The 71593-nt window shown below is 40.8% G+C and overlaps 4 protein-coding genes across 8 annotated transcripts; 2 read left to right on the forward strand and 2 right to left on the reverse strand.

Moving 5' to 3' along the window:
* The first annotated feature begins 278 nt into the window (after positions 1-278).
* Positions 279-9113, forward strand: LOC146990208 (casein kinase II subunit alpha'-like). Of its 2 annotated transcripts, XM_085770542.1 has the most exons (14): positions 279-520; positions 1369-1424; positions 1978-2354; positions 3168-3279; positions 4363-4464; positions 4674-4724; positions 4908-4967; positions 5153-5236; positions 5790-5900; positions 6011-6112; positions 6232-6332; positions 7105-7253; positions 8242-8329; positions 8626-9113. In XM_085770542.1, the coding sequence occupies exons 3-13, from the start codon at positions 2248-2250 to the stop codon at positions 8313-8315; spliced, it is 1053 nt and encodes a 350-aa protein (XP_085626668.1). In that variant the 5' UTR covers positions 279-520; positions 1369-1424; positions 1978-2247; the 3' UTR covers positions 8316-8329; positions 8626-9113. The 2 variants fall into 2 exon arrangements, with proteins under 2 accessions (XP_085626668.1, XP_085626660.1); XM_085770534.1 differs by lacking the exon at positions 1369-1424.
* Positions 9114-9851: 738 nt separating this feature from the next.
* On the reverse strand, positions 9852-24867 carry kiaa0895l. 3 transcript variants are annotated; one of them, XM_085770659.1, is made up of 7 exons: positions 24657-24867; positions 21756-22542; positions 21093-21236; positions 20120-20252; positions 17257-17562; positions 16337-16434; positions 9852-13995 (listed from the first exon to the last, which is right to left on the reverse strand). In XM_085770659.1, exons 2-7 carry the CDS (start codon positions 22494-22496, stop codon positions 13834-13836), a joined length of 1584 nt encoding a protein of 527 aa, XP_085626785.1. In that variant the 5' UTR covers positions 22497-22542; positions 24657-24867; the 3' UTR covers positions 9852-13833. The 3 variants fall into 3 exon arrangements, with proteins under 3 accessions (XP_085626785.1, XP_085626793.1, XP_085626803.1); XM_085770667.1 differs by having other exon boundaries at positions 13685-13995; positions 21756-22528; positions 24642-24730; XM_085770677.1 differs by having other exon boundaries at positions 13685-13995; positions 21756-22528; positions 24645-24716.
* An 11832-nt stretch (positions 24868-36699) lies between these two features.
* LOC146990210 (beta-1,3-galactosyltransferase 1) lies at positions 36700-38804 on the forward strand. 2 transcript variants are annotated; one of them, XM_085770562.1, is made up of 2 exons: positions 36700-37149; positions 37389-38804. In XM_085770562.1, exon 2 carries the CDS (start codon positions 37420-37422, stop codon positions 38590-38592), a length of 1173 nt encoding a protein of 390 aa, XP_085626688.1. In that variant the 5' UTR covers positions 36700-37149; positions 37389-37419; the 3' UTR covers positions 38593-38804. The 2 variants fall into 2 exon arrangements, with proteins under 2 accessions (XP_085626688.1, XP_085626680.1); XM_085770554.1 differs by lacking the exon at positions 36700-37149 and having other exon boundaries at positions 37291-38720.
* Positions 38805-44931: 6127 nt separating this feature from the next.
* LOC146990211 (interleukin-17C-like) lies at positions 44932-48955 on the reverse strand. The gene is made up of 3 exons (XM_085773145.1): positions 48932-48955; positions 48546-48790; positions 44932-45170 (listed from the first exon to the last, which is right to left on the reverse strand). Exons 1-3 carry the CDS (start codon positions 48953-48955, stop codon positions 44942-44944), a joined length of 498 nt encoding a protein of 165 aa, XP_085629271.1. The 3' UTR covers positions 44932-44941.
* Between the last annotated feature and the right edge of the window lie 22638 nt (positions 48956-71593).

A 71593-nucleotide genomic window follows, 5' to 3' on the forward strand; every position in this document is an offset into this window, starting at 1 on the left:
TAACAAAACCTTTTTTCTTATTCAGGTTTTTAAGTGTACGTTATACGCTGGTTGCTGTGACTTGTCTACAACAACTACAAGAAAATCCTTTTTAAATGTATAATTGTGTGTTTGTTTCTTTAAATATATGTCAGTCTAACCGGTTATACCACCGTCGACCGATCGCCATGAATCTGTTGACGATGAATATGATTCATTACCTTACAATGTATACATGTTAAACCCACCTGCCATTCATTGTTATCGTCTTTCAGGCAGGTCGCGGAGCCTGTCGATTCACTTCCGGGGGATGGTCACTGCAAAAGGGAAGATCGTCCTGCCTCTGCTAACGAACCACCACCTCCCCGACAACATTATTAAATCCTCGATTTTGTGAATTTTTACGCACATTAATCTTATTCCCAGGGCCGCCGGTGCCTCGCCGCCGCGCGGAGAGAAACGTCCTGCTAGTGCTAAGTGCTAACGGGCTAACGTTGATGTCGGGCGGACTTCCTCTGAGCTCCGGCGTTTCTGCGACGAGGTTAGCCGGCTAACTTTAGCTTCGTAACTGGTTTCACATTTCACTAATATCGGCAATACCAGAGTGCGCAGTGCGCTTGTGTTTTTGTCTACAGGATAACAAGACGTAGCAATGCATATTTATCCGCCGTGGTGCACGCGAGGTTTGAGTTTTATCATTGTGTGTGTTGCTAAGTAACCTCGGTCACCGTAACTAGCGGCTAGCTAGTTAGCGGTAGATTAAATGGACGGAAACGATGCTGGCGCTCCCAGATTGGATTTAATGTTGAGATAATTTGATCAGACCGATTAACGATTAATTAATTAAATCGACTCAGCTACGATGTGGATAGCTCTTATGTGGCTGGTGGACAAGGCCCCAGGGAGCCCGTGTCGTGACGGGGTCCATGGGCTTGGGGGGCAGCTGGGGGATCTGGACCCCACAGGGGCTGCAGCCCAGGCGGCACCTGTCCGTAGGTTTTAGTGCTCTAGTCCAGGTTTGCTGTGTCAACATTTGGTGGTCTTGAGCTAGCCCTGCTCTGGTGGGGCCTGGGTGTAGAAAATGCACTGAAATCGCCATTTTTGTAATGTTTTCCCCAAAATACTAAAATTGAGAAATAGGTAGGCCTATCACTCGGCTAAAACTGGGTTTTACACGTTGTTTACAGTGTCTATGACAAATCTAAGGGTTGTGGTTGTAAAAGTAGACAATTTCCAGAGAGGTATGTGTTGTGGAAACACCCATCATCTGTTCTTCTAAATCTATGAAGAGGAGATTGTTGGGTTCAGGGAAACTGATCTCGATCGGTATAATAAATAGTACATTTATTATACCTGGCACTAACTGGTAGTTTTGTTTCTGTCTGGCAGGGGGATTTAGGCACTGTCTTGTGTCTCCATGTTTATCTGGTCCAGGTTAGATAAGTGTAAGTACATAGTTTTTTTTGTATGCTGATCTGGTCTTATGTGGTATGGTTAGATGAAATGCAGTGTAAAGTCTCTATGTTTGTCCAGGCCAGATTTGACAGGTGGAAGTTAAGGGGCTTTCGGTCTTCAGCTCCCCTCATGAGCCGGGAAATTGTCACAGCTCTCTACACCAAAAAGGGGTTTTCCAACACTGCCAAGGCCATTTATGTAGTACATGTCTTCACAACTTGAAACAATGTGACATCAGTTGAGTTGAGCAGCAACAATTAGCGGATTCATTCAGTAATCAGTTGATAGGAAAAGGAAAATGCTAAACATTATCTGAATGTAGCTTTGTAGATGTGAGAATTTGATATTTTGCTTGTCATATTAAACAATAAGATACATATCTTTAGGATGGGTGAACAGTGCAATCAGTATATCATACTGGGCTGAGGAAAATGTACTGTATATCAGAAGCCGACATAAACGTGATTGTCGGTGCTTGCTTTATTTGAGATCTTTCTTGTGTCTCTGAACCTCTTCTGTCTTCTCTCCTCTGTCTTTCTGCAGCTGGCGGGTCTTCATCCAATCCTGCCTAACATCTTTCTCAGGGGCTTCACACACTCTGTCCTCGTAGCTCTGTCAGTCTGCACAACAGCTGCATCAGACCGCCCTGACACTTTTGATCGGAGGCCACAAGCAGCCAAAGCCAATGGTAAACACAGCACAGGGATCTTAAAGCCACGTATCCTGGAGAGTGGGTGTGCTGCCTTCCAGTATCGAGCCAATAAGTATTCTGCGGGAGGTGAGGGTCCTCGACACGGGGCCTCAAAGCTAGCGATGCCCGGATCCACGCCGGCCAGCAGCAAGGCTCGGGTCTACACCGATGTCAACACACAGAAGAACAGAGAGTACTGGGACTACGATGCGCACGTGCCAAACTGGAGGTACAGCTACATGAGTGACATACAGGAAACATAAAAGAACAATAATACTATAAACAATATGTGGGCAGCACTGCATCAATTAGACTATGACTCATGCCTGAGCCTAATTGCAATTACACTCACCAGGGCAAAAAAAAAAAACCTTGACATCCTGCATCGATTCAGTATCAGCATCTATACGCTCAATAATAAATCTCATGGTAATATGAGGTGTTTGTATTCCTAGAGTAGAGAGTGTGAATCAATACTTAGCACTTTTATGTCCTAGGGGGATTGCTGAGCCAAAGAACAAAATATTGCAAAGCACAGATGTTTAACACAGTGTCAACTTTAACATGCAGGGCAATAAACCTGGTTAGTCAGTGGAGGCTTCCTCAGCAGAGAGACTGGAGTGCAGTGGGGTGCAAAAGACCTTGGAACTTGTGAAGGGTATTTTTCACTATCATCTGACATCTTCTAGGCCTTAATTGATTTCAGTGTTGACAAAAAAAAATCAACCCTAAATGAGTAAAACAATCATAAATTTCAACCTTACTAAATTGAAGGCATAACATTTTCAAACATGAAATCTTTAGTGCTACAACTCGTGATTCTGATTAGTTTGTAATTGAATCATGTGAATCTATTAAATGTCAGAAAATACTGATAAATGTTCCAAGGAGAAATCAAAAATGGCAGAAATAAGTAATGTTGCCTCCATTCATCTTATCGATGGTCTGATCAATCATTTTAGAGAACTCTTTGCAGATGTTTTACGATCATTTTTATATTTGATGTTCTCTCACATTCCTTCTGAATGTCTTCACTCCTCAGTAACCAAGACAACTATCAGCTGGTGCGTAAACTGGGCCGAGGGAAGTACAGTGAAGTATTTGAAGCTATAAATGTGACCAACAATGAGAAGGTGGTGGTGAAAATCCTCAAGGTGAGTCCCAGGCAGCATTAACCCGTGTTTCCTCCCCTTTTTTCTACATGAGCTTTTCTTGCTCCTTTATCAGTGATCATCTTCATTTCTTTGTGGAGCTTTATTTGCAGTTTAAACTTACTGTCCTGGTGTAATGTTGTTGGTGGTTTTAGTCCATGTTTATATCCTCTTTGGGAACTGGATATGTCAACTGTCCGTTTTGTACTGTATCCCAGTAGGTCAAGGTGCTCCCAGTCACTGCAGGTGTTTTTACTGTTTCAGCTCCATGTGTCAGTCAGCTTTTCATCAAAGTCTTTCTTAAGTTGCAAAAGAGCAGAACGTCTGTGAACCAGCTGAGCAGGAAGTAGGTTCTCATGTAACTAAAGGATGAAAATAAAGACTGCTCATTAATTACAGCTCATTATTTCAGATTAATGATAGAGTAGACCAGGCTTCTTACATCTTTGAACTTGTTTAGCTGATTTGTTATTTTCTTTCCAGACAAGTTTAAAAAGCACTCTTCTTGGATTTGTCTATTTCTTCACAAGAAGTTAAATTATCTGAGTAAAACTCGTAAAATTCGTACTTCTTCATTGAAAAATCCAGAACCTGTCAATATGAAAAACTAAAAAGAAGAACTCTATCAAACACTAAATATCTTTGAATTAAAGGCATATGTTTCCATATCATACCAGGCCACAACTGGCTTCCGACAGCACTCAATCACCATCATCATTATTGTTATCAAGGCTTAAGAAGAGCGTATAGGAACTTTCCATCTCTCATTCCACACCACATGTAGCGACATGTGCTACACGGCGAGTAAATGTGATTAAAAAAACAACCTGCAATCATTCAACTAATTTCATTGGAAGTCAACCAGATTAAGAGCTCACACTCAATTCACTTTGGTCTTTTTCTAGGTCACTGCAGGAAATAATGTAAAAGTGTGACCATGTCCATTCAATGTCCAGTAATGTAAATAAGCAGCAGATTTACCCAGCAGTAAATCTTCATGTAGTCTTAACCTACATGAAGATTTTTGCTGCTGTTCTTGTTGAATATGGATTGATATGTCGAAAATGTGTGTTTTTTCTTTTTCAGCCTGTCAAGAAGAAGAAGATCAAAAGGGAAATCAAAATTCTTGAAAACCTGCGTGGGGGAACCAACATCATCCGCCTGGTCGACACAGTCAAAGACCCGGTGGTGAGTTGGAGCCAGAGTCACTGTGCTGCATGTGTCAACCTGCCAGCAGCAATAATCCAGTCATGCTTGTAACTTTGTGTGAGTGCGTGCGTGTGTGTGTGCGTGTGTGTGTGTGTGTGTGTGTGTGTGTGCGTGTGCGTGCAGTGATGATGATCTCCACCTACCTGCTGATCTCCTTAGTTAAGCCTTGTGTTGTCCTCTCTTTGCAGTCCAGAACACCCGCGCTTGTCTTTGAGTGCATCAATAACACAGATTTTAAGGTACCTAAGTTTGGCTGACATCATACATGTAGAACTACCAGCACAGTTACCATCCATGAAAATGCATTGATATCCATTATTAATAACATGCATAACTGCCTAGTAAATGTCGTACATGAATGGAGTCTAGTTTACACACAGTATAAACTTTTAATACATGAATGTGTTTTAACTGTTTGACAGGAGCTTTACCAGAAGCTGACAGACTATGATATCCGTTACTACATGTATGAGCTGCTCAAGGTAAAAACATTTAGTATTTCTTTGTTTTGTGTTTAGTTGATGTAAAAAAAATTATTTAAAAAAAAAGTCTGTATGTTTTTGCATAGTTTTTTTTAAAAGAAATGGTGGACATAACTTGGGCTGGACTTTGTGCAGAAACTAAAAACAAAAAACGGTTATCGAGCATTGCTTGTCTTCTCTTTAAGGCTCTGGACTACTGTCACAGTATGGGGATCATGCACAGGGATGTGAAGCCCCACAATGTGATGATCGATCACCAGCTGAGAAAGGTAATGTCACGCTTACTATTTGTCTTCGTCTTATTTAACAAACTGCAGTTCAATCGGGATCTTTTAGCAGTGCCCAACAACTAACCCTCACTCATAATGCTCAGTCACCCTAACTACTAACCCTCATGCATTGTAAAAAATGAACTGTGTGTTTTATTTAGGGGTTGTTTTTTTTAGTCAGAACACTTTCTCACTGATAGCTGATGCAAACAGTCAGACAGGCAGTTTCCCTGTGCTTGCAGTCCACACACGAAGCTAAACTGAGCTAATCTAACGATCTGCTGGCCATAGCTTGTTGATGGATTCACTTTTACAGAAATAGAAATTTCCACAAATAAAACGATGTGTTAATATTCCAACACTTTATATATTGAATTTGATAATAGAGTAATGAATAAACAAATCACAGCTCCCAGTTTGCATTATATTTGAGTAATGTCTTAAATGCTGAATTATTAAAGCAGCTATGGTTTGAACTTCAGATCAAGATGTAGGACAAAGGGACCATGTATACATTTCTTTTTAACTGGATCATTTTCTTTCTGTGTCACAGCTTCGTCTCATTGACTGGGGTTTGGCAGAATTTTACCATCCCGCTCAGGAATACAATGTCAGGGTGGCCTCCCGCTATTTCAAAGGCCCTGAGCTGCTAGTGGACTATCAGGTACCTGCTGTTACAGTTATTCACTCATTCAGGGACAAAAACACAACTCCTGACCTGAAGGATCTGTTACAACATGGCCTCTGATTGTGTGTGTGTTTTTTTTTCTGCAGATGTATGACTATAGTTTGGACATGTGGAGTCTGGGCTGCATGTTGGCCAGCATGATCTTTCTGAAGGAACCGTTTTTTCATGGCCAGGACAACTATGATCAGGTAAAAGATCAGAGACAGAAAAGGCACATTACACTTAATCTGTGATAATTATAATAAAACCCGTCCTTAGCATGTAACTGATGTATTAAACACGTTCGTATGTTGTTGTTGTTTCCCAGCTGGTCCGCATCGCTAAGGTCCTGGGTACTGACGAGCTCTTCGGCTACCTGCACAAATATCACATAGAACTGGACACCCGCTTTAAAGACCTGCTGGGACAGTGAGTATCAGCTGAGGTTGGAAGAGTGATGAGAGTCAATCAGATGATGCTCAGGTCAACCAAAAGAAACTCATTCGGCAGCTAAAGAAGGATATTTCATATGATTTCCAACTAGAGATGTCACATTTACTTGTTTTCACAATTAATCGTGGTATTAAAACCCATAATTAATTAATCGTAAGGATTCCTAAATACCGTTACTCTCCCAAAAAGATGATGTTGCAACGTTATCGGCAGATGTGCGCAAAATAAAGGTATATGCACATATACTAGTCGATTTAACTAACGTAACATTGAATTGATAGAATTTAAATGTCAGCGTGTCATTTTTAATTACAAAAACAAACAAACAAACAAACAAAAATACGATTGAAATAAACGTAAACATTTGGTATAGATGACAATTTATGACCTGAATATTTCAAACATTTTCCCTGGGGATTAATAATTGGTCCTATATTAATAGATAATTGAAATATTTTGTGTAAACAATGAGTAATGTAATTATATTTTGACTATATTTGATTTTACACTTTCTTAGTGTTGTGAAATTAATTAATGCATAATAATTGTGATAATCGTAATACCGTGATTATTTCTCTGACAATAATCACACCAAGAAAATGTATAATCGTGACATCCCTATTTCCAACTCTTTTTTTTACTGTTTTGACCATTCTGCTTCAGCTGTGAGTTTTATCATTTTAAATATAGACGGTGTGCTGTTATGTGCTACACTGAGTCACGTTAAACCTTGCTTGTTTGCGTCCAGGCAAACACGGAAGCGCTGGGAGCAGTTCATCCAGTCAGAGAACCAGCACCTGGTGAGTCCAGAGGCTCTGGACCTGCTGGACAAGCTGCTGCGCTACGACCACCAGCAGAGGCTGACCGCAGCTGAGGCCATGCAGCACCCATACTTCTGTGAGTATCACCACAATCGCACTGAGGGTCCGGATATCACAGCCATTGCTAACATGTCTGCATGCTGCTAACACATCAACAGCCAGGGGAAGTAGTTTATTAAATTATTTACTATTTTATTGTACAGAAGCAGGATCTTCTGCAGATAAAAAGAAAACAAACTTCCTGTTTCATTTGGTTATATTTCATGGTGAATCAGGATGTGAAGACATATGAGCTGTAGCTCAGCCTCATTGCTTTGAATGGAGTATGTGGCAGAATATTTGCTCACATTCTTGTAAATAGGTAGCCTGACAAGCCAGACTATATCATTAAAATGTCTAGTCTGGCAACGACCGGTAGACCTCGGCTCAATCCAGGGGGCGGAATGAAGGCTGTCTTTCAAACTGCCTCTGCACCAATAGGGTAGCGCTACGACCAATCAGAGCAAAGAGCAGGATGACGTTAGCCTGACAAGCCAATTAAAATGTATGTCGTCATCGCGTTAAGCCCGCCCAACGACTCTCTAAACAGATAGAGCGCTGTGATTGGTGAACACAAACGGTGTTCGAGACTCAAAAAGTTCCTATGGCTCGTTTCTAGACCCACCTACGGAGCAAATATCTTGCCGCTAGGGTGCGTCTAGATTTCTAGGCTAGTAAGCTTCTCTTTATGAAGTAACTATTATTTTTTCTTTCATAGTAGAAGTTGACCGATTAATCTGCACCCATGTAACATTTTATAAACTATTGTTAGCAGCATGTATGGTCCTCTCTATGGGAGACGGATGAGGACAAAAGGAGTTATTGTGATTTAATTAGTGTTGTGCTGACTCTGACCGAGCTGTCTGGACTGTCGACTCGTGATGTGCTTATTTTGTGTGACACAGGCCGATTAATCGCCTTTTTACTACTACAACTATCATTATATCAGCCATTAAAAAAACACAAATTAAGATTTAGAGAAAAAAACAGTTGAGTTGTTTATTTCCCATGTCTTTGTCCCTCAGATCCCGTGGTGAAGGAACATGCTAATGCCAACACCGACAGCACAAAGGCAATAAGCAGCTCCAATGCAACATGATAACCAGAGAGCAGGTAACACTCACAGCACACACACTGGTTTTAACACACAGGCCTGTGCAAAAGTTTTAGGTAATGAGAGTGAGACAGTGATGAAGTCCCTATGGGGGTCAGACCATCTTTTTCTGGTCCCTGGAGATGGTTCATGTTTCTATTATTTTGTCCATCCCAATTATAACAATAAGGGCAGGCAAAATAACACAAACACCTCACTGTATAATGCAATAGAGTTTGACGGCAGCATTCCTCACATTTCTCTGGTCAGGAAGAGTTGTGTTTGATAATCCTGTTTTCTTCCTCTGTCCACTCAGGAAGAATCTTTGTTACCTCAACTTGTGACCTTTTTGTGGCAGAAACCTCTGCCTCCACATCAACAGCCATACTGGAGTAAGATGTCAACTTTGCAGCATATACAAACTCGCACGGATTAAACTTCTCCAAAAACAGAGCCCAGGGGGGGAATCTGCGCTGCTTGGTCCAAGTCACAAATAAATCAGATCTGAAATCAGATCCAACCCCCTCCCTCCATCTCTCCTTCCCTCCTCCTCTCTTCTCCCCTCCCCCCTCCTCCTCCAGCTGCCTCCCGACATCACCCTCAACCTGTTTTTAAAATGAGCAAACTGACTGTTGGATCAGTATCAAGCCAGTGTCGTTGCTGTAAAGACGTTTGTCGGTCATTGCGACGCTGTGGTGACCTGAGATCCAGTTCCAGGTTTTAGCACTGAGTGGCATGGAGGCTCTTTTCTGCTATGGATAGAACAAAAGCTATATTGAAAGAGAATAAACCGTTTTTATTTAAGTGTGTGTGTGTGTTCGTTTTTTGACATTTCTGTTTCCTGCAGGGAAGAGTCATTGATCACTGTAAAGACCAATAATTCTATGAAGCAGTTTTAACCAAATTTAGATTCCACTGTTAAACTATCAGGAGGTTAAAGTTAAAAGGTCAACTTCACTAAAGATGATTTTGGATTTATGAGCACAATATGTCGTAACACCAGGAGGGAAATTCCTTAAGATGTGATACAAACGTGACGTCTACTTGGACTTGAGGACAGACTGATCAGATTTTGGAGGTCAAAGGTCAAGGAGGTCATGGTAACCTCTGAACCAAGACTTCACACCAGTGGTTAATGTTTAATTTGGATGAAAAGGGATGTAATCTGAAAAAAGTTGGAGGTAGACGACCAAATCCTTTGTGTTTCTGTACCTCCTGCTTATTGAATTTCCAGCAGCAATCACTTGATAAAAGTAGATTAGTATATATTATAGTTTTGTATGATAGATATAGATATATAGTATATTAGTAGATAGAAGTTTCATCCAAGGGCCCTTTGACCTTCCGGTCAATTTTGCCACTGGCAACATAAACAATGGACGATTAGCAGTTCTTCACAGTGTCCAAGTGGATGTCCAACTATCACTGTTACTTTGATACTGAAGAAAACATTTAGAAGCAAGTCCTCTAGTTCAATGACCTGTTTGTTCAGGTCATGTGTACTCATTCGGGTGCGTCAAGAAAGACACGAGAGCTTGTCAAGTGTGTACTTTTTAATAAATAAACTGGAAATTCAAGACGTTTTCCAGAACATAAAACACTTGTGCAACATTCGTGCGTTACAAATCGGTGCATTCGTTTAGGGCCCAGGTTGATGAGGTCAGCAGAATTTAAAACATCTGCTTCATCAAGTGGCTAAAATTGTAAACACAGCATGGTAAATTTCAATCATGTTAACTTTCAAATCCAAGTATTTAAAATGCATCAGAGAAGTGGATTCACATTTTGGTTTAGTGTTTAAGTTTAAAAACTGGGACTGCTGAACCGAAGCCCATGTCCCTTTTTGCTGTGACCTACTTTCTTTCTTTTTTTTCAGTCTGTCAGTGTTAATTCAGCTCACAGACGACATGGCCCATAATGAATGCCCTGACTGACATCTGCAGTCTGAAGTGTCAAACACAGTAAAAAGAAGCCTACAAACACATGGCTAGCTACGGCAAGATGAGCTCGACACCCATCGAAGGCACACCCACAGCACCCCTCGCTTCCTCCTCAGCCAGCGGCTCGAGTCTGGGTGAGGATGGACCACGACTGGTTGAGTTTGGCTGTGTCACAAAAAGCCCAACAGTGTATTAAAGATGCCATTCAGGCACTTTATCTTAGTGTTAAAGTAGCAGTTTCACATTGTTGGAGAAACTGGCGCTGTTAAATGAGAAGATCACAGTCTCACATCTGTCAATTACATGTGAAGCCACAGCCAGCGGCTGTTAGCCTAGCATAAAGACTGGAGACAAATGAGAAACAGTCAGCCTGGCTCTGTCTGAAATGTAAAGGAGCTGCCAGCACTGACTATTTGTTCACTTAAAGTGATGAACTGCCTGTTGACTAAGGCTGTCCAGCTTTCTGCTCTGGTACAGCTCTTACACAGATGAGAATTTAAAAAGTGGCAGATTTACCATCAAAACCCTCGATCATTCCTTGTGGGAGGCCCGACCCTTCAGAGGCCACATTTGAAGACTGATTACGTCACAGCAGCACAACAACACTGTCCCATTTAGGAGGCTTTTGTAAACATGGCCAAGAAAAATGCATCCTTGGAACCAACACCAAGATTGTTGGTGTGCCACAGAGTGCCACATTAAAATGTAGCCTAAACGTTAATTTTAGCTCATTTCTATGGAAACCCTTGGTGTCCATACATCCGTTTTCCCGAGATAATGGGATAAACTTCCTTGAGAAACTACTTTACTACCAAGTTAACCACATTTAGAGATCTGGAGATAACAGTGCTGTAGTCTATATAGGCTGTTCATTGAACTACAAAACGGACCAGCTTCAAGGCCTTGGGTGTCTCTATGGATACTAGATGATGACTGAAAGAAGCAGATTAGGATACAACCACCTGTGTGACAGAAATCTCAGGCACATCTCTAATTAATTCTGTTGTTATCTCTAGAAAAGAAAGTTTCTTCTTCCTCAAGATCTTAAGATAATTATCTCATTGTCTCCTGAAAATGAAGAAAATAAATCTTGTGAATGCATGGCCACTTACGGCTTCTGTACAGTTTAACAGCTAACCACACAGCTGTTAAAGCCATAAGCCTGACTAACCTTACATGTTGTAAAGGTTGAGGGCGGGCACAGCTGGTGAATTCCCTAAGAAGTAAATGAGTAAATCTCATCAGCGCCAGTGAGCCAATCAGCATGCAGCATGCTTGGTGCAAGGTCTAATAATGTTGATTGGCTGTTTATATATTTTAGTTTTTACACACTACATTTATGTGTATTTTAATTTTCTTTACGTTAAAATGAATTTAATAAAACTGGTATTGAAAAAGGTATACCGGTATTTAAGAATCAGTATCTATGTCTAGGTATTAGTATTGATTTTGACTGATATTTCATCGATATGACAGCCCAAGGCCACAGTCAATTTTTCCTGAAATGAGAACAGTCACTGCACAACAGCAATCACTGGTTCCAAAAGTTGATGAAACACAAATGCACATTTTAACATAGCCTGTAACCCTAAACTATATATATATGTGGTTATGATAGCTTATTGAGCACAGAAAAAACTAGTTACACTTCATAACAACTATTAAGACACTATTAAGCATTAGTTAAACATATTAAATCTATTTATTATTCAGTTATAAAGCATTTTTTCTACATTGATCCTAATTAGTAATGTTTTATTGAACACAGTTATAAATGTTGAACTCTGGATTAATAAATTCATCTATACTCTGTTAGTGTATTTCCATGCTTATGATGAAGTCAGCATTTATAAATCAAGTATTAATTTCAAACCAGTTATTTAGGAGATGCCAGTGGTTCATAAGATCATTTATAAAGTGTCAGTAAATGATGAACAAACTAGGCTATTGACTATACATGACCAGGCAATGACTTAGACATGTATTAATGGTTAGTGAGCGTGTTAATAGATTTTAAATGTTATAAACACTTATCCATACTGCAATAACATGCTTATTAGTATCAATGTAGGAAGGATGTTTTATAAATGATGAATTAATCGTTTAATAATGCTTAGCTAATGCTTAATTAAGTGTTACCAAAAAAACTACAATCCCCCCCTAAAAACTACAAACATGGCAGTGCAGGTAGATCGTAACTTTTTTTGTCCATAAAACTTGCCAAATGTCTTTTCTAAAGTTATTTCCAACTTTCTATGGACTTCTACACTTCAGTCGTTATTGTTTCTGTTAATAAAGATGGAACAACTTCAACCCTTCAATGTTCAATTATCAACAATATCTGATCTTTTTCCAAAAGAAAAATAATCTAAATTATCTGTGGTGATATAAATGACAGCACGGTCGGTTGTTAAAAATGGACTGTAACACTCACACTCACACACTCTTCACTGATGGAACAGCCACCAGGGACGATTGGGGTTCAGCATCTGGCCCAAGGACACTTTGACATGTGGAAAACAACCTGGGAATCCACTGAACATAAGTAGTAGAGCCACCCTGAGGCTTCTCTGTTCTCACTTTGGTTCTTAGAAATGTAAAGTTTGACAGAACTGCTGTGCCTCAGCACAGTCTCTACTCCGTGATTTAACAGTCGTCTCCAGCTACAGGCCAAACGTTCAAGCATGAGAGTGGAGCTGTACCGATCTTCTCATCTAACTGTCACAAAACACCCATGTTTCCCAAAATGCTCTACTGTCCCTTTAACGTAGCAAAAAGAAAGAAAAGAAAGTTTGGCTGCTGCACGGAGGTGGGAGCTCGGGGACGGGTCACATCACAGTAGCATACTGATATCCAAAGACCACCAAGGACACTGATAAGACAGAAATAACACAGCTGATTATCTCCCTAATAATACTGATATTTAAAAAAAAACCTCCCTGGGAGATATTTTTATATCTGACCGAGTCCACTGGCACTTGATATTTTAAAGATTCATGGCCTCAGTGCTTCCCCCAGGGCATGTGAATAATGTGTCCTTGGTGTCCTTTTTAAAATGCAAACAATCTAAGGCATAAAAAATGTCATCAAAAAAAGAAGGTATAAAGCTAATACCAGAGACATTCAGTCTGTTCTTTCAAAGTAAAAAACTTAAATAATTGCATAAATAAAGCGAGTGATTATGAATGTTTAAAGCCGTACATGACGTGTTAGCGGTGTCCTGTACAGGCGCTGGGTGCGGTGATTATGTACGAGTCTACATATATAATGTTGGTTATATCGTAGAGTTGCAGTATTGAGGTAACTTCATAGTGGGAGTAAAGGCAAAAGGGGGAGGGAGGGGGCACTTGAACTGTACTAGGCTCTGTGAAAAAAGCCACATAGACATGCATTGGACAAAGGTGAAAATGTAGATAGAGGTGTTAGTGTGTTCGTCCCTTTTTCTTCGAGTTTTACAAAAAAAAAAAAAAAAAAAGCTCAGATAAAGCATAAGTAATACTGGATATTTAACATGAGATGCATTCAGGGCACCAAACATCATATAGTCAGTGTACCAGCATCCTCCATCTCTTCCTCCTCGGCGGTCAGGGCAACAGGAGCTCCAGCGTGGAGTCGTCCAGCTCGTTGACAGCGACGATGTGATCCAGGTGCTGCAGGTATCGCTCCGGGTCGCGCATGAAGTGGGGGATTCTGGTCCTGGGGAGCACGGCCAGCTGTCGCAGCCTCTCTACATCTTCATAAGACACCTGCCGAGGGACAGGAGGAGATGGGTCGCAGGTGATTTTTTAAGAAAAAGCCACATGGTCAAATAAAGTTGGCTGGGTTTTTGCTATGTGCAGATCGATACTGAAATATCGATACTTCCGATACCAGGTCTGTATGCTCTGCAGATCGATACTCAAATGAAAATATCGATACTTTTGATACTTCAGTCATTTGTGGTTAAGCATATCATTAACAGGAACACAGTGGAAAGTAACTAAACTATTCAGATCTTGTCTAAATGACACGCGGTTGGTAGGAACTACTTTTTCTTCCACCCGTAAGTGGGCATGCTGCTCACAAAGTCAGTCTGTGTAGAGTCAATGGCGGAGCGGAAAGGAGTCATGTGTGGAGCTATTTCAGTGCCACAAACAGTGAAGACGAAGTCTGTAATATCTGTGGGAAAATTATAAATGAATTAATTAAAAAAAGTATATGTTTGTTTATAATTTTCTTATTTAATTTATGGTTTTATTATACTTATGTTCTTTTTTTAGTGTTTGAAACACTATTTTCGGCTATATTTAAACGAGGCCACTACCTCAATATATAGTTCAGAGTTGAAAATAAATACATTAGGCTACTCTGAAGTCTTGCATCCTTAGGAAGCTATGACTTGAAATACAGTACTTTTTTATTTTATTAGATTTACCAGGCACATTAGGTGCATTTGCACAAAGTATCGGTATCGGATCGGTATCGCCGATACCAGCCTGAATTTTACTCAGTATCGGATCGGAAAGGAACATCACTAATTAGAGCCCAATTCCTGCTTTCAGTGTGTGTATTGATAACATTGTTTCAGCACGTATTTGTAATTCTCCCTATTTTGTTTTTGTACAGCACTTTGTAACTCCGTTTCAAGTCAAAATGTATTCATCCATATCCTCTGTCTCTAACTTGGTCCTGGTTGTACTCTCAGCCAGTGACACACACATTCACAGACAAGACAAGAGTTTAAACTCAAGTGTCTAGTATTAGGTTGCACAATTTATCACAATGTAGTTAAAAATTGCAATATGGCTTAATGCAATATCTGCTTTTGCATTTTTTTTGATAGATGTAAAATGCATCACAACATTGATGCATATTGTTAACTTAAAGCAGAAGTAAGTGGAATGTTTGTGTTAATAAGTCTTAAATAGTTATATCTTCCGAGAGCAATCACTTATATAGAGTGTTTGGTCAGAAACACGGGTCTGTCAGTCACTCTGCTCTGCTGTAAGCCGAGGAGAAAACTTTCCTTGTATCCTACAACCTTTATCCAATGAAGAAGTTAGCCAAAACCACCGGATCGCTTACTTCTGCTTTAAGTGTTAACAAGACACCGTATTGCAGAAAACCTAGATAAGGGATTAAGCCGAGATATGTTGGTTATCCTGGCTGAATTTAGCCTCAAATTGGTTGTTCAAAAGCAGGCTAAATTTATCCTGGTCAAGTTACTATGGTGATTTATTCTCTGCAGCTAGCCTGCTCCAGACCAGGCTAACAGCCCGGCTTAGTTGATTCTGTTGTCTTCATCTGTGGCTCGACGTTTGTGCAACCAATTAAGCCAAGATGCGCCGATTAGACGAGGTCAAGCCGCGCTTGCTCAGTTGTCCTGGATTTCTTTATTCTACTTTTGTGCAATACCCGGAACCCAACAAAAATCACACCATCAATAAATGAAAACTAAACAGAAACAACCATCTGCTCTGAAATCACAATCACAATTTGTTTTCTGCAAAATGTGCAGCCCTATTTTGTACTAATCCCCAAAGTCAGACAGCGTATAAGAGATATTACAGCTGGAGTGTGAGCCACATTAATGTTTGCACATGTCACTCCATGGTTTATGTTTTCTTTGAGGATGTTTAACATGTTCTGGATATGTCAACTAAAGTCTGCAAAGTGCAGCTACTTGCTTTCATTGTTTTCTTTGTTTTGTTTACTTAAACTGTTCACATGTTCGAAATAAAGATCTCAATTCATATACCAGAGTTTTCAAGGTCAACAGATCAGGAGGTTCTGGCTCTCAGCAGAAACCTGCAGTCAGTGTGAAGCTGATTGTTTTATTTAATGCCCTCAGACACCCCACAGGGGGCAGTGGCTGCTCAGGAAAACTGGGAAAGTCTTCATTTTGGTGATAATGCTTCTATCACATTCACATGATTTCATTATCCTCAGCATTTTAAAAACTCCACTGGTTTTTTATTCACACTGTTGTGTTTATTTACACCTTCAGAGACAAAAGTAACCTGCAGCTTCCCTGTCCATGTGAGCACACCGTGGGCTCTGCGTTGCTGATAGAGGTTTGTCTTTAAATGACCTGACACCATCACTGACCTTGCCTAAAGAAGTCAACATCTTGAAGTCGATGGCGCGTCGATGGCGAAGAATCCTCAGGATCCCGTCCAGATAAACCTGATCTTTACTGAAGCAGCCTGACACATAAATGTAAAAGAAAAGGAAATGACTATTGCATCATCATCGTCATCATCATCATCTAACTTTTTCTAGTTTGCCATTTCTCCATATTCAAAATTCACGTACATTTTATTGTCATGGTTATGATTGCTCATTATAATTTTCTTGCTCTTGGTAGTATGTTTGCTTGCTCTGGGTCCAAGAAATATTTACAGTAATTTATTCATTTAGATAGTGGAGCGAGTCAGGCAGAGAGAGGGGAAGCGAAGAAACGGGAACTAAGCCAACTTAGTCCACGCTCTGCCACCAGGTATGTTCAAACTCATTTTGTTCAATCGATGATATAAATTCCAACACATGCACATCATTTGTCATCTAAGAGATGAACACCAAATGTCTCCTCCTCCAAAATGAACCACTGTGACTGTGGTGACAATTATACAAATATCAGATCACTGGTGCTTTGCATGCAGGGCCGAACAATGTTGTCGTCTTGTTCAGACCTGCATACACGCAACATGTTGCAGTTTGCTGTTAGATGCACGTTTAGCATCCTCACACGCGCATAGTTAACACATCACCCTGCAAATTTTCATACCTGCAGATGATTATTTTCGCCGGGTACTCAGGCTTGCACATGTGCAGTAGAGGATCAGGTGGAAACTGCCTGCAGGGTGTGAATGTGTGTGAGTGTGGGCCTGTGTGGTCTTGTGATAGACTGGTTTCCAGGGTGCACCCCACCCTCACCCTGTGCCAGCTGGGCCTGAGGTTGTGTTTTTACCATGGTGAACAGGGTGGAGTGTGTGTGTGCGTGTGTATGTGTGTGTGTGTGTGTTCACCAGGCTGCGAGGTGTCCGTCTGTCCCCTCTTGGCTCTCAGACAGTACTCCCAGCGGACGTCGGGGTCCTGGACGAAGCGTGCGATGTGGCTGAAGAGCTGGCTGAAGCTCATGCTGGTGGCGTGGTACACCGTGTAGTAGAGCAGAGCTGCGCGCCATAGGTAGGGCTGTTTCCGTAGCAACACGCTGTGCAGGCTGGCCAGGCCCTCCTCTGTGGGATTAGCTGGCTTCAGGCCGAACTGCTTCCTGCCCTCTGTGTTGGACCAGGGCTGCAGGTTGTTGTTGACGCCTCTCAGGTAATGTGTGCCTGAGGAAACAATGACACAAGAAAGCCTGATTACACATGTTGCCTGAGGGGAGGCCAATATCTATCAATCAATCAATCAATCAAACAATCAATCAATCAATCAATCAATCAATCAATCAATCAATCAGACTTTATTTATAGAGCACTTTTCATACAAATAAAATGTAGCACAAAGTGCTTAAAGGGATAGTTCACCCAAAATTCAAATTTCACTCATTATCTACTCACCCTCATGTCAACTAAGAGCTGTGAGAATTTTCAATGTCCTCCTTGCCTTCTCTGAGTTACGGGGGGGTCCGCGCAGCAGTATTTGTCCATATAATGGTTGTCAATAGATACCAACTTTCTTCGTCCAAAAAGACACACCAAAAAACATCCAAATACCTCCATACTGCTCGTCTGTAATGTCCCTCTTGTATTGAAGCCCCGACATGAGAAATTGTTCCGAAAAAAATTAAATAAGTCTATATTTTAAGCTTGTTTGTAGTGGAAGCTCCCAGTGTCTCAGTTCACTGCTCTCCTGTGTCAAAATCTCACGTGATTCGCACTGACCGGCGGAACAATTTCTCATGTTGGGGCTTCAATACAAGAGGGACATTACAGACGAGCAGTATGGAGGTTATTTGGATGTTTTTTGGTGTGTCTTTTTGGATGAAGAAAGTTGGTATCCATTGACAACCATTATATGGACAAATACTGCTGCGCGGACTCCCCGTAACTCAGAGAAGGCACGGAGGACTCTGAAACTTCTCCCAGTCCTTAGTCAACATGAGGGTGAATAGATAATGAGTGAAATTTGAATTTTGGGTGAACTATCCCTTTAAGCAAACAAAACAAAGCAGAAGTAAAAACCAAAAGCCACACACACACTGTCTCTCATATATAATAACACATGCATAAACACGCATATTTTCTGCAACAATCTCTCAAAAATGGTGAGACACACACCTGAGAAAGTCTCATCATCTCTCACTGGAGCTGGATGTGCGTCATGTTGAAACTGTCATCTATACGAAATCATTGTGTGCTGCTTCAGTATTAAGGTCACTCTCTACTGAAACCACGAAAAACAGCCTCTAACCAAAGGTGGCGTGTGGAGGACGAGGTGATCCGACTCGTCCACACGCCCTCAACTGTCTGCTGCCTACATCACCCTATTGTCTCTCTGCCTCCCTTTTAAAGAGCGCGGGGGGAGGAGGAGGTGGAATCCTGAAACGTATATTCTGGGAAAGGAGAAATCCTACACTCGGCGGCGACACCTCAGCTTCAGGCTGGATCTCCTGTCTGTGGGCTGAGAACTGCCATGGGATCGTATGACCCCACTGGAGATTTTCAGGGGATCATATGATAGATGAGACAACCAAGGTGCAAAATTACCACTGCTGCTGGTGCTGCTATTATTTTTTGCTCTGACATCACCCTCTGGATATTTTTTCCATGGTAGCCACAGAAGATGAGGAACAAACCTCGGCTGTTATCCTTACCCTGGAATTTGGTTCTTTACAATGAGAGCTCACAGAGACATGACCGTACACGCTTGGTCTGTATATATAAACAAAGAGTTTAGTCACTGTACTCAAATAACTCAAAACTTTTACTCACTAGACTTTAGAGAGTAGAGCAGACACTTAATCATCAGCTGACAAGTTGTGTGAAGTTTTTTAATTTTTTAGGTTCATTAAAAAACAGGAAGAAGCAGTTCAATACAACAGCCTATTAGGGCCATCATAGGTTTTTTTTAATAAAAAACAGCTGGAGGATGGATGAGAAATTTAAGAATAATAAATTCTTTTTCAAGTTAAAGTCACAAAGTTGTGAGAAAACACCCTTGAAATGTTGTGTGTGCGTAGGGGGGATGGGTTGGGGGTGGGGGCATGTCAACAATTTGCCAAGTTGGACAGATCTTATCAAACTCTACTCTTCAGTTGGCTTGAGAAATGAGGAAGTACTTCTATTTTAGCCCCTTTGCTCCTTCAATCCTGAAGTGTAGGGTGGGTTTTCCTTCTTTGGCAAATTTGAGACTAACCCCCCCCCTTTTTCCCCCCCGCAATGGCCCAAATGAATCATGGTGTGGTTCTATTTGCTTCTTTTATATGTCAAAAAAAACTAAAATGACTGAATGTATCATTTGACTTATTTTCTGTGTGCAGCATTTCCTGTGTTTGACCCATTTTATATGTTGATGCGTTGTCAGTCTGCTGCTGTATTTTTAGTGGTTTCCCTCTGTGCACCAACATTCAACAACAGAGGAAGTTAACCACCACTCTGAGTTGGAGCTATCATCAACTTTTACTTTTACTTAAACACAGTGAACCACAAGGACTCGATAACTTCACATGTGCTCGTGTTTTATAGAGGATCTCAACGCTGACGACGCATCTAAAAGGCGATTTATCCAACAATACAAAATATGTGTGTAACATTACCTGTTTGTGCATTCAAAAGACAGATAGCGAAGGGAAATATCTCTCCCCAGTGACAGTAAATGCTTTTGAGGGTGCAGTGACCCCGCTGTGTCAGATGTGTGTGTGAGGTGAACATGGAAGGGGCAGCGTACCTATCTCGTGTCTCAGCATCCCCTCCAGCCAGTGCTGCCGAGCCCCGGCCAGGTTTATGGTCAGAGTGGGACGACAGCTCTCCACCACCATCACCGCCTGAGACAGCAGCTCGTCAGACAGACGCACCACAACCTGAACACACACACACACACACACACACACACACACACACAGGTCACATCCAGTACCATTGCCATTATTTCCAGCTGCTTATCTCTTCAGTAGTTTTCCTTTAAGTCCTTTTTTTATTACCTATTTCGTCTTTGCAAACGTTTTTTTGATAAAGTTTGTGCAAACATGGTCCACCTTAGTTAAATATTTTACTCTGTGTCATTATTTTATCTGATTGGTTACATTCTGCTGCTTTGTTTAAATTAAACTCTTCCAAGTAAAAAACCTCCAGGGCTGTAAAATCAACAAAGTCAAAATACCAAAACATGCAGTTCCACTAACAACTACTAGAGCCAGATTTGCAAGTTTGGACAGACATAGCTTTTTTTTCTCCCAGTGTAGCTGCAGTGGAAGATCTTACCAAACTCTATTTTTAGATGGATTTGGCAATAAGAGAATACTTATTATTTTAGCCCAGGATCACTAGATCATTACAGAGCCTGTGCTCTGCAGAGCCTGCAAAGTGTAGAGATGTGTTTCCTGACACTTTTTTCTCATTGTGAATTTTAAGTTTAAAAATGATCCTCACAAATTTGCAAGAAAAATAAAATTTTCCTCATTAATTTGTCTTTTTCCTTGTAAATTTGTGACTTTATAATGTCAGAAAATACTCACTTTTTTTTCATCTCGACTTTAAACTTTTGTTTTTTGTGTGTTTGTTGTTTGATTGTTTGTTTGACTTAACCTCTATAAACAGTTCTGTCTATGACCCATTTGTGTGTTGATGCACTGCCAGTCTGCAGCTTCTGTCTGTGCACCGAAGGAAGTAAAGTAGCAGGTGTCCTCCTGACCACCACTCACCTCTCCCACACAGCCTTCTTTCTGCAGGTATTTGCGGACGGCAGCCCACACCTGACTTTTCGGAAGCACACTGCCACCTGTCACCTCCTCAAAGTTTTCATAGGAACCAAACTTCCTCAGCACGCACTCCATGATTCCAACCGCCTATAGGTAAAGAGACACCACATCATCATCATCATCATCATCATCATCATCATCATCATCATCATCATCATCATCATCATCATCATCATGTTAAAGGTGCGTTCACACCGGACTTTTTATTTTTATCGCTGTCGCTCGTATTGCTCCATAGTATCGTATCGCTCCATAGCTCAGCTGCATTCGCTCGTCAATTTGGCACAGAGCCACAGACTCACTGCACGATGTGTCTCTGTTTACACCGGCACCACCGGGATTACGGCAGCCAATCAGCACTGAGCAACGAGCGACTGACAGCCAGAGAGTTGGGATTTCTCATCTCGAGCGACGGGAGCGACTTGAGCGAAAAAACGCTCCATCGCTGTCGCTCCGAGCCCCAGCGTTTTTTCGCCTGGGCGATTAAACGCTCAATCGCTTGTTTACATTGACTTAACATGTAAACTCGTCGCTCGTTCGAAAAACAAAAGGTCCGGTGTGAACGCAGCTTAAGGCAGAGCCTCCTGTGGGTCTGAAGTACTGTACCTGTTCGAGGAAGAGGCCGGAGCCTTCCCTGTACTTCTCCAGCACGCTCCTCGGCTCCGGCTGCGCGTACTCAAACTGAGGCTCGTACTTGTAGTCGGACTGGAAGAAGGTCTCCTTCTCCTGCTCCAGGTTCAGAGGTCTGAGGGCGACCAGCAGACAGGGCCTGGAGGCCGTAGGCAGCGTCGTGCCCCCGACCCCGACCCCAACCCCTTTAGCTATGTGTGGCAGGGAGGTAGCGGGTCTCATCTGCCCCCTGCCGCCCCGCAGCCCCAGCGAGTAGTTGACGGAGCAGGTGCTTTCGCTGCGGCGCATCCACCCTCCTGCCCCCAGGCTGGGGCTGGTCAGGCTGCGGGCCGGGGGCGAGGGGGCAGCAGAGCCGCTCCGCCACGGAGGCTGCACGATCCGCCTGTCCGTCATCTGCTCCTGGGACCCTCGCAGGCGCTGGGGTGTCATCTCTAAGCTGAGGGGCCGGCAGAGCGGGGGTCTGGGCGTGGCCCCGGCTCTCAGCGACGACCTCCTCTCGGCCTGGCTGCAGTTGTTCTGGGCTGGGAGTCCGTTGTGGGACACCTTCTCCTTTTTGGCCACATTGCTCTTCTTGGCCGACGGTCTGGCTGCCGCAGCAGAGCCGCTCGTGGTTTTTGGAGGATCTGCTCGGACATCCGGCCCCAACAGGTCCCTGCTCCTCCTGACACGTTCACCCTCAACCTGATCCATGAAGACTTCACCTGAGTCCAACACCATCACCACGGCTGCTCCACCTCAGGCTGCCCCGACTCCGGCCCCAACGCTACTGACAGAACAGACAGATGAATGTTTATAATAGTAATAATACAACTTTATTCATAGAGCAAAAGTGCTTTACACCAGCAATAAAACACCAAAAACACAATACATGCAGACAATGAGCAGCCCAGAAACCCAAAACGGACAGTTTTTAAAAAGTTCATTTTTAAGTGTTTTTTTAAAACTATTGACAGTCTTCAGTATTACAATGATTTTCTTGTATTTTCTGGTTCAGGTATAACCAAAACTTTTGTTTCAGGATCAAAAAAATTATCTCATATGGCAGGAAACATACCACATGAAAAGTGGTGGGACCTCTTGTCTCAGCCCAAGGAGCCATTGTCTCATTATCTATCCATACCTGGACAAGTGGCAGAAAACTGATGGATGGATTCATTTAAAAAAAGAAAGAAAAAAATACAAGGCAAGAAAAATGAAATTCATGGCCTTTAATAGCCTCCAACACCTTATATTGACAACTTTGAAATCACTGCTTTTAATGTTTTGTAGAATTGTCTGCTTTTTTCCATGTGTGTCAAGATAAGTCAATGTTCAGTGATACATTTCTGTTACTGTCCTGTGAATCCAACGTGGTTGGTAATTGGATTAAAGGGTCACTAACAGTCAAAGGTACGGGGGCCCTGAGAGCTCAACGCTCACCCAGACCCTCACAGGTGTTTGGGTGTCATCTCTAAGCTGAGGGGCCGGCGGAGCAGAGGTCTGGGCGTGGCCCCGGCTTTCAACGATGACCTCCTCTGGACCTGTCTGCAGTTGTTCTACCATGAATCGTGTGATAATAACGTAATAAACCAAACAAACTCACCTTTTTTTCAAACACCACTAACAGGTAACAAGTAGTCGTCTTCACAACTTCTAAAGTCAAGGACCACTGGCGCTGAACTTAAGCTCTCCAGCCTGCTCTGTCACTTTTGTGTGTTCCTGGAAATACTTCTGTTATTTTTTGAATTTTGTTGCACATGCATATGCTGCGTTCAAGACAACTCGGAAGTTGGAAAAAAAACGAGCTCCGAGTTGTAAAAAATGAATTGAACGGCATTGAAATTACAGGTCGGAAACTCGGGTATCATATCAGAGCTCCGACTTTGCGACTTGACGTCACGACAACATCAAAACATGGCAGCCCTCGTCTTAAACGGTTAGAATTTAGACATTTTAAGTTAGCCTATTTGTTGAGGTTTGAATGCATATTTTTGTGTATTATTGCAGTAGCCTATATGAAATACGTAAATACGCTATGATTGTTGTATGGTGTGAAATTGTGGTCCTCGTATGTGACGGAAATAACGTTTAACTGTTATCAAGGCTGTAACATTATATGTGCACTCATCCGCAGCGTCTCCTCTCCTCCAAAATAAACATCATTTACTGCTGCATTGATTTTTCGTATTCAGCTATGAGCCACAATATACCAAACTTCCTTCAGGTATCCATGTTTTTTTTTCTTCCGAGTTCCTGCAGCGTGAACGCAATGATGTCGTTAGTCGGAAATTTCCGAGTTGGGAATTTCGACCTCTGAGTTGTCTTGCAATTGCAGCAATAGTCACATGGATTAAGTTGTTCTCTGACCTTGTAGTGAGTTTTTCTCCTTTGCAGGAGTTTCCTTAAGGTGCAGTGCATTTAGGGCCACCGTACAAAAAACGTTGAGTTTAAGGTCACAGTCACAGAAGACCTTGGTCATTTTTACTTGGTTAAAAATTCCTGCCAGTAAATCACTGCATCAATGACCTGAATGGTTTAAGGGAGAAACAATGAAGCTGCCATGTGTGTGTGTGTGTGTGTGTGTGTGTGTGTAGGGGGGTTACACAGGGGGCCCAGGAACAACGCTGTGCCCCGGTCCCCACAGGAGGTAGACCCGGTCATGCATGTGTCTCTGTCTGTCCGTCCAGGAGTGGACACTACAGTCCACAGTGTCTAAACTGAAACTGTCCCACATGTCAAGCTAGTAACTTTACACTAACATGGGCTGGAAACAGGGTCACCATCAGTTTTCTGCAGATACACGGCAGCAGACAATAGAAATGAGTTGGCAGTGATTCATTCCCTCAGTGTTTTCAGCCCTTTAACTACAACTACTACAACAACAACAACAACACTGACCGAGCAGCGAGTCCCGGGACTTCTGCTGAGGATCTGCGGGCTTCGGCCTCTTCATTCACTCATCGCGGCCGCAGCTCCGCGCACACCGAGCGGAGCAGCTTGTTGTTTCAGCCCGGCGTGTGATGCCAGTCTCCGGATAGCGGTTCACAGAGGAGCGGGGCCTGAGGCAGCTGCCTGGGCCGGCCAGGAAGCGGCGGTTGAGTTGGAAGATATGACGCGGCACGTACGCCGGGTGCGCCGCAGATGACGTCGTCGTGATGTCGTTACGTACAACAGGAAGGGAGGTGGGGATTTTTTTTTGGGGGGGGGGGGGGGGGGGGGCAATACATCCATGGGGGGGGGGGGGCATAGACTGTGGGGGGGACTAGTGCTGAGAAAAAATATGGTCCCCTATGGAGTTTAACTCCAACTCTTTCTCATTCCCCTAGCTCTCTCCCCTTTTTCCATTTTTTTTATCTCCTCATATCTTTTCTCTCTCTCTCTCTTTTTATTTATTTTATTTATTTATTTATTTTTACAAGCAAACTTAAATCTTTTGTACCAGTGAAGCTATATGTAATGCTTGTCTGTAGCCTATGTTTATTTAGCTTTGCACTGTACCATGCCAAGTGTTTCTGTAAATTTAATTGTCAATAAGAAATAAAATAAAATAAAAAACTCCAACTCTGATCTGGCAGATTAATATCAGCATCATTACAGTTTTTGTTAAAACATTCAAACAATCATTAAACAACCAAACATCACAGAAACAATTCAAATAGAAAGAAAGAAAGAAAGAAAGAAAGAAAGAAAGAAAGAAAGAAAAAACTTCCCAGCACAACTAGCAGCCCAGAAAGAAGGGGGAAATAGAAAACAAGGTGATTTAAAATTACGGTGCAGGTGGGGTAACCATCAGATAAAAATAATTCTAATAGAGAGCTATTTGGAAAACAGAATACTAAAGCAGTTTAAAATGAAACAGAACAGCCATTCGATTAAGGAAAAAAGCATTTTCAACAAAAGTTTAAAGGGATAGTTCACCCTAGAATGATATTTCGCTCATTATCTACTCACCCTCATGTTGACTAAGGGCTGGAAGAAGTTTCAGATTCCTCCGTGGCTTCTCTGAGTTACAGGGGGTCTCGGCATAGCAGTGATTCGCAGTAACCGCACTGACGCCGGCGCAAATCACGCGAGATTTGGACGGACCAGGAAGAGGAGCTTCGAGAAGCTTCCGCTACAAACAAGCTTAAAATATAGACTTATTTAATTTTTTTTCGGGACAATTACGCAATTTGGGGCTTCAGCACAAGACGGACATTACATACGAGCAGCATGGAGGTATTTGGATGTTTTTTTGTGTGTGTTTTTTTACGAAGAGCTCCGGTGTCCCTTTACAACCGTTATATGGACATGCACTGCTACGCCGAGACCCCCTGTAACTCAGAGAAGCCACGGAGGACTCTGAAACTTCTTCCAGCCCTTAGTCCACATGAGGGTGAGTAGATAATGAGCGAAATATCATTCTAGGGTGAACTATCCCTTTAAACTTATTTTCACATGTGCCGCAGCTCAGTGCAGAGACACCGTGGATCTGTTTGTCCCCACCAGACTTGATGAACTTGATTGTTCACACGGCTGTGAGCTTCAGATGGACTTTCGTCCCGGAAGACCAACTCCCCACCCTGCACTTCCTCTGCAGGAAACAGCTCTTTCGCCTTAAAACAGACTTGAGGAAATTTTACCTAACCTGTAGTTTCAAATATTCCATTGAGCCAAAGAAAAACATGGTTCTAAGCATTATACCGGTACCCATTTTCACAATAGAGAAGGTTTATAAAATGATATTAATATGTAGGCTATTCACACAAGAAACAAGGCATGCCCTAGGAATTTGAGCATTGTGGGAGAAAGAAAAGAATGGGAGAAAGAAAAAAATACATTTACAATACAATTACACATTTAGCAAAAATTAGCACAAAGTGAATGTGTAGGAGGTGAATAATAAGGAGAAAAGATTAGTCTGAATCACAGAGTCGAAGCTGAGACAATGTTGCCCAGGACTAGTAGCTTATACCTCCATTTTCTGTGTCAGATTGTTTAACCCTCTCCTGTTCCCCTGTCCCCTCACCTCCTTTGTGTAAACACTGGTTATGTACTTGTAAGATAAGACCAAACCCTGGGAGTCTATCTTATCCTTTCTAGATGTAATGTACTGTTTAAATCACATTGTCAATTATCAACGTGTGGTTTTGTGGTTTTAAAGCAAATACCTGCCATTGTGATGACAAAAGACCTTTTGACTTGTATCAGGAGCAGTAAAATTAGTCAGTGTTAATCATACATGTCCAGGGCAAGCTAAGGACATGTTGAAAAATCTAGGATCAAAGAGTCATAAAGATTGTGATAAAAAGTGAAAATAAAATTTAAAAAAATGTGCCAAACTGACTTAACTAAAAAGCCAGTCATGTTATGTGACACTGACTGTAGAAGAACAAACCACAATGCAAGGACGCATTGGCTTTTTACTTTGCAATTGCACAAATGTGCAATAACTTTTGTCTTCCATAAGAGTGTGTGTCACTTGTTAATCAGTCAGTCAGTCAGGCAAAGTGCACCTCTCATATACAGTGCATGCCCTCTATTCAAAGCCTACCTTTTGTGTTTCCACCTGCAGCCACATGGAGACCTCCGCTGTGTCAGCAAAAGTGATGATGGGAGACTGTCTGTGCATTATTGTTTTTAAATGTCTTTTACACTTTATTTGAGTTAACATATATTGTATGATAACAATGGTTAAGTTTTCATGTGTGCATTTTAAAAATATATCTATAAAATGATTTTTCATATCGTAACAGTCGTATTACATTATACTATATGATTTATATGTACAAAATTTTATTGAACAAAAAAGACAAAGTTTTTGCTATATATATTTTTGCTATATATACATACACACATGATACTATACTAAATACTGACAGTCACAAAACTGAAAGGCCTCTTGTTTCTTCTTTTTTGTCCTAGAGCTCCCCCCATGTCTACTGCCTCCTAGTGGTTCTCCTCCCCCAGTGTTTTTGTGGCATACAGTCGTCATGGACAGGTCCTTTTCTGCTCTTTCATTCTTTTTTATATACCCCAGATGTCACACCACCGTGGTATCGTAACCCACTAAAAACATGTTCGCTCTAGTGCTCGCATTGTTTGAAATTTGTCTCTTGCCTTGTTTCTTCTGCTCCAGGACCATTTGTACTACCTGCCCTCTGACACCCTGCGTTAAATTGCTGCCTGCCTCCATCTCTGCTCCAGTGTTCACCCTGTCTTCACACTCCTGCACTTCAGACCTGTTGTCAGCCACTCCCTTGTTCCTCCCTCCACCACTCATCCCCCCTGCAGCTTGAAACCTCTGGACTGCCTGTGCCACAGGTGACTGGTGCTTTGCTTGTAAACCCTTTCTTCCGTCCAACCTAACATGCACATTATGGTTCCAGTGCTTTTAAATTGACCTACTCCATGGTTCAGGAGACATTTTAATCTTTTAATGTTTGTTTTTAAAGCCATTAGCGGCCCTACTCCACATTATTTGTCAGAGATCTTAGATTTTCCATTATCTGGTCATCCAGCCTGACATTTTCTTTAAGAAGTCCAGAGGTCAAGGTATGAACAATGGGGTGGTCACCCTGTTGCCATGACATTGGATTAGGGTTGGGATTTATATGCTGTTAATGACCGAGGGCTTTTTAAATCCAAACTCAAGACTCATTAGAGGCTCTTAACACCTGGGAGTGCTGTGATAGATTTTACCTGTTTCTGTGTCCTCTATTTTGGTTTTAAATTGTGTTTTAATTCCTCTTGTTTTATTCATTATATCATTACATTTTATTTTACTGATGTAAAGAAATGTGGTCACCATCACTGGATAAGGTTGATAGATTAGTTAATTGTGTATTAGACCATCTGGTCAGACAATTTAGTGAAAGTGCCAGTATCAACTGTCTCAGCTGATATAAAGTCTAAACCAAAGGTTTATTAGTTGTTGTTTTTTTAAGTGGGCTTTGAAGGTGAGCTTTGAAATGAAGGACATTACATAAGGATATAGCTAAGTTATACAAAAACTTAGGCTAAGTTTATTGTGTCATAGTTCAGGGTCAGTGAGCAAGACAAAGAGGTGGGTGTATGAGAGGTTTGATGGGTAAGAAAACCAAGAATAACCAAACAAACCAAACAGACAGCAAGTGGTGAGTGAGTATAAAGAGCCATATGTAATCTGGGCCCAGATGCATGACATCCTACCCAGCAGCTCCACCCATCTCATCGACAAGGATCCTGCAAGAGACTGCCAGCACACACAAAGAACCCAGAAATGAGAGGGAAGGTTCGCCATAGGTGTCATTGTTGTCTCCAACAACAAAACTTAAATTTGGTAATGTAATAATGCAAAGAACCACAAGCTTAAAAACAAGACAAAAACTAGATAAAACAATAAAACAAACATGTGGTCTCCGTCCTGAGACGACAATGTAATGGATAAAGACATGGATTTGTTGAGTTGTTGCAGCCCATGTTGTTGTCAGACAGGTGAAGCTGTTGTCTGAATTTGCAGCCTACATTTGCGTATTTGCCTGTGCTTTCTTCAGTTGCAGTGTGTTGAGCCCTCAGAGCCACCGTAGAAATGTCACTGACAAAATAAACAGAAAGATTGTATGTGTGCCAAATGCCTGATTCTTCCAGCGAGTTTAAGCTACAATCTTGTTATGACTAGAAGATCATGATTCCTTAAAACTGTCAACTGGTGGAGAACCATCAGGACACCGGTGTTGCACACAGTCTGAGTGCTCTGTGTTTACACAGGACCAATCTCCACCCATCAATGTCCACAACTTCATTGTTGTGATAGGTTAGACCTGTAGACGGGTAACGATGGAAAAACCGGTTGCACTTCATCTTTGCATGGATTTGTTTGCAGGGTTTGGTCGATTCATGCACAAGTTGTGACTCATGTGATCGATTGGAAAGAAAAGAAAAGACAATCCTGTTCTCTGGTATTTCACACCTTTCACTGGAAGGTGTGTGGTGCCACACACACTGCAACACACCAGCACATTGATGAGACTCTGTATGAGTGTATATGACAATGTATAACTGTATGAAGCTTCAACTTTTAATACTTTAGCGTCATTTATATTCTATATTCTGTTCTGTTATTGAATCCATCCTCTGAGCCAATCTTTGTCCAGCCATTGTATATTGCTTACAAAGATACAAACAAGTGATGAACGGTCATTTATATTGTTTGTTTAAAGTTATCGTTGATCCTAAGGAATGTAAAATAGTTTTTATTTTCATGGTCAGTCGCTCTGTAAGATTAAAACAGAGCATAACCATAGTTTGTAAAAGCAAGAATACATGTCCTCTAATATGCTTAATCTGGTTAGTCAATCATTCCACACCAAATGGTTCAATTAAAATAAACTGGGCATGCCACCTAGTGGGTTTGTGCACCTGTAGATAACAGAGCTGTTGACACTTCACACATACCGCCTGCTCAAAGAGTTTGACTTTGCCCCTAAAGTGCTGTGAATGAGGGGGATGGTGCAGGAGTGATGTGTGGTTAATATCTCACCTATGGAGTGGCTAAACTTTGTCCCAGGGCTCTCCTTTGGCTGTGTGCAGCCAAAATAGCACAATAAATTTAGTTTTTTTTTGTACAACACACTGTTTGCCCAGGTCTCATATATGCACCAGAATGGGTCCAGATGTGCAAGTAGCATCATTTAATCATGCTATGTGTATGGGGTTTGGGCCAGTGGACCAGGAAGAAAACAAGCATGTGACCCAAATATGGACCAGATTTATTTAATCTTGAAAATTAAAACTTCCTTTTTTTTTAAATATTATTTTATATTAGTCATGCAATACATGAGGGGTGGGGGATGATCATGTGTCATGTGTATGTAAGTGTGCATGTATTGTTTTGATGTTTACTGTGGAACTGCAGACAGAGTAGCTACAAAACAAATTTCTACTTTAGTTCATAAATGTGTTGATATTTATGCCACTATGTTGTCAGTATTTCCAAACAATGTATAGCAAGAATTCTTAGCAATGCGACAAATCAGTTAAAATGATCTGGACCTATGTAGTATGACCATATAATGAGAGGGACAAAAAAAAGGAGTCAGATAAGCAACAAAAAGGGGGTGGCACGATGGTGCAGCGGTATACTCGCCTCACAGCGTTAGTGTTGTGGGTGTGATTCAGAGGTTGCATTTCATTCCACAGTCCAAAGACATGCACACTGGAGAATCTGAACTGTCTTTAGTTGGGAGTGTAAAGGTGTGTGCACTGTGATTGATTACCCTAGCTGGGATTAGCTCCAGCAAAAGACACACAACCACATATCTGCATACAGACTCATGTATGGGAAGAGTGGGATGTCTTTCACTTCTCTATGCCCATTGTCTCACAATCTGTCCATGTCTGGACTACGGTAAAAAAAAAAGTTGGCCAGTTAAAATATAGACAATTTGATCAAAGGAGAGCTGAGATTGCACAACAGGCCAATTAAATTCATTTCAGACAGAGCTGTCGGACTTTGTTCAACAGTCAGACCTTCTTCTCCTGTCAGGATGCGTAGAGGACTGGACCCATGGAGACACGGGCAAGAACAGGTACGGTAGAACAAAAAGTATTCATTACCTTACAGGCAAAAGCAGGCAGGAAAAACAGGTACACAGAACACTAAAACGGGGGGTGAAACACAGCTGCCTACACTCTCAGCTCTGAGGGCACCTTCATAGTTCATAGGCAAAGGTGAAACCACATCACATGAGTATAAAGCACATGCCGTTGTCTCAGGGTGGAGGGGAGAGGTAATAATGAAACTGGAGCTAAGTTACACAAAACACATTCAACAGACTTCAATCTTAGATTTGCCAAACATGAAATACTCAAAACTTATGCACACCTACAGACAGGTGCGTAGGAGTGGACCAGAACGGCCAACAAATTGAAACAGAGGAAGCTGAAGCTCCCACACTCACTGTCTTGACTTGCACATGAGGTTTAATCAGAGAACAACCTTTCAGTCGCTGGATCCCAGCGACTACAGAAATCCACTTACAAACAGTTGACTTTGCTCAATGGGCTTTATGCACAGCTCCACTACTTCCTGAAATAAGCCAGCTCCTTTATTTCTTGTCTTAGGCTACATTATTGGACCAACTGATTAACCCAGGTGTGTTTGACCTCACAACAATGGACAGACACACATGGATTAAGACACACAAATACAGTAGATTTCATCGGCTTTCAACTGCTTACTTAAAACCAGGGCTACCAAAGAAAGTTAATGTGATGTCATGAAAATGTCAGAAACCAATAGGTGACAATGTATGTAGTAGATTATACATAAAGATCAACATAGATCATGTCACCATGACATGATCTATATTGATCTTTATGTATAATCTGTGAATGAAACATCAACATGAATAGCAACACATTTAAACTTTGACCTCAATTTTGAATAATTAATTCTTGGCATTGTTACAGGGAGAATATACTGTACTTTCTAAAATCCAGGTTATCACTGTTCACTATAATATAAGACCATCAGTGACATTTTTTTCTTTATCCCCAGTGACATTTTTAAATGAAATATTCTCCCTGAAATGAATAAATGAAATGAAACCTGCTTTCCACCTTTGATAAACTCCTGAACAAATATTGGTCTTAACACTATCAGGAAACTAAATATAGTTTACTTATCTGAGTGCTGACGACTGCAGGACTCATGTAGTGACGTCTGCTTATACTATGGACCTAAACTTAGGAAAACATTGCTGAAGCTGTTTTAGTTTGAGGATGCTGTTTTAAAAATGAAACCATAATGTGGATGTAGCCTCTGGAGCAATCAGCCAGTCGGATGATGTTCTGTCCAGGGAGTGTTTAGTGTAATGGCCTCAGGTCAGTATTGAGCCCGTAACAGGAGGACATACTGCTGCTCCAGGGCTTCATTTTTCTGCTATCAGGCTAATAAACACTGAAAATGATTTACATTTTAATTCTGAAATTCATTCAATCATAAATTATGCAGAAAGTGTTATTGAGTGCATATTGAATTTATGTATGCAAGTTTGGCATAATTAAAGAATGATATTTCACACAGTGTACTGTATGTTTGTCTACATTTCCAAATCAATTTTAATGTATATTTATATTCTGGTAACTAGTTTCAGACTTCTGAACCCAGTGTTTATAATATCAACATGTATTGTCAGGCTTATATGTAGTTCCTATGTAGCCTATCTGTTGTGACACACAGAAGTTGATAATGTATTACATTTATACAGCGCTTTCATATACCCGATACCCAAAGCGTGTAAGTTAATGAGTAGGTAGAGTTTATTTTCATGGTCCAGAGACACAGGCAACTGAACACAGAGAAGCATTTATTCCAACAGCCAAATAAATGGCTTGGAGGAGGAAGTCAGCAGCACCAAGCTGTGACCATGGGGGCGTGGTCTGAGATCTCCTGTTATTTCTATTGGTTTGTTTTATCGCAGTGAAATATTTAGGCCTTGTATTGAATTTTAAATATGATATTCATCCTAACATAACCATGCAGGTGCTGGTCTCACATACTTGCACTCACCGACATTCAGTGCTAGATTTGGTGAATAACACTATTAACAATAAACTTTGAGTTGCTTTCATACAAGAAATGTCGAACAAAGTGCAAAGTGACATGAAAGTATGGACATAGCAATATATAAAATAGAAAAACATTAAACTCAGAAATGTAAAGATCAATGCCTCTAATAGCGTTTAAAGGAACAGTAGGCTGCAGATGAGATGATACAGGAAGTGACTAGATGGTGTTGTAAGAAACTCAAGTTCCTGCCACAACGTTTGACAGACCTGCTGGACCTGTTCAGGGGCGTGGGGGGTTTCGTTTGTGTTTGCTTACGTACACAATGCCCATGCCCCTTCATCCTCAGTTGTTCTTCCTCCATGGTAGCCCCTCGCCTCTCTCCAGCCTGTATATGAGCTATTTCCTGTGTTTCCTTGTGTCATTCACTGTGTTCTCCTGCGTTCAGACTCCCTGCACTCCCTATCCTCCCACTCCCACATCACCTCGGCTTTGGCTTCCTCTCTTGGTCTGCCTGCCACTGTGACCAACCCCCTTCTTCCTACTGTAAACTCACTATTTCTTACCATTGTATTTCTTCCCATTGTATTCTGCGTCCGGAGCCAGAAACAAGAGAGCCCAAACAATCAACTTTCACATAGGCCTACATGACAAATTTTTATGTAATTTCAACGTTTATTTTAGAATAATTGTCACTGGTCACTCTAATTCAACAGTTATCTGTCATCATTTCTTTCCCACGAGTTCAGCTTCAAACAATGTTTGAAACGCTGACGAGTGAACAAACAGGAAGGAAGTGGCAGCTAATCTCGCCTCAATTTTAACAGGAAACCTACATGTAAATATAGTCTTCAGCTTACTCTGCACACCAGATATAAGTTCATCAACAATTCTGCATTTTAGCACAAATTGTTTGATTATGACACCACAAATAAATATGCAGGTTTCCATGAAATAAATATAAACTAAAAACTGGGATATGTTATATATAATATGGAAACCAAAATAAATGTGGATATTTTAACAAATTCTTTAGTTTAAAAATTCTTTAGTTTAACATATGATGGCAACATAAAGATTTGTTTTGTAGATGTTTTCTATTCATGTAAATAAACTGATTTTATGATGGTTTGATCATATATTTTATAATTATTATTATTATGAGGATGTCCAATCCAATCCATTTTCATTTATAGAGCACGCTCAACAACCAGGTTGACCAAAGTGCTTTACAACAGAATAAATGAAATGAATAACAGTAAAATAAATGAATAAACGCATGGCCCCCTCTGCCCTGGAGTCTGATCTTAGGGAACTCAAGGAGCAGTTAGTCTTCGGATCTGAGGAACCATGTGGGAAAACAGGGCTTTAAAAAGTCAGTCAGATAAAAAGGGGCAAGACCATTACATATGTGATAATAATATATCCCCTAATTTGTTACATACAGGGCCACATTTGTCATATTCGAATAGGATTGCACTCTTTGTGCATCAACAAAAGAAAACACAATTCAGCAAAGTCAATTGTTTGTAAGTGGATTTCTGAAGTATTCAGAAACCGGTTATCTTCAGACTCAAGATAACCGGTTTCCTCCTCCTTTCTCTTCATGGAAGATTTTTTTACAATGAAAAGTCATGTAACTCTGAGGTGTTTTTCTCTAGCCCTGTGTTGGTATAACCTTTTGTGAGAATTGTAAACAGTCATTTGTATCACATCAAACATGTCAGCCGATATGTGTGCCTTGTTTCCCTCCATTGACTTTTGGGCTTATTTGTCAGTTAAACCTGGCAGTAAACAGTTGTAAATATCACTAAGAACAAATAACTAGCTTATTTAATGGCATAAATCAGTAACTTGTAACTTGTTTGCAAAGCTCTTGAATTGTACAGTACTTTACTGAGGTCAGCCTTTTAGCTTTGGCTTAAACACAGGATTGAGGTCAGTCAACTTGCTCTGTTCAAATGTAATACAGTCTGCTTTCCAGTACCATGTAAAATAAGTAATTAACACACTGTGTCTCCTTTGTTTAATCTGTCCACAGACCAAAGTGTTAAACTGAGATGTTGTGTTTGTACAGGGGGCTGTGTGTCAAACAAGATGGGGTGTTAACCATGAAAAGTAAATCCCAAACCACACAAACCCAAAAGTATGCGGACAACTGCAGTATCAAGGTGAAAATGCTAAACATTTGAACGTTGTCATCCAATAAAAATAAAAAGCTCATGTCAGGTGTACTGTATTCGCTCACTGTCCCTGTCAAGCACATGCTGTTTTCATTACAACCACAAGCATCACCATCTGTGCCACCAAGGCAAATTAAGTGAACGAAAAGAGGTACTGTGAAAGTATCAGACCCTCAGTCCACTGAAACACATGCGCACAGCCTGTTTTGAGAAACTGAGCCTTTACTGTAAAACCAACTGTCCGGACCTCCTGTAACTTTGTGATGTCACAACGAAGAAGTGTCCAAGACCCGCCCACCCAAGCCACCATTCAACACTAGCAGGATTTGGTTTCTCTTATTGTGTGTTCTATTTTTATAAGATGAAACAACATCAAACAACAAACAAATCTGTGTTAATAATCTCACATTTAAATTCTTAAATAAAAGCTGAGTCTCAAATAGAAGGTGAGTCTATTTTCTGTGTTGTTGTGAGTGTACAAAATCTCTCAAAGCCTACTAGATCATCCGTTTGAGAAGTTTTAAGCTGAATTATTCATGCATACAACAGACAGCATTTTTACACTTTGCCACTGTTACAGCCATCTGTTAAAATTTTGGTCAACATGGACACATTGTTAGATCGCTTAGATTCTCCACAATTCAGTCTTTCAGTTCAGTGTAAAGAAACTAATTGGTCCTTCCTAGACTTCCTATACCTTTGGTGAAGTTCAAATAGCATTTGATTCATTTAAGTTTAATCGGCAAACATACATGTGTGCTTTGGCTCTTTTATTGGGTCAGTTGGTTGAAGTAGCACCAAAGGCTAAAACCGTGTTGTTAAATTCACTTTGGAAGTAATATTCTTACTCTTTTAAATAATGGATTTGATCATATTTTCCCATCTTTGCTGGGCAAAAGATTTGTACAAAAAGAATTAAAAGCCTGCCCCATATTATGTCTTAAATATAAGTTAGTTCAGTTTGGCAAGTGAAGCAAATAAAGCTTTTATTTGAGGATTTACAATATATAGCCTACTGTAGGCTATATGAAATAAAATATATTATTATTATAAATATACAATAAAATACACTTTATAAATAGGCAAGTTAAAACAACAAGTCTCCTCAAGCAACCCCCCCATAAAAACAATATCTCAGCCAAAGTCACTTCCTCTTTCACACACTCGACTTCTCTTTCAACACACACACATATCCACATACACACACACACACACATACATACACCCGGGTGTTATTCATGATAAAGGCACAACAGCTCAGCCAAGAGAAGCGGTGCCCAAAGCCTCTGGAGAAAATTCAGCATTTCATTGGCTTTGAAGGGAGGAAAAAAAGAAAAAAAAAACCTAGCAAACCAAGGGGTGGAGCAAACAAAGGTGTGGTTTCCCTGCAGGTAAAAAAAAAAGGAACACACTGCCATGGTTACTAGATCGAGTCAGGAACTCACTAGACCACTACATCGCAGGATCTCAGTATGTCTGAGAGAAGCAGGAATGAGGAGTCACAACCAGGAAAAAACACTTGTCGATTGCTACTTTTTTGACACAACACACACAGGTCAGAGTCAAACTTAACTGCAACTGAATCCTCGCATTAATTTTTCAGTGGAGTTACAGCAACAGCAACTATTTTTTGCTGAAAACCCGTGTTCGAAACTGGATTTTTTAAGGGAGAACAAAGGTACGTGAGCTTTTTTAAATTTTATTTGCTGCGCTCCTGCCAAACGAGGAAGCAGAGGAAGGAAGGCAGTGTTGTAGAAAGACCTCACAGGACATTCTTTAATGACTTATCTGTGAAACAGTCTGCTCTGCCCTATGCTCTGCATAATGTTTCCATGGCTATTTTTCCAGAACAAACGGCTGATAACAGATCTCTTCTCTGCTGTCACTCCTGTCTCACTATCTTATCTCCCCTCTCAGCCAGGGAGCGGTGGTGGTGGATGGTGGGAAAATGGCAGAAGGCAGGCAATGGTGTATTTGGTCACGACGCCACTGGTTTGTCTGCATTCTGCTATTTGCCGGGATTTTGTTCCTTTACATGACAGACAAGCGGGACCTGTCGACCGACTGGAACCCGAGGCAGTGGATTCAGGATAAAGTCCCAAAATGGTGGGATCACTTAAATGGTCCCATCAAGAGACCCCCTGCACCTGCGCCGGCCTCTGCTGCTAGGTCCAGACCCGACAACGACTCAGTTCCACAAACTGAGAACGTACTTCCAAGAGCCACAGCAAACCTGACTACAGAATTTCCGGCGGTGCTTCCGACACCGGCTCCTTACGTGTCCCCTGGACCCTACTTGGTGGAATACCCTGCTGACTATCACTTCATTATCAACGAGCCACAGAAATGTGAGCAGCAGAAACCCTTCCTGGTTCTGATGGTCCCTGTGGCGACCCAAAACTTAAATCACCGCAATATCATCCGCAACACGTGGGGAAGTGAATCTCTGATCCTGGGCAAAGTGGTGAGCCTCTTTTTCCTGGTGGGGCTGCACCCGGGAAAGGAGGGGGAGAAAATCAAAGAGGAGCTGCTACAGGAGAGCAAAGAGCATCACGACCTGCTCCAGAGCAACTTTGTGGACTGCTACAAGAACCTGACCATCAAGACCATGGTGATGCTGGAGTGGCTGGACGCACACTGCTCAAGCGCCTCCTACGCCATGAAGATCGATTCAGACATGTTTCTAAATGTACCAAACCTCATTAATTTGTTGCTAAAAGCTCCAAAGACGAACTACATGACCGGACTTGTGGCAAGAGGAGCTGCAGTTCTGAGAGACCGCACATCTAAATGGTTCTTACCCCATGAGATTTATTCACAGTCACAGTACCCACGTTACGCTTTGGGTTTGGGCTACGTTTTATCATTAGACCTCCCTAAAAAGCTTGTGGAGGCATCCAGACACGTTAAAGCTGTTTACATTGAAGATGTGTATCTGGGGCTGTGCATGCAGCACCTGGAAATCCCCCCCACCGACCCCCCAGACTGGGGTTTTTTCAACGTCTTTCCTGTGTCGTACAGTCGCTGTGCTTACTCCAGACTCATTGCCACCACAACTCATGAAACCACAGATCGTATGTGGGTGTGGACGGATTTTAAAAAACCAGGTCGATATTGCTGATAGGACAGCTGAAGGAGACATGGACCAATGTCTTGACAACCAGGACTGCAATGTTATATTTAAACAAGTCACCTCTACTTTCAGATTTCAGTGTTAAACAGAACAAGATTTTGGATCGTGGATTAACATTATTCCGGGGAATTATTGTTCTTTAACCAACAAACCACACTGTCCAGCAATCCAATCTAAAGACTGAAGTGATCAAGTATTCTTTTACAAGAAAGAAAATAACAAGAAAAAGGGGTAAAATATGTGTAAACAGTAGGCCTACGGTCTGTAGATGATTAATATAAAACTATTGTTTTTACTTTTGAGGATGTATTTTGAGCTTCCTCAAAGCAAGTTTGACAGAGTTTCTAAGCCTTAGGGTCTGATGAAATGCTTTTCCAGTCGTGAATTTTGTGGAATTAAACAGTGCAAACATTGAGCACGTTGTGACATAATGCCACAAACGTTCAGAAACTCTGCATTTCACTGTGTTTGGGTCGCCACACCAACCCCTCTATGCTCAGTTGTGCAGCTGGTAAATGTACAAGGTGAATGAAGGGTGATATTTTAAAGAGGCTTGGGCATATGAATAGTAGCGTCAGAGTCCGGTGTTTGAAATGACTGCCACTGTTCACCAGCCAAGAGGTCAAGAAGCTGTGGAGTAACACAAGCCATCAGGGTGTCAACAAGAAATTCAGGTGGGTCAACCAGTTTGTTTAAAACCCCTTAAAGCCCCGAGTCTGTTCACTGTGGCTGCTCCTCCTCAACATGTGCGACAAATGCCTCAACAAAAAATTGTCATTTCAATCTAACCTTATATATAAATAAGGCACTTTAGGTTTTGGCCTTGGTCAGTTTTGTTATTCATTAGGCTTCGTCATTTGTAAAGATAGTTTTGTTGGTGGCTGGCCACCATGTTTTTAATTGGAGTGATTCAATACATTCTACTGTTTTTATGTTAATTGCCATCCTTACCCTAACCCTGACATTTGTATGGAATATTTGACATACTATATTTGTCAAAACATAAATCGGCCTGACTTAGCTTATGAGGGTCATGCCTATTTCAAAACTGCTTTTAAAGCACCATCTTCTGGCCAGTTGGGCTCATTTTTCACAGGAAGCAAATTCAAATTATTGTGCCAAGTTTCATGTTTGGAGCTCATTGCAGGTCATGGGAGTATGACTCATAGACAGAAGGATAGTTTAATTCTTTTCAATAATGAGTTTACAGATAAATTAGTGTGTAAAAGCTATAAACACATGGCAGCATTCAGACATTAATGATGTTACTTTCTTTGTGTCTTTAACTCAACACAACATAAGTGATGACGACTAACACTAAGCAGTATTTATTGTAAGCACTGCTGCTGTGGATACTGACACCGCCCCCCCCCCCCCCCCCAGGGTATTTCAAGTGATGTGGGACATAAATCCACAGTCTGTGATCCACAGTTTATTCAAAGCTAAAATGCAGCTTCAGCAGTTCATTAGGTCAAAGTAAAGTGTTTTTAGTAACTTTGAAATTCAATATTCTTTATTTGAGTTACTTTAATGACATTTATGTTAAATGAAGGCAGTTATTCTTTACATACATGAGCTGCACTCTTATAATGACGTTTTACTTTCCAATTCATGCATTACAACCCATGCCTGTGTTTTGAACCCCCACTATCAAGCATAGTATATTTTTTGTCCACCCACAAAACACTGTTCTGCTTCTATAAATTTGCTGTGAAAAACATCTTTAGGTTGTGTCCTAATGCAGTTTGAGTGAGGTGTAGTTTGTGACAAAGAGTAACTGTGTAATATTGTGTTAATCATGGTGTTATGTGCTGTTATTTCTCCCACGGATTCTTCCAACGTTGTGGTTCAATCTCAGCACTGATGATTTCATGATTTCATCTATTAAAAGCACTTGGAAACACAGATTCTATAGGAATGAAGTTCATTCTTTAATCGGCAAGATGAAGTCAGAATAAGAACATGTTTACTTTTAACACTATAAATTGATTATAACACTATGATATAGTTGAAAGCACATATTTAGCACATGTGTATTTGTCAAAAATTAAAAGTATACAACATATACTGTAACAGACTCTAACTAATAGTGTAATCAAAAATGTTTTTGTTGTTTTTATATTGCCATTAATAATGTGTTTATATTCTGCCAACAAAAGCAGTTATAAATGTTGACAAATACATCAATGTACCATATTTCAATGTCTTAGAAACATACAAACTGTTTAAACCATATACAGATATAAATGCTACAACAGTAGCCATCGAACACCCTCCACCAGTGTTTTTACATCAAATCAAAAGATATTTGTTTAAAACTGTATATAACATGTATATTTTCCATGGTATAATAGCAAGATATGAAAATGTTTTAATGAAGGGTTGAACGCAATGTAATAAACTAGAATTTCTAATGCTGCAACCAGCTTCATTGCTAGTTACAGGGAGAGAGAAATCAAATTATAGTATGTATCAAATAAATCACTGTGAATTTATTTTCCTCCCCAATGGTTGACGACTCAGAAACAGTGAAACACTGTAAAGTGAATGTTGTGATGCAGAGACACCATGTGGCCCTTTTCTGCACTACAGCTGAGGAAACTATAGTTTTGTTTGTCTATGTGCACAATAGTTTGTTGGTTATATTTATTTCATTTATAGGTGAAACATTTGAGGTTTCCTATGGTACAGAATATTAAAAAGGAGTGTGTATTGTTGCTGTGACTTTCAGATTTTTCTTTACACTTTTCCAAGTGCCCAAGCCGAGCGGGTAGCCCTAATCAATATTCCTATATTGGATATTAGGAGTTGAATGTAAGTTTATCATCAATCCAAATGCCAAGGTATTTGTACACAGAGACTCTTTCAATATGGAAACCATTTTGAGTGAGGGTGTGAAAATTAGAGCACATTTCACTAGTATTTGAAAACAGCATCCATTTAGTTTTTTGTGCGTTCAGGGTGAGTTTAAAGCCCCTGTACGGAGCTTTTAACTGGATACGCAAAAGTCTCTGGTTTCTGCTGATGTGTCTCTGTTACCTACAACAGCAAATGAGCCCATCAGTGTGAAGATACGGTATTTCCAAGTAGTCTAATTCTATACCTGTGGAAGGCATGGTCGGGTCGGACCACTGACGAAACCATACCAATAGATACATTACGCTGCTAAAAAAATTAAACAACTGTGAAGCGCTTTGAAACAGCAGAGTCGTTCAGAGAGAGAGAGAGAGAGAGAGAGAGAGACACGCAGTGAGGATGACGACGGTGCTTCAGAGGCTGAAAGTTCTGATTAATTTGATGTGGAAGATTATGAAAAAAGAAGAGAGAGTTGAGACTTCAGCCTGCTCAGACAGCAGGACCAGTGGGCCACAGCTCCAGATCAGCTCCAGCTACATGTATTCAGACCTGCTGAGCTCTCAAACTAGTGACAACACATATAGGGTACATTATATAGGCTAAATATTGTAAATTTTGTGTGTTTTTTGTCTGTTTAGTTGATATTTGGAGAAAATTTCTCATTTAGGGCTACACACATCTCATGAAGTTTGAAATGTAACGTGAAGTCAATATTTAGCTTCTGTTATCCCACATTTGAGACATTTGGTGAGAATGACAGTTAAGCCTAACATTTATGCTCAAAAAGCAATTTCACATATTTTTTTCTACACTTATCGCATACAGTATATTCCACTGCTTTTGTGAAGCCCAGACTTTCGTATACCCATTTCAAGCACCACAACAGTTTGTAGGCTACTCATGATTGTGAAGAGACTAATTTTTTCATGTCTTCACCAAGGATTTATTCAATGCAATTTTACTGATTGTATGTGCAAGTTGTGTATCTCAGGGTCAGAGGGGACATAGAGATACACTGCTATGTTATCGTTATGATCATTATGATCATTGTTGGGGGGGGGGGGGCTGAGAGTAATGTAGCCTAGGGCACCAAAATGGCTAGAGCCGGCCCTGTTCCGACGTTTCCAAAATAAATCTACACGCGCCGGCCAGACAAACGTCTTCATGACAGTGGGAAATGCAGTCTTCATTCCGCCACTTTCGTCCACAGGGGCCGCCAAAATCAGCACTAAATGAAAAGTCTGTACAGGGGCTTTAAGATTAATGCTGTATTGAAGGAAACGTTTTTTATGGCTATGTCAGGAGAGTTTGCGATGCAGTATAAGACTATCATCTGCGTATGAGAATAGTAGTTTTATAATGATGAAAATAGTCAAAAGCCTTGGAGAGGTCAATGAATATGGCGGCACAATGACATTTTTCATCCAGGGCAGTTGTTCATGACCAGAGTGGTGGCAGTGAGGGTTCATCATCCAGAGACTGAGCTCTTACAGCTGGAGAAGAATACCTAGTCTCACTATCAAAAAGGTGGCCAGCAGCACTAAAATGTCTGTTAACTGCATCACAAATGTTAATCTGGTCCATAGAATAAGGTCATTAAGCTTAAAGCCCCAGTGTAACTTATTTGGCTTTTTATTAGCTGCCATGTTTCTTCAGTGGAGCATGTTTATACATATACAATTGAGAGAAACGTTTTTGTAAAAAAAAATGTATCTAAGGCTAATTCAACATCAGGAATATCAGAAGTATGTGTTACTGTGGAAAGCTCGCTCATTGAAATTTCTAAAACTTCTTTTTTAAATGATTTTATGAGAGGTTTTTGTTTGTGGTGCTTTTGTCGTTGTCATGTGTGATTGTTGACTGCGTGTTTATTGTTTGTCTTTATTATTTGTGAAAATAAAATAAAAATATGAAGGAAAAAAAAAAAAAAAGATTATCAAAATAAGCAGCCAGCAGAGTAGAGCACTGTTTAAAAGACAGGGTTTGTGCAGGAAAGGCATTTCTAAAATGATAGAAATTAGTTTAAGAGGCGAGTTTACGGCGAGTTAGGATGACGGGGCTCCAACAGACGCATGCGCATTGAGAGAGCGAGAGAGAGAGTATAGAAACATCAAAGAAGACACAATACAAAATACAGATGACTTTAAGAAACTTTTATTTATCCTTTTTTTTGTCTTTATTGCAAATAGTTTAAAAAGTGCATAGTTGCAAAAAATAACATGAACAGAACTGAACAAATGTTTCAGGTGAGCCAAGCAGCAGCATAGGAGTCAATGAGGCTTTCACTGTTTGCACAACATGCCAAAACAACTTGGAGCTACCTCTTTGGGCAAGTGAATGGTCTGTCATTACAAATCTGAAAGATCCTCAACATTTAATAATAGCTCATGTTGGTGGCATTGTTAATTCTAGTTCTAGTAACTAGTAACAGTTTATGTTTCGAAGTCAAAGGCAACACTAATGAGAATATAAATATTGGCATTGCACCATAAAATGTTCTTAAGTGTGAGACCATCTAATAATACCTAAACTCATAGATTAACTTAATTAACCAGAGTCATCAACATTCACAGTTTGTCAGATGAGTTTTAAAACAAACACAACTATATTCACTGGCCCGTTCACTGTGAGCAAATCAACATTAACTTTAATCACAATGAAAAATTTTAAACAAATATAAATATCTATATCTATATATATCTATATACTATACTATATATATAGATAGATATAAAAGCATTGCATTTTAGCCTAAAAAGGCTTACTTCACATGAAAACAGCACAGATGCTTTAGTGTTATTGAAGCTAAATCTTTAAAATGTGTCTTAAAGATTAATTCAACACATGTGTACCTTACACATAATAAACATGTGCCAAATACTGTCCTGTCTTAAAGGAACAGCTCCCCATTTTGGGAAATGTGCTAACAGTTTCCCTGTTTCCATTCTACTAGCAGTAGCTTCACTTTTCGTGTACAGAAGAATGGTATAGATGTCAGTATTGTTCACATCCAGCTGCTGCCCACTAGGGCATAAAGTGACCATATGATGAGAGGTTCCTTTGTCATATTTCACATTTATCAGTAAAACGATATTTAAAAAATGGCAACGGGCAAAATGAGGAGCATCTCGTTGCTGGCGAGTGAAAGCATTCACTCATGTCTTTGGTTTAATCAACAAATTAACAAATACAAATACACAGTGCAAATTACTAGCTTAGGCTATAAATGTCTTCATCTGAAGCTTTAGTTTATGCGGCACATGCTGACTGCTGGCAAATGAAAAACCCTTGAACTCTTGGGGCCTGTTCAGTAATCTGTCCATGATATTAAGTAGTAGTGTGATATTTGACATCAGGCTGATAAGGAAATGATTATAAACCTTTAGTATGAGTTTGTTGTACATATCTCTGCAGGAAATTAGTTATTGCCTATAATCAAGGCAGCACTGATGTGGGTGTATGATAGGATTAATTACTCAGATCACTTGGGCACAGCACAGGTACAGGCCACAGGGACGGGGAGGGTCTTTTTTATGAGCACATACTTTTGTGGGTCATCATCACACTTAGTCTTCTTCATGACATTCATGCGAGTAAACACCGGCACAGAGTTGTAGCTCAGGTTTTCCTGCTGGTTGATGATGCATCCCTGACAGACGCACTCTGCAAAGGAGATCTTGAAAGGAATCCTGTCAACTTCCTCGTTTATGCTGAGGGAGACAATCAGACAGTGGACACTCACATAAGTTGTCAAGGCAGCAGGATGCTATGACCCTGCTGCCTTGACAAAAACAGATTATTGTTACTTTCCCCTTAACTGTTATTCCTGCTAATTAAAATATTTCACAAAAATTAAACAAATTAAAAGAAAATGCTATAACATATATGTATGATAAAAACATACACATCTTTACAAAGGGCTGGCGCTTCACAACCATTGCAGACTGTGAAGTTGAAGTCTGCAACATATACATACAGTATGCTTACTGTTGGCCAGAACCCTAGGGCTGTTGATTTTGTTTGTTTTCATTACTGGAGTGTGATGAATGTTAAAGGTGTTCAGAAATGGCCGTTTGTTTGTCGCGCCAAGTTTCCACGAGTTGCCGCACGGGTTTAAACAAGTAGCCTAAGGAAAACAAATTTGATTGGTCGTTATGGAGCAGGCGGGATATTCAATGTTTGGGGCGAGACCGAGCTCGGTGTGTGTGTGTGTGTGTGTGTACAGACGTTTGATTGACGGATGACGGATCCAATATCAGTGGCTGATGAATCGCGTGCAGGCTGACGTATAATCCGTGCGCCTGTATTATCCAATGCGGAAAAAAAACACACTTTACTCGAAAATAGAATTTTGCACAAAGTTTGACCTACATCGTCTGATAGATAAGTTATTACACTAATGTTAGACCTACAGTGGGATCAAATTCAATTTTCTTTTCTGTTCACCTTTAACCCTTAAATGGGCAAGCATATATAAAAATTTTGGAAAAATAAAAAAAAATTTTTTTCCAATGTTTCTAGGGTAGAATAACACAATTTTATGATTTTTTTCAAAATATGACCTTTATTTTTCATTTTAGAGTTTGTATCTCCCAAGATACATTGCCCGTTTAGGGTATAAATTTGCCATTAACCAATTTATCAAATATTTCATTTATGAACTTTTAAAACATATTATAAGCAATTAATTAGCCACTCTCTGTGGCTCTGTGTGTGTGGAGGATAGGTCCGCTTGGCGCGGGATTCAAACCGGGGTCGCCTGCAATTAGGACTATAGCCTCAACACTGAGCTAAACACCGCCCCACAACACATCATGTTTTGTTGCAGACAGATGCTGTATCTATCACTGGATCTTTTACACAAGAATTCACTATACTACTATACTACTCTAATCATGACCTGAACATCCTCACTCTTTTACTGTCGTTCGCTCCCTTTTCTAATTATTTGTTGCCTGTGTTGATCAACAGATGGTGGTATTCTAGTAATACTGCATATTCAACCCCCCCCCCCACAGCCTGCCAAATGTCTGTTTGTTTTTAGGCACTAAAAATAACACAGAGCCATTTTGCCAGCAAACAGCATCATCTTTTTCCGGGTTTGTGCAAAAAAGACTCTCGGGTCAAATGACTGAACTAAATCTGAGTGTGACTAAGACATATTTGAGGGCATATTCACACCAGGAAAAGTCTGGTAATTCACTTGTGGGTGTGGACCAAATATTTTTTAACTTGGTGCGGTTTGTATTCACATTACAATTACAATTTTTTTTTCAGTCATATTTCGCAGCAAAAGATTAGTCTACTTAGCCTACAGTAGGCTATGTGCCCGTTATGCAGCAGTCCTCGTGAAGGACGGTCAGACAACAAACAGAGGATGGTGCGCTAAAAAAAAAGAGGACGGCTGCACAGCTTTAGCAGCATGTGTGTATTATAACAACAAAATAAACATTGTTAATCATCCTCTCAGGATGATCGTGTTGCTGATCGGCACCTACACTCAGAGCATTTAATTCCTATCAGTTAATGGTTATTAATCGGATAGCGAGCTTCTGTTAAGTGATTCGCATCACTTAGGTGATTTCCAAGTGTTTTGCAAAGACAACAAGCTAATCCAGTAGCATGTATGTAACATGTAGAAATGATCAGCCAATAGGAGGATCATGAAACCACCATATGCACACATACTGTGTAGGAATGTTGTATTATTGTATTAACATTGATATGAAGAAACAACCTCTGTTTTAAGTTTTCCAAACCAACATCAAAGGACCTGGAACTGAGGAAACTGGACGTAGATAATGCATCATTAGTAGGCTAATATTAATCTGCCAGACAGAAAACACAAACTTTACAGAAGGGATATTCCAACCACATACCATCATCAGGAATGTTCATTGTCTAAATACATGGGAGTGTCTTCTGGCCTTTAGTCTGACTACACACTACTAGACAATTTTAGACCACACCTCCTCCAACAATTGGGGGGCGTGGCCCGATTTTAGGAATGTCACATATTATCATTTATAAAAACAATCATAAAGTTCTGTCTATATGATTCATTCACTGGGCCTTATCAAGTCACAGCCACACCAATCTCAATTCAGATCTGCCTCCGATACAAGTAACCGCAGAGAGCGAGCAGACAGGAGAGCATCACCAATGTCACCAATGTTGTGTAATTTTCACTGCAAAATGTATAAGCTGTCTTTATTCCATCTTCACAGCCAAAATTTCACCCAAAACATTTTTCTCCTTTTTTTGTATTTCACTGCATATTTGTTTTTCTTATGAAGTCACGTTTGATCATACAAGTGTCTGTGAGTATGTTTTTCAAATCGGTTACGGTTTTTAAATGTTCTGGTGTGTAGAAGAAACAATTACAGAGTAACACTAACAGTGAAGTTTTAGTTAGAGGCTTGTAGTGGTTTGGGGGCAGTTTTTATTTTCTATATGACAGTGACCATAGTAACCATAAGCAAGAAAATTCCTTAATATTCATTCAGTAGATGACATAGAAATTCAGTAACTAATGCATAACAACTGTATTTCAGCAGTCAAACCAGTGACTGTTTATTTAAAATACAAAACATTGTTTAACATTCACTGTTGTCTAGCATATTTGGCCCACAGTTAACAGGTTGATGTGCATAATTTTTTTTCTTAGAAGAGAAGAAAGGTGATTCTCTCGCTTACTCTTTTAAATTTAAATAGAACCTATAGTTTGACTAACATGGTCTTTTAGCAACTCGGTGAGGCATCAGCAACTGCCGAAGCAGGGTAGGTCAATCAGTAACTAATGAATATTCTAATCTTAAATTAAAGTAATCACGTTCCCGAGTAACTATTCAATAGCTTGATCTGTAGCAATATCATCAAAAGTCAGAACCTCAAAGATGTTCAATGAGACTAAAACAGAGAAAAGCATCAAACTCTTTCTTTCTTTGTATATTCTTGGCATTTTAAAATGACTCAAATGGAAAATATAACTATAGGCTACTGATTTATTAATGTTCTGACAGTTGTCTAATCAATTAATTATCGAGACTCTAAGTCGCCCTCCCCCTCGTGCGTGCTGCACTCACCTGTACTTCCATGGCGTAAGGGAGCGGTTTGCCAGTTCACCGCGCATCTCTCGCGCCGCCTGCGCGCATGTCCGCGGCGGCGACGTCTTCAACCTGTCGAACATCTGCGGCTTCCAGTGTTTCTTCAGGAAGCGGTCGGACTTGGTTTTGAGCTGCTCCTTGCTGATGCACCTGGAGTCACCGGTCGATGCAGCGCTCAAAAACAATGTCTGGTCGCTGAAGAACAGCAAGTAGCCCAGAGAGATCTATAAACATTTATATATAAAAAATAAAATAAAATAAATAATAATATATATATTTTTAAATGGGAATAAAACATTAAAAAACGGGTTATGTGGATGTGGATAAAAGTAGGCAACGCTCCCCCTGTTCACGCTCTTAATTACCATTTGCAGGCTGACCCAGCTCATCTTGAACCCGCAGGCCTACAGATCTGGCTGTGGATACGGGCTCCATTGGACACTGCACCTTTATTTAAATACCCGGCCGGCCTCCCCCTGGTAGGTGTGGACAATCCTCAAGGTATTTCCCTCAAAGCCTCACCCACGCGTTGTCGCGGTATGAATGACTCCTAGTTTTATCGGAAATTTTAATATAGCCCATACAAAAAACGAATTGTCAGGCTATTTTAAAAGTTGTCTAAAAATCCACATTTTTTCCAGTTTTCATTGAAGTTATATTTGTTTCATTATCGCTTCTGTGACGTCTCCCACCCCCGACAACGTGCGTCGTTTCCTCGGCAACAGTTCCCCATGTTTATCAACTGCAGGCGACTCGGGTGGTGCCTTCGTATAACGGGACGTCAGAGGGAGGTCTTAACAGGCGGACATTTACAACAACACGGGATTTGGGGATCCCTCTTTTCCTTGTTACTCCCCCGTGGAGGAAGCAACAGTCTGTGAGCGCCAGCCGCCTTATCACCGCAGTTAGAAATTGACAGGGATATCCCGCTGTCGGAGTAAACATGGAGCTACACACAACACACACACACACACACACACACACAGAGAGAGAGAGAGAGACACACACACAGAGAGAGAGAGAGAGAGAGAGAGAGAGAGAGAGAGAGAGAGAGAGAGATAGAAAGAGAGAGAAACACCGATCTAAAACCCCAGACTCCTAGCGCTGCCCTATAGAGCGCAGCTGGGGATCCTAACAAATTAAAGAAATGTCGCCACCAGAGGTCACCCGTTTCATTAACATCATAGAAAGTGTGAATGAAGCCCATAATGGAATAATTGAACATTGATTATTAAAATAATAATCTTTCTTTATTATGGACTCGAAAAAATGGTCCACTCTCATACACATACACACTTAACATACAAGACAAAACCAAGTAGACAAACAGCCAAACAATTAATATAAAATACAGTAAGTCACTGTTAGTTTAAAAGAAACGGTGCAAACTATTGTGCCAGTGCTTACGAAGCCTGGATGTGAGCCGATATCCCATCATGGGGCAGGTTAAGGCCTTGATAATACAGTTATCAGATAGGTCCAAACGACACATGAAATTGAACATCAGCTTGCGCAACAATGCCGGACAAGTTGGTACATTAGAAAATACAAATAACTGGCTGGCACTGTGCCACCTAGGAACACGTAGCAACAACCTCATGGCGTCATTATAAGCCACCTTTAGCCTCTGCATACTTTTCACTCTGTAGGAAGACCAGAGATGAGCTGTATATAGGGGGGTGACATAGGCCCTGAACAGAGCACATTTGACATCAACAGAACACACAGAAAATTTTCTTAACAGCTTATTGGCCTGTGCATATATTTTACAGCACTGACGACGGATGTCACTGTCATCTCTGAGATCATCAGAAAGAACATGGCCAAGATATTTTAGTCCCTTCGTCATTTCTAAGGATCCATCAGAGAGATAAAAAGTAGGAAGGGACAATTTCCTGTCCTCCCTAGATCTCACATGGCCTTACTTTTTTTAGCGTTATAGTTAATGTCAAATTCTCTGCCAAGAAGCATTTCCCTATGCGATTGTGATCAGTTTGGATAGAATAAAGTGATTAAGTTCATGCACTTTGGCACTGTGGTAGGCTACCTTCACTAATCAGAGTAGGAGACCGGGGATGATTACTTTTGTCTCAGCTCCTATAAGTGTAGGGTCTCAAATTATGACACAAAGTCCCCTAATTTGTCCATTACAAATAGAAATGCCTAAAACCTCTCAAAGTATAGGCTATCTCAAAATGTATTATTTGCTTTCGAGTACAAGGAGTGCCACTGTTACAACCAACCTACCCCACTACCAGGGTAGCTAGGTTGTAACACAACCTGGGGTAAATTGTAACAGTGAGATTCAACAACTAAAAACTGTACCTGCACTGTGGTTTCAGTGAAATGACTCACATTTTACCTAAGAACATGCTCTTTCTTCTTAAGTTGCCCAATTCAAACTTCAACAGTATCAGTAGCCTACTACTAATCAAAATATAGATTTGGTCCAAAAGATTAGTTTCTTTCCTGATTTTTCTTTTTTTTCCCCGGAAAGATTTTTGCCACTCTTACATTGACTGCAGTTGTTTTTCAAAAATTCAGTTCTTGAGACAAAATTATGATATTTGCCAAACTTCATCGACCATAACTCCAAAATATTGTCATTTTTTTTTAGGAAGATTGAAAATGTATTCAGCAAGAATTGGATGGTATATGTTTACAGTACTGTTTACAGTCAAACGTTTTCATGCACTGTAGACTCAATTTTTCAAATATCAAAAGAAATTGTGGCAGACAGTCTGAAGATGCAGTGTAGCAAATAAAAAAAGAGGTGGAGGAAGAAGAAAACAGTAGGTTCCTGGCAGCACAGGCGCTGTTGTTGTTGTTGTTGTTGTTGTGTATCCATGGTTACAAATGTCTTGTTGATGATGTGTCGGTAGTTTTGTGTCTAAATCTGATCGAGCATGTGCATCACGGATGGACAAATGGGTGTGTCGGAGTTGAGTTTTTTAGTCACTTTTGTGTCATTGATATGCACATGCACACATTAATACACCGATCATGACTGCAGAAAGTTTAGGAGTCAGATTGAAAGTTGCCTTGCCTAAAATGGGTTAATTTTGGTCTCCAACTTTAAACAGATATTGCTGATGTTGCAATTTCTCTCAGTCACTTTGATGCAATTTTATTTATTTATCATCTTTGCTTTTTTTCAGTTTTTCAAGTCTCATTTTTATCAGAAACCTACAAAAATAATAATGATATAATACATTTTGGTATAGGACCTTTCACAGAAATAAAATTCAAAGTGCTTGACAGCAGTTCTGAAACTAATATGCTAATCTAAATATTGTATTTGTCTTTATAACACCTTTTTTCCATTATAGTCAATTTCATCCAAACATTAAGGTTCTCTGTCCTCCACTGGCTTGGATATACAGTTCCATACAGTGATCTTCAGTGACTGTGCCAAGATCAGGTGAGAGGTTTAAATGTTCATAGTGCAGTAAACACCTATGCACATATGAATCCGGTCTTCATGAAAATAACTAACATTGTGCAGAAAACACAAAAGTACTTGTATCTCCTACTGTTATTTACCAGACCTTCATTCATGATCAGTTATGTGTATTTACTATTTGAAGAAACACTCGCTGAGGAGAACGTGGCTAAGAAACCAAAACATCCTGTGCCATGTCATCTTGGCGCTCAGCCAGACCACTTCGTAAAAAAAATAATGACTCAGCCAGTGTGATTCATTGCCATAGCTGTCCCCTCCCCCTCTGAACCTGCAGGTATAAATCCTCCCAGGTCTGTAATTAGCAGCACAGAGGAAGGCTTACCCACTCTTGAGGTGGAATGGCAGAAGAAGATTCAAACAATGTCTAAACTTTATTTATCTACCCATTCTATTATTTTAGTTTGGTGTATGTTTATTTTTCTTTCTCATATGCAGATATGTACACTGAATTTATGTATATTAAAGGGAAACTTAGTTTTTTTTCAACCTGGGCCCTGTTTTCATATGTTTTTCTGTAGCCTATATGTGAGTGATGGATAATTAGGGTCCGGGCAGCTCAGCTGCCAGGACACTATTGTATTCCTATTTCAAAGGAGGTTAAATCGAAAGCAACTGGACTTAGTTATTTGTCCAGTTGCTTTCGATTTAACCTCCTTTGAAATACTATGACCTGGAAAAATGAGAATATGCACCGGCTTATTGTATTCCTAGGAATTCTTCTTCTTCTTTCTTCTTCTTCCAAGAAAGTCATACTTCCCATGGGCGAAAACTCACCAAACTCTACAGAAACATCCAAACCCATGCCAGATTTACTCAACTCCAAGGACATGCCCCCCCCCCCCCCCCTTCTAGGGGGGGCACAATAAGTCATGGTAGATGATGTTTGACAAAAACATATCAGAATTTTACCTCAAAAACTGATTTTCTATTTTTTTTTTTCAGTGGTTTCAAATCTGCCTGCATGACAGTGAATGGCTTAGTCAATTTGTGAAGCCACTGTTGAACTGCCACTTGCCAATTAGCTCAGTGTGATAGACAATGGTCTTTGCTTCCAGATATTGTGGGTTCGAGTCTCAACTGGTGCACAATGAACATTATGGTCAACTGTCCTGTTATCCTATTCTCCTTTTTGTTGCTCAGAATTTGCCTAAATTTGCCAAAATTAGCCCGGACCCGACCCATCGCTGTGCAGCAGCTATACTTTTATTGAGGTTGCTCCAGTATTGAGCCGGGCAGACAGCCTGCAGCCCAGCTAATGCTCTTCAACCGGGCAAGTGGCTCCCGTCAAAGTTCGCCCTAAACGTCCATTTTTTTCACACTGACAGGCTCAGATAGTTACAATGAGTGTCCGACAACATACTAGAAAGGAGAAATGAACGTATGTCTCTACCTTTAGCGCGTCTCTTCTTTGACTGGCAGTAGTCAACCCGGTCAAAGTGGTCACTGCAGACCCTGTGGTCGGCACGGCGCAGTGCATTGACAGGAGTGTTAGCATCCATTTGTAGCACAGCTAGCCCTAACTTCAGCACATCCGTGTCGAAGTAAGGTAGTCTGTGAAAGCTGCGCGAAGAGAAGCTCAACATTTTGTTGCCACAATTTGTAAATTCTCCGGTCGTCTCTGTTCACCTCAGTCAGGTAACAATTCCCCACCGGTGTTTTGCCACGAGTTATCGCAAGATTTCAGAACGAGATTTCTAGCGTGGTGAGATTTGGACACAGATCACAACAAACAGCGACCTCCAGCTAAAGGTAGAGACTATTACGTTCATTTTTCCTTTCTAGTATGTTGTTGGACACTCAGGAGGTTAAATCGAAAGCAACTGGACTTAGTTATTTGTCCAGTTGCTTTCGATTTAACCTCCTTTGAAATACTATGACCTGGACAAATGAGCATATGCACCGGCTTATTGTATTCCTAGGAATTCTTCTTCTTCTTCTTCTTTCTTCTTTCCAGCTAAAGGTAGAGACTATTACGTTCATTTCTCCTTTCTAGTATGTTGTTGGACACTCATTGTAACTATCTGAGCCTGTCAGTGTGAAAAAGAGCGGAGGCAGTTTCAGATCGGCGCACATGTTAACCGGTCTGCCTGGTCGCACATCTCGCACTGTGGAGCGCAGTGCGTGCGCCTGCAGCGCTTCAGATCGGTTCATTTCTATTTTTCATGCGAGCCGCGCGCGCCGAGGGCGCCGTCTGTCAAGCTGGGTAGACCAGATCGTACCAGACAGGAAGTCGGGCACAGAAAAGGCGAGAGAATCCGGTCAATTTTCAAAATAAAATAAAATAAATAAAATGAGGATTAATTAAGTTGTTGCTTGTCCGTCTATACATATTTGTCAGTTGCGTCTGCACACGGGACACACACACACATGTTTAAAATGACGTGTGTGTGGAAAACCGAGTGAATACGAGTATGAACGACTGCAGTCGATGTCTGACGGGCGCGGAGAGAGGAGAAGAAGTACGCTCCCAGTGCGACCACCCAAGCGCCCGAGAAGCCGCGCGCAGTGCGCGCGCTCAACTTCCGCGTGTAGTGCGACCAAGGGGTTAGCTGGGCTGCAGGCTGCCTGCCCGGCTCAATACTGGAGCAACCTCAATAATTATCCATCACTCATACAGAAAAACATATGAAAACAGGGTCCAGGTTAAAAAAAAAACAAAGTTTCCCTTTAAATATATTTAGATATAGTTAAAACATATAGCCTATTTCTCAACCATATTAATAAGTATGTTTATGATATGTCATGTTTATTTTATTTATACATACAAATGTATTTTTCACAAATGCATAAACAACACATACACAATACATACATGAACTGTCTTATTCACATTTATGTGATATTTGTCACATATGTATATGTATGCATAATAACATATGATTGCAAAATATAATACCATGTTCTGGGTTCAATTCCCAGGTCTGGGGCCTTTCTGGATGGAGTTTGCATGTTCTAAACATTGTGCATGGGTTGTCCTCGGGTTCAGCTTCTTCCCAGAGTGCATCTGTGAGCATAGTTGCAAATGTAAGTGTGTGTGCATTGTTTCTCAGTATGTTGACCCTGTCAAGCTTGGCGCCCTGTTTAGGTGAAACCTGCCCTTATTCCTTGTTAGATGGCATAGCTCCAGGTGGATAAGATATTTTCCATACAAATATTTTCCACACATGAACAGGTACAGATTCTACTATGGGTACAGTATATCATGTATGTTTAAAATTATATCATATCCTGTGAATATTCTCATTTGTCCAGGTCATCGTTGTCCCCAAAGAAATTTAAATCAAAAGCAACTGGACTTGGTTATTTGTCTAGGAAGACGTTTCACCTCTCATCCAAGAGGCTTCATCAGTTCATGTACGCATCTGACCAGGCTGGGACTGGTCCAACTATCTGGTGTGGAGATCCAGGTACTTAAAGGGATAGTTCAACATTTTGGCAAATTGGCCCATTGCCATAATCGCTATAGTCATAGCAGTAGGTTCGTTACCTTTATTTGTCGGTGTAAGCTATTTTTAGAACGGCGGAGCGAAGCAGCAGGCTGCTCAGAGCTACGCTATGGAGGCTAAAGGAATTTCTTGGTTTCCCTCATCAAACTCATCAAATACAAAATCCCAAAACTCCAAAACGCTTTCATGGACAAGTTGTGACCTGCACATTCACCACGCTATGAGATAATAATGGAACGTTACGAAACGGAGCCGTTTTCGAGGTAAATACAGGGTAAATACAGAGTCTGCTTGCTGAAAAACTGTCCCTGAACGCAACACGCATCAGCGGTTTTGCATGAATTTACCTCTAAAACGGCTCCGTCTCGTAACGTTCCATTATTATCTCATAGCGTGGTGATTGTGCAGCTCACAACTTGTCCACGACAGCCTTTTGGAGTTGTTGGATTGTGTATTTGATGAGTTTGATGAGGAAAACCAAGAAATTCCCTTAGCCTCCATAGCATAGCCCTGAGCAGCCTGCCGCTCCGCTCCTCCGTTCTAAAAATAGCTTACACCGACAATTAAAGGTAACGAACCTACTGCTATGACTATAGCGATTATGGCAATGGGCCAATTTGCCAAAATGTTGAACTATCCCTTTAACCTCTGTGGGGGCGTTCACAAGACCGATGATGTCACTGGAAACCCTTTGTGCTCCATGTGCCAATGACAGTCGTTAGAGTGGCAGTCGTTAGTGGGAAGTTGGTTTCGGCTTCGTTAGTGCCCTACTGTGTTATAACGACAGTCGTTTGAGTCACAAGAGACCATTTGTGAACAGTTGTTATTCTTTGAGGCTAGATTGTTGAATCTCCTGGGAAGGGATGAAAGGGCAGCATTGTAAATTGGAGATAGGTGATGTCTCAGACCTCCTCCTCTGTTTAGGGATGGTTTCAAACCACCTGTCCTCTCTGTCCAGGATGTGGACATTGTTGTCATCAAAGGAGTGGGCTTTCTCCTTGAGATGTAAATGGACAGCAGAGTCCAGGCCTGAGGAGTTAGCTCTCCTGTGTTGGGCCATGCGTTTGTGCACTGGTTGTTTTGTTTCTCCAATGTAGAGGTCTTTGCATTCCTCGTTGCATTGGACTGCATACACCAGATTGCTTTTGTGGGTGTGTGGTGTTCTGTCCTTGGGTTGTACCTGTCTCTGTCTGAGTGTGTTACTGGGTTTGAAATACACAGGGATGCAGTGTTTGTTGAAAATCCTCCTGAGTTTCTCTGATACCCCAGCCACATACAGGATGACTATGTTGTTTCTCTTGCTTAGTTTTTTTTCTCAACCACTTTGGTTTTCTTTCTGGAAGCAGCTGCCGTTTTCACAAAAGTCCAGCTGGGGTAACCACAAGTTGTGAGGGAGTAACCACAAGTTGTGAGGGAGCCTCTCTGTGATGTCAGCTGCTTCCACTTTATTTCTCAAGTCGTTGAGAAATAAAAAACAAAGCAAGAGAAACAACATAGTCATCCTGTATGTGGCTGGGGTATCAGAGAAACTCCTGTGGAAGTTTATATGCAAAAGTAATGTATCCCCACAATGTGACTTCTATGGCAACATCTTCCTTGAAGAAGGGCCATATATTACCTTATTATAATATTATTATATTACATTTTCGCATGGGTCGTCACATTATTCCCCTGGCTGTAGCCCCATCCATGTCTTCGACTCCAGCTCTCAGACAATACAAACCCTGAATACTCAATTGAACCGCTGCCAGCTGCAAAACAGTTGCAAAACAGCTTGTATCCTAGTGCCTCTATTAGCCTCTGTCATCCTCACTGCATTACACAACCTGGGTGTACCACATACTACAGTATAAACTGTCTAATGACCATCACATTGATAGTGATTAATAATCACTATCAATGTGATTTTTCACTTCAGGTGAGAATTTCAGGTCAACTATTTACATGGAGTATGATTGGATGTCGCCTGGTCTTTACAAGCACCAACCTTAGACAATATATACAATTTTTCTTAAATATAAAAATGGAGGGTTAGGACATTTTTAACATGGGAGTCTATGGGGACTGACTTATTCAAGTGGTTGGGGGAGAAACGGCAGCTTCTAGCCACTAAAGTGCTGCCTTCTTTTTCAGCCCTGAAGTTTGACAGTTTACGCCAACTCATTTAATCAGAACGCAATGAATTTGTCATGTGTGGGCGTGTGTGGCAGGACTGGAGCAGGTGTCAAATAAACCTTCAGGGTGTCACTCTGCAGCACCAAGAAAATCTATCAACGAAGGTGCTGAGTTGTTTCCTGTAAACTTATTCTTGATGAAAGATGAATTGTCTGTACAATCATTAATTACCTTTTTTTTTTTTTTTTTTTTTTACTTTTGGTAAACACAATTTTTAAAAGTATGGCTTTTTGTCAAAACCTAACACACAAAAACCAAAAACATAGACGCAGAATACAAATTTTCAGATATCTCTTGCACAGCAAACACTTCATTCAAAACTATATACAACTTATATATACAACACACAAGTAGCAAATAAGTAGCTTTTCCCAGATGCCACTTGCACACTTATGTGCCAAGTATAAGACATTATTATTGAGAATCTTGCATTTTCATTTGTAGCATACTGAAAATAAGACCACAAATCCAAATGAACACAAATCCAATGGGGAATTTTATTTACATTTTTTTAAACAGCACATTACAGTATGCCGCGTGTCATATGTCACCGTCCATCCCGTCTTGTGTGTGCATCCGGCCACAGCACCTCATCAACATCACAATGGATGTCCTCTTTGGCCAGAGAGTGTAGCGGCTCAAATTAGGTTGGACCCTCTGACCAGCCTCTTGCAGACTTAGCCCATGCATGGTTGATGACATGGTCAGTTATCAAGCATGCGTCTCATTCTTTCTCCAACATGGGCCTCCATTGTTATGCAAACCAAAGAGCGAACTGAATCCTATTTATAGGGTTGAGGTTCTGTGGTTGAAGTGATCTCACTGCTACATGTGTTTTCACTGGTGCATTGGGTGATTGATAATTGAGTGTGCATTGGCAGTGTTTAGCAAACAGTGTTTAGCAAACAACACACAGGCTTAGTTTTGAATGAGTTCAGTTCAGTTCAGTCAGGACTTTCTGATGTGTGTAATGTAGTTAACCATGTGTAGTCATTTGCAAAAAGTCTGTTTTATAATTTCAAATGTGCTAATGGTTTGGTCAATAAATCGGCTACATGAGTTAGAAGTTTCTATAATTGTGCCACAAGGACCAGATGTTGTGAATCATTTTGAAAGAATGACGGCAAATAGGGAAACTCTAATACTACATGGACCATCCTGTGGTTTACCTGCATCAATCAGTTATTGACCAACAGTGTAACTTTAATCACACAGTGACAGACATTCAGGGATGTGGCCTTGGCCCATGACAGAACCAGCCAGTAATTTACTGTATCTAGATTGGTTTGCAGCGCTGATACTAACTTGGAAGCCAAACATCCATTGGTTGAAACACAGGTCAAACCAGCTTAAGTAACGTCTGCATGCTTGTTATGTGACAACCAACATTTCTTGTCAAATAGGTGCCAGAACTTTGGGGACTTTCTCAGTGATCCTGTTCAGTCTTATTCATTATCAGCAGCAGCAGCAGCAGCAGCAGGTATTTTATTTAAAGTGACATAATCCCCCCCTGCAGGCCCTCGCCTCAACCTGAGGGACACCAAAACACAGACATGTAGTTTTCCCTCTACCATTCAACCACACTTATCTAGTCTTATCTAGACATTCTGATGTCATTGCTGTAGATCTTGGTGGTGTGGATGGGATTACACCTGTGTGGGGATCCTTCAGCATCAGGCCCCTGCATGTGCTTACCATTCAGGGTGGGTCCCATCCATCAGCCGCTAGTTCATTTGTGCTGCCAGGCGTTCACTGAGTGCAGCTAGCTTTACTAGTCAGTAGCAAGGGGGCAGTTGTCGGTCTGAGAAGTGAAGCTCACTTCCGCGTTCAAAAAACTGCAATCCCCTCGGCTTCCTCTGGGGGCTGGTGTCAGAAGGGAGCATTCTCCATAGACCCCCATGTTAAAATCACCGACTTTACATCCTCAATAAACATGATCAAAGCCTGCTGAAATTAATGAAATGCTACATTTTGTAAAAGACGATTTGTCATCACGTAGCATATTGCATATTGTCTGGCTTGGACAATGATAGTGCAAAATGAAAAATTTGATTTGGCACTTTTCTCTCGCTCTGGATGTTTTAATATGACGCGAACGTTATTGCTTTTCAGCAACGTTTAGTAATAGGCCAGATCACAGCTGATTAGGGGGACATTTGGACGTCATTTCCAGGTATGTGGTCGGTCAGGGTCATTAAAAAGTCGTCAAGGTGACGTCCTGGTGAAGACGTCCTGGAAATGACGTCTAAAACATTTCCTATTTGGCCTAGTCCGGAACGTCACCGAATGACGTCAGCTCGACGTTAACCGGACGTTATTTGGCTTGCTGGGTTTGCTTGTTCATTTTTGGTAGAAACATTAACTTGGACTCAGTGATTAATTAAAAAAAAATTAAATTAAAATTAAAAACACCTTTTAGTTAATACTCAAAACTTCACTTCATGCAAAAAAAGTGAAGTGTCTCTGGAAAAACAGGAATGTGACCTGAAGGAGGCAGATAACCCGGGGAAGTGGAGTTACAGCTTCACTGTCAACATAACCTAAAATTCACACGATAAGAACAGTGCCCAGGCGAATAAACAGTGAGCTGACACTCACTCACACTAAAGCACTGGGTCTCAAAGTGTGTGTAAAGTTAACAAAATGTGTATATGACCATGTTGAGTTACTATGACAGTCACTATGGCAACAGAATTTTATCTCCAGTGAGTCATATAACAGTTGTTTGAGAGGGGGTCGGGGAGTCTTTGAATGATTTCAGGAGCCACACTTCGGTAACCATGGAGAGCACAACATCACTAACTGACCTCAGAGCTAAAATATATCCATTGAATTATGTTAATATGAAAAAACCTATATATTAGGCTATATGTTCCGTAAAAATAGATGTCACAGTGGGACTGTTGCATTGTACCTACCATGTTAGATTGTATGGATGTAGCCTACATAATAAAATGATAATTGTTTGTTTATGATTTGCATGTAAAATCTTGGTGTGTGAAACACATGATGGATGTTGGAGGGGGTCCCCCTATCTGAGTCCCCATCTGTTTCCTTTTTCCTTCCTCTCTCCTGGGTGTTGGTGGACCAACTGCGCTCCGGTGTTCACCATTCACCACACTCTGCAGCAATCAGCTCATTAAGGGCTCCAGCCCCCTTTCACGTTACCTTGACAACTAAATGTTGCTGACTGTGGCTGGTCTGGGACGGAGCGATTGGTATAATATAGCCTACTATTTATATGTTATATCAATCGCTCTGGTCTGGGACTGATCATTTACCTTTTACTTAAAGCAGCACAAACTGTGTGAAATCATCAGACAAAAATCACCAACTACTAGTGATGTTCGATACCACAAATTTCTTTTCTGATCCGATACTGAGTAAAATTCAGGCTGGTATCGGCGATACCGATCCGATACCGATACTTTGTGCAAATGCACCTAATGTGCCTGGTAAATCTTTTTTTTAAAAAAGAAGAAAAAAAGTAGGCTAGTGTATTTCAAGTCATAGCTTCCTAAGGATACAAGACATCAGAATAACATATTTATCTATTTATTTTACACTCTGAAGTATAGGTAGCGGCCTCGTTTACAATATAGCCCAGCTAATTCAACATTAAAAACCAAACAGAGGACACGTTCATACAAAATATGTGAAAATGGTGTTTCAAACACTAAAAAAAGAACATAAGTAAAATAATAAAACCATAAAATAAATAAGAAAATAATAAACAAAAGTATTATTTATATGGGGCGTCGCGTGGCGTAGTGGTTAGAGCGGGCGCCCCATGTATAGAGGCACAGTCCTCGCTGCAGTCGGCCCTGGTTCGAATCCCGCGTCGGGCGCCATTTACTGCGTGTCATTCCCCCTCTCTCTGCCTCCCCGTTTCCTGTCTGTCTAAACTGTACTATCTATAAAGGTATAAATGCCCAAAAAATATACTTGAAAAAAAAAAAAAAAGTATTATTTATATAATTTTATTTATTTATTTATAATATTATTTATAATTTTCCCACAGACATTACAGACTTCGTCTTCACTGTCTGTGTAGCTGAAATAGCTCCACACCTGACTCCTTTTCCGCTCCCCCATTGACTTTACACAGACTGAGAGAGACTGACTTTGCCGCTGTGCTTACGCATTACGTACTTACCCAGGCGGAAGAAAAAGTAGTTCCGACCAGCCGCGTGTCATTTAGACAAGATCTCAATGGTTTAGTTACTTTCCACCGTGTTCCTGTTAATGATATACGTTACCACAAATGACTGAAGTATCAAAAGTATCGATATTTTCATTTGAGAATCGATTCTAGAGCATACCTGGTATCGGAAGTATCGATATTTCAGTATCGATCCGCACATCACTACCAACTACACACAGTTGTAACAAGCAACATTAATAGTTACAGTAAACTTATTTTTCCTGCTCCGTTTTTTTTTTTTTTTTAACACTCGTGTTCCGACAGCATCCCCTGTATTTGACTTCACAACGCTAAGTTCATTAGTAATTGAGCAGGTAAAAGTCTAAAAAAGTCTACCCAGATAGCACACGTACGTCTGGCCGACGTCGGCCTAAGGTTGGACATCGGCCCTATAATTTATAACATCTGTCAAGCATCGGCCCATGGGCGAATATCTTCAAATTTAATACTCATTTGTGCCAGCTCATCAAACGTCTCTGGTGCATCGGCTTTAAGTCGGCTACAGACCTGTCCACATACGGAAGTAGTCCCAGACGGCGGGACCTCCTGTCAGTTTGGTCCAGGGTCGTCGACGGAGTGAGTTTCAGGTAAGCTACTTATATTGCCAAAAAAAAAAAAAGTTATTTCGTTTATTCTGTTTTCGGTGAGTGGCGAGGTACAACTCGATCTAAATTATAGGCTACCAGCACAGGTGCCAGCTTATTTACAACTGTCGTTGGTGTTAATGTTAGTTAAAGCAGAAGTAAGCGATCCGGTCGTTTTGGCTAACTTCCTGTCAGCCGATGGAGTTAGCAGCCCCCGTCCTCGTCCCTACGTCACCACATTCACGCGCATCCCTTGGCTGCACACACAGAGAGGACCGCCCCTTTATACCGTTCTCTCTCCTCATTGGATAAAGGCTGTAGGATACAAGGAAAGTTGCTCACTGCATATCTGGAGGAGATAAAGGCGTGGATAAGACATAATTTTATCCCGCTGAACAGCTCAAAAACTGAAGCCATCCTCATCGGTTCTCCTCATCAGATTCGAAACTCCCCCATAACCTGCATCATTTTCTCTGGCAAGGACATCCCTCTATCATCAACAGTCACTAACCTCGGTGTCAGGTTTGACCCCCATTTAACCTTTGAGGCCCACATCAACCACCTCTGGAAAATATAATTTTTCCACCTAAGAAACATAGCCAGACTTCGTCCCACACTCACCTTAGGAGATGCTGAGAAGCTCGTCCACGCCTTTGTCTCCTCCAGACTCGACTACTGCAACGCACTTCTCAGCGGGATTCCCAGGAAGACCGGACTGGGAACCAATTGAGGAGGCCAAGCTCAAGAAAGCCTTTGTGAACAAATGTAGGGCCAGAGCAGGTTCCAAGGAGTAGGCCACTGGTATAGCCTGCCCTATGCTTTCTCTCTCTCACCCTTTTTTATTTTTCTTATTCATTTTCATGGACCAGGACCAGTAAATGCCAAGTTCATTCTGAGGTTTGGTAGTATGTGAGTTAGTAGTAGTAGGTTCTCAGGTCCTTTTACGGTGGCCTGGAGGTGCAAACCAACATTACAAAATCTGAAACACTTTTACAAAGCTCGAGACAAATTTACATTTTAGGAAACATTTTTACATCATAAAACAAAATTACATTACCATAACACATTTACAAGTCCCAAAACAAAATACATTTCCGAAAACAAATGAACAAGAAATGAAACATTTTTACAAACACTGAGACAAATTTTCAAGTCCCAAAACAAATAAAAAAAAAATAACATCAACCGGAAAGGGAATGCACCAACTCCGGGGCTGAACCAGAAGTGATAACAGAAGCAGCCAATACGAGTTGTTGTTGTCGTTGCTGACCCAAGATGGACAGCGATCGGTACCGTTGCCGGCAATGGCACTGGTAGTAGACTATAGCCGTGTTTCCACTGCAGGAGTTCCCGGTAAAAGGAGGGGGTATAGGAACTTCTACAGGAACCGTCCTCTCACTCTGCCCTCTTGGTGGCCGTATCTCCACTGCAGACACGACCCACCGGGGTCTTATGGCGACGTGCAACAGTTTCGATCATTGCGTGGTCGTTGTGCAGCGTTCTTTTTTTTTTTTTTTTACTGCTCTTGTTGTTGATTTTTTCTGTCAGTATAGACGCTTTAAAAAAAAAAAAAAAAAAAGACGTCTCGATCGTCAAGTAATCCCGCGATCGCCTATTTACCACTCTTTTTCTTCTTTTTTTACCAGGCCTACTGCTACTCGTCTTTTACTGAGTTATTCTCTCTTTTTTCCGGCCATTTTTCTGTTTGTAGTAACGTTGGGTTATAAAAATGCATCTTATTTTGGGGCTTTCTTTTAGCGTCACATGATCCTGCTTTGAGTCTGACCAATCAGCACAGAGTAAATCTCAAGCCCCACCAGGACTTCTTCAGGGCCGATTCCGAGTACCTACCCCCAGGCAGGGACTCCGTTTGGCCCCGTAAAGGTTCCTGTAAATGGCCCTGTGGGGGAGGTTCCTGCAGTGGAGACACACACCAACGGGGCTGGCCCCGTAAAATTACCCCGAAGTTCCTGCAGTGGAAACGCGCCTTATGTGTCTGTAATTTTGTTTTATGGTATGTAAAAATGTTTCCTAAAATGTAAATTTGTCTCGAGCTTTGTGAAAGTGTTTTGGATTTTGTAATGTTGGTTTGCACCTCCAGGCCACCATACTTTTCACATGGTTTCATGTGTTTGAGCCGAACATTGTTTTTCCACATACCACAGCAGTGCTGGTCAGTGTTTTTTTTTTTTTTTTTACAATCTGGAAGTGTTGTAGTAATGGTATCACACAAATAAAGTAGGGCTGTCAGAGTTAACGCGTTAATCGCGATGCGATTAATTAAAAAAAATAACCCGATTAAATTTTTTAATCGCTGTTAATCGCGGCCCATTTTGTCCTCTGTCTGCTGGACTGGAGGACTGGAGTGTGGGACCTCCAGTCCAGTAGGTGGCGGTAAGGCACCTTCAAGTTGGTTGCTACACAAATATACACAGTCTAACATATATCCACAGCTCCATCCATTGATTTTTTGAGGCTTCTGTTGTCAACAAATGCACGTGGCCAGGCAGAGGTGTAGCAAAGTAACGGGCAATTTCCACTGGATGCAATTCGTTTCAATTCTGTGTGAGTTTCATGCATCATGTGTTATGATTAGGTAGGCCTACTAGGTCTGGTCTAAAAGTTGTTTGTCTAGAGATTATAACACTTTGGAGTGTTGAAAGTCCAAAGCGCCATATATAATATTTTTAATAGAGATTAATCGCGAGTTAACTATGGAAAAAATGCGATTAATCGCGATTAGAAAAATTAATCGTTTGACAGCCCTAAAATAAAGTTTTCAACTTTTCAATATTGAGTATTGTTTTTACAGTTATTTCTAATTACTAAAGTTTATTCATCTTTAAATTGCATTCTCAATTGTTCTCGTATTTCTCAAATATAGCTCAGATATCATTCTCATATATAGCTTCAGTAAGACATTTAAGAGAAATAATTAAGAGATGGAAGAGACATTGGACACACAATGATAAGATCTCTTTAAGGCTCATACTTCTCAGATTTGTCTCATAAAAGTCTCAGATTCATCTCATGTTATTCTCCTTAATTCTCATTCAAATAACGAAGACATAATTGAGATCAGGGGTATACAATTATGAGATCTCATCTGTTTATCCCAATTCTCAAGCATTGCTCAAATTGTTTTCTCAATTCAACCTCCTTTGTCTTACTGGTGTCTTGTCTCTTTTTAGCTTATCTCTTGCTCCTAAGGGACCCTCAGGAGAAGTAACTCAGAAACAAATTATCACAGAATGATAGAGAAGCTCAATTGATCTCAAGAGATGAGATTGAACAACAGATGAGCAACACATTTTGAGTTTAGGCTGCTGAGAATTTGGTTCAGCGAATTTGGTTTAGTGTTTGAAGTCAGACTGAAGCAATGCAGGTCTTAAATGACCAAGGTGACCAAGGTACGTTTTATCAGGCTGTTTTCTGGGAATAATTGACATAAGGAGAAACCAGAAACAAGCCGTTTTTTCGTTTTTTCGTTTTGGGAAAAAAAACGGAAATCAAAATTTCAGTTCGTTTTCTCGTTTTTGGTTCTTAAAACGAATTTACCACTCAATATTTTGTTTCCGTGGGTGGGTGGGTCCTCTGATTGGCTAGTGTGCTTCCTTGCCCTGTGCCTTTCAAAATAAAAGTTCCTCAATTTGATAATGTCGACAAAAATATACTGTAGGCTACAGACACTAGCAGACATAGAGGACCCCATCACCCACAGTCAAGACTGACACGGCTTCAAATAACAATAATAGTAGGCTATTCATAATGAAAATGAGAACTTATGAAGTTATGATGACTTCAGTGTAGCCTAGTTGATGTTTAGCCACAAGGTGGCGCAGTTATTACATGAAGAGTAGATCTGAGGGCTTTACTGCGACGGAGGCTCACAACATATGGTGTGTATTATTGAAAGCGAGGGGTGTGCCTATAGGCTAGTGAGTAGTGTCTACTCTGTACAGTGACAAATACAGTAACTTCGTTAAATATACAGTAGATACTACTTCAATGGCTTCTCATTTTCATTATGAATAGCCTACTATTATTGTTATTTGAAGCCGTGTCAGTCTTGACTGTGGGTGATGGGGTCCTCTATGTCTGCTAGTGTCTGTAGCCTACAGTAATATTTTTGTCGACATTATCAAATTGAGGAACTTTTATTTTGAAAGGCACAGGGCAAGGAAGCACACTAGCCAATCAGAGGACCCGCCCACCCACGGAAACAAAATATTTTTTTTCCAAAACGAAAAAATGGCTTGTATCTGGTTTCTCCTTATGTCAATTATTCCCAGAAAACAGACTGATAAAACGTACCTTGGTCTTAAATCTAGGTCTTAAATCTAAAACAAGGCCAGCCCTTTCCTCTGACTTCCGGGACAAAACTAAAATGTTTCCTGGAGTGTATTTTTTTATTCCCATGCTGCATGTTTGTCAAAGCAGGGCCTGTATTGCGTCATGTGAAAAGCTGTTAGAAACTTGCTGAGTCATCCATGTGTGAGAACGAGAGAGAGTGCAAGTCAGAGCAGGAACTCAGTCATGTGCGTCTAAATAGAGGAGACAAACATTTATAGTGAGGGGGAGGAGACTGCTGTGGCGTTGCATCACCCCATGTTATGATTGAGGTTTGTGAAAGGAGCCTTGAGGAATCCCGTCTGCTACGGTATATGTCACAGTAATGCATTGTTATTGTGTTTTGTTTCAAGTGGTTCCTCAAACACTGAGGATTGCTTCATTAATTTTTACTGCATCAAAAAGTGTCTTACAGTTTTTCTGAATTGCTGAAACACTAATTCCTGTTGTCCGAATCAATTGCTAGTTGTCTAAACTCATTCACTGAATTGATAATAGAATAGGGGTTCTGGTTTGCAAGGTTTGGACAGCACTCACCCTGGGGTGTCAGTCAAAACACTGGTCTGCAACAGTAGGAAAATAATAAATAATAATAAATCAGCTTATTATTGGTTACAGGTATACTAATCAGGTTATAGATAAACATAAACACTAATCCAACTGTAAAACATTCAAACAGGAATAGCACAAGTGTATAGCTATATGAACTAGCGGCTCAACAACTAATTATGAGCCAAAATAAATATACTGTAAATCGTTCATTATCACGGGAATAACTTACTGTCTGTTCATCTACGCACGGAACAGGGCCATCAGATAGCGGAGGAGACAGTCTGTATACAGCAATCTTAACTCGAGCGAATAAATAACATTAGTGTCTTTTCCGAGCGATCTCTTCAGTCACATCTCACGTGGGTGCCAGCGCGACAGCTTTGGCCTTTATTATAACCATAAACAACCTTCATCTAGTAAAACACTATTTGCAGATCTCTGTTTGCAAAGCTCTGAACACATTCTCATGCAATAAAACATGACTGTCAATGTGATGCACTTGTGATGCAATGGTAACAACAAATTGCAAAACATAAACATTAATAAAACACATATGTCATCTGTTACAGTGTGTCTACACAACGACTCAAAATTGATCACTTTTGTTTGGTTGGTCCTGCAAGCTCATATCAACATTGGAGAGACACAATCAGAGACACAGTAGACGAGTGCATGGAAGAGGAGGGGGACAAGCTAAGCGGTGCGCCAGCTCTGCCCGTATCTCCCTTGTTACTGCACGCACAGTCGAAAGGATGGTGTCTATCTGCTGGTCATGGACTTGGGAGTGAGGCAAGACATGAAAGAAATGTTGACGTATCCCTTTAACAATAAACATTTCCGGTTACATAATCACATGCCCTGGATGCTGTGTCCTAAATTATTTTATGTAGTGTCTAACAAATGCTCTGTGGGTGAATATGATTTTATTTGCTGTGTACGATCTGAACACATCGTTTGGTTTTGAGGTGTTGAGAACCCGCCCACTGGCCTCGAAGCAGCGGTCTCCGGACCTGCTCGGACCTGTCACTCAACGTTTCCGCGCCCTAATTGGCGAGACTTTTAAACCTAATAATAGTAAAACAGTAGAGTTAAAAAAAATCGACCAGCAACAGCGGGGAGCATAGGACCCTTTTTTTTTTTTTAAATAAAAAGGTCCTATGTTCCCCAGCAACAGTGGGGAATATAGGACCCTTTTTCAGAAAAAGGGTCCTATGTTCCCCAGTATGTATTGCGACCGGGGAACATAGGACCGTTTTTGGGAAAACCGGGGAACATAGGTACGCTCCCGGTAGAAACTATCAATTGAGACCAAAAAACGTGCTGACACCATGTAGGCTACTCCAACCTGGCTGCAGAGTGCAAGGAAGCTGGAGGGCTGTCACAAAACCCCGGTGGAGGTGAAGTCCACGGGGCTTTGTTGGTTGTTATATCGCTGTTTCGGAAAAGCTGCAGTTACACACGTCTTCAGTCACCACTAAACAATCAACTTCAAGCATTTCACTCACACTACACCCAGTTTAGCAAAATCTCTCACACTACACCCAGTTTAGCAAAATCTTATCTAAATGTCTGTTTTTTCCATTCCATGCAGAGATCCTGTCTCGTGTCTTTGTTAGTCACACAATCGTTTCTCTGACTCACACCTTTTGCTCTTCTAGTCTCTGGTTTGAAGCCAGATAAAACATTCGGCTACTGTGATGTCCTGTTTGGCCATGCATGGGTGTGATGTTGTGAGTCTGTTGAAAGTCAGTGATAATTTCTCAGACTTTCTACAGAGGAAAGCCAAAGAGAGGAAAAACACAACACAGTATGGAATCAGGAATGATTACAAGGGACAAAGGGACATCGTTCCATCCATAACATCTACCAGGCAAGGACAACCGAAAGTGGTGTTAGTGTATGAATAATAACACAATAGCATGCATGATTTTTGCCCACTTTTAATTTTATATGAAGTAAATATACAAAGGAAAACAAAAAAACTGTCATTTTCATCATCATTGTGACTGGAATGACTAAAGGTTAGTGTACTCCACACCTCACAAAAAAACATTCATTAGCACTGACTCACGTTTTGAATGAAGGAAAGTGGCATGCAGCTTTTAAAACATTGTAGTAGGGGAGAGTGGGGTAACGTGAGACACCGGGTAATGTGAGTCACCTCCTGTATCTAGAAAACGGAACACATTTTTGGTCATGTGACCAATGTTTTCAAGCCCCTTCCATTTCCCCATGGCCATGAAGGAAACCTCATGATGCTGTGGAAAGCATGTTTTTTTCACAAAAATGTTGTTTTTGCATATAAAAGTAATTGAATTTTCTTGCTGTCGACTTAATCAACTGTTGTGCCAAAGCAAATTGATTCATGTAGAAAAACTTATATGATACATGATGATGAACTACCAACACATAAAACCATGTGATGATGCTGGCTGAAAATTAGCCTGAATTTCTAAGAGAGGTCGTTTTTTCTAAAATGGGGGTGTTGGGGTAAAGTGAGACAAATGCTGCGGGGTAAAGTGAGACCATGGATGTATTATAATAAATCCATGAGTGAGACACTGTGAGCACACCACACACAAAGATTTACACTAGAATCTCGTCCCCCAAGTCAGAAATCTTGCGTGATCAAACATGATCTGTAGCCACACTGCTTTGTTATGATGTCCTCTTCAGTCAGCTCACTTCTTTATTGGTTATATTCAATTTTAGTCACATTCCACTTTGTCGGCTCCCCCCACACACAAGAGGACTTTTGATCAAAATGGTCCTGATTGTCAGGGCCTACAATCTGACCCCCAGACTAACTGGTTCTATCTGTCATTTGAATGTTAATTGAAACATTTTGTGTTGTATTTGATTTTGTTCTTGAGTCACTTTGTGTTGAGGAAAAAAAAAAGTGCTTAATTGACCAATCCCCATGATTCTGCTACTAGTCTGACATTAGTTCTGGAAAGTGTGGTTGTCAAGCTAGCTGTCAGGATTCTAACTGTGACAACATGTGTTGTTATGGTAGTTTCAGAGTGGAAAAAGTAAGTGGATCAGTTTACCCCATTGATTTCTCTGGTTTGTCTCAGTTTACCCCTGAGCTGGGGTAAAGTGAAACACGAGACCACTTTTTTTAAAACTATCATATTTTCACTGGAAAAAAGATGAAGTAATGTTTCTTTGGAAAGTTCAGCAGTCAAACATGATCATCAGCTGTGGGGTTCACAATGTCATGGGGTAGTTGCCATAGTTACCATTCCCATTTGTTGTGGATGTGTTATTTGGGGAACACACATATAAACTGTATCGGGACTAGAGCACTGGAAAAGAGAGTAGCGACACCACCATAGACTCCCGTGGTCACTTTATTCTCCCCCTAGTGGCAGGATATGGGTATTGCAAATCCGCCCAAGAAACCCATTCACTCCAATGTATGTGTGTTGCCAACTTGCTTGTAAATTGATGAAAAACTGCTGTGTTTTTGCTTTTAGGTGCCTTGGTCATATTAAGTTATGCTTATAATTTATTTATCAAAATTTAAATTGTAACATTAATGTGAACAACTGTTTTTTTTTATAAACATAGATATAACACACAAAATAAAAGATGACAACACTTAAAAACCATTACAAAATGTGACAAAATCAAACCCAAAACGTATTATGTGAAGTTTTTCCTCCAATTTTGATTAAAAAAAAGATAATTAATAAAAACACACGGAGCTGTTTACAGTAGGCTACTACCGGTCACACAGCGGACAAACACAGAAGGGGACGAGCGAACGCTTTACCGTTGCTAAGCAACCACCAGCTGTCAAAATAAATAACATAAAAAGCCTCGCATGGAAATAAAATAAAAGCCAGCAGCACAATAACTTGCTTGACCAAACAAACAAACTAAAGAAAACACAGGCTTAAGTGGCAAACAGTTAGCTAACACAGTTGAATTTAGCGCGCAAACTGGTATGACACTTTAGTGGACTTATCTTTATCATTTAAAACAGCAAGCATTCGTGACACAACAATTAATGGCCACTATATGTTAATATTTATCTGTAAAAGGGTCCACGATGATGCTATCAACGTGGGTGATAGATAAATGTCCTTAAAGGTGTACAGAAAAGAAAATTGAATTTAAGCCCACTCTGGGTCATAAAATTAGTGTAATAACTCATCTATCAGACGTTGTAGGCCAAACTTTGTGCAAAATTCTATTTTTGAGTAAATCCGGGATGAAAGTGTGTATTTTAGTGTAGTTTTTTTTTT

The sequence above is a fragment of the Trachurus japonicus genome, chromosome 3 (genome assembly GCF_045865225.1).
Source record: "Trachurus japonicus isolate A0001 chromosome 3, Traja_1.0".
Taxonomy (NCBI): domain Eukaryota; kingdom Metazoa; phylum Chordata; class Actinopteri; order Carangiformes; family Carangidae; genus Trachurus; species Trachurus japonicus.

What these genes read in the sequence shown, in the direction of transcription:
- LOC146990208 (XM_085770542.1), top strand. Translation starts at nt 2,248, where the DNA reads ATGCCCGGATCCACGCCGGCCAGCAGCAAGGCTCGGGTCTACACCGAT. An exon ending in GCGCACGTGCCAAACTGGAG is followed by an intron (nt 2,355 to 3,167) that starts GTACAGCTACAT and finishes TTCACTCCTCAG; the next exon opens with TAACCAAGACAACTATCAGC. An exon ending in TCGATCACCAGCTGAGAAAG is followed by an intron (nt 5,237 to 5,789) that starts GTAATGTCACGC and finishes TCTGTGTCACAG; the next exon opens with CTTCGTCTCATTGACTGGGG.
- LOC146990210 (XM_085770562.1), top strand. Translation starts at nt 37,420, where the DNA reads ATGGCAGAAGGCAGGCAATGGTGTATTTGGTCACGACGCCACTGGTTT.
- LOC146990211 (XM_085773145.1), bottom strand. Translation starts at nt 48,955, where the DNA reads ATGAGCTGGGTCAGCCTGCAAATG. An exon ending in GCTGGGTCAGCCTGCAAATG is followed by an intron (nt 48,791 to 48,931) that starts GTAATTAAGAGC and finishes AAATGTTTATAG; the next exon opens with ATCTCTCTGGGCTACTTGCT. An exon ending in CTTACGCCATGGAAGTACAG is followed by an intron (nt 45,171 to 48,545) that starts GTGAGTGCAGCA and finishes TGTCTCCCTCAG; the next exon opens with CATAAACGAGGAAGTTGACA.
- kiaa0895l (XM_085770659.1), bottom strand. Translation starts at nt 22,496, where the DNA reads ATGGTGTTGGACTCAGGTGAAGTCTTCATGGATCAGGTTGAGGGTGAA. An exon ending in GACGGACACCTCGCAGCCTG is followed by an intron (nt 16,435 to 17,256) that starts GTGAACACACAC and finishes TTTATGTGTCAG; the next exon opens with GCTGCTTCAGTAAAGATCAG. An exon ending in TGTTGACTTCTTTAGGCAAG is followed by an intron (nt 13,996 to 16,336) that starts GTCAGTGATGGT and finishes GTCCCTCGGCAG; the next exon opens with GTGTCTTATGAAGATGTAGA.